The 72,089-nt window shown below is 36.5% G+C and overlaps 3 protein-coding genes across 3 annotated transcripts; all 3 read right to left on the reverse strand.

Annotated features, from left to right (window-relative positions):
* Nucleotides 1-9,892: 9,892 nt before the first annotated feature.
* Nucleotides 9,893-11,049, reverse strand: LOC131655724 (short-chain dehydrogenase RED1-like). Its single transcript, XM_058925543.1, has 3 exons — nt 10,573-11,049; nt 10,332-10,491; nt 9,893-10,251 (listed from the first exon to the last, which is right to left on the reverse strand). Exons 1-3 carry the CDS (start codon nt 10,916-10,918, stop codon nt 9,915-9,917), a joined length of 843 nt encoding a protein of 280 aa, XP_058781526.1. The 5' UTR covers nt 10,919-11,049; the 3' UTR covers nt 9,893-9,914.
* A 16,545-nt stretch (nt 11,050-27,594) lies between these two features.
* On the reverse strand, nt 27,595-31,340 carry LOC131661434 (uncharacterized). The gene is made up of 7 exons (XM_058930974.1): nt 31,002-31,340; nt 30,619-30,866; nt 30,222-30,401; nt 29,932-30,088; nt 29,710-29,858; nt 29,564-29,599; nt 27,595-28,904 (listed from the first exon to the last, which is right to left on the reverse strand). The coding sequence occupies exons 1-7, from the start codon at nt 31,075-31,077 to the stop codon at nt 28,110-28,112; spliced, it is 1,641 nt and encodes a 546-aa protein (XP_058786957.1). The 5' UTR covers nt 31,078-31,340; the 3' UTR covers nt 27,595-28,109.
* A 2,178-nt stretch (nt 31,341-33,518) lies between these two features.
* Nucleotides 33,519-37,818, reverse strand: LOC131661435 (uncharacterized). The gene is made up of 6 exons (XM_058930975.1): nt 37,388-37,818; nt 35,577-37,070; nt 35,246-35,440; nt 34,681-34,832; nt 34,122-34,560; nt 33,519-33,704 (listed from the first exon to the last, which is right to left on the reverse strand). The coding sequence occupies exons 2-6, from the start codon at nt 37,030-37,032 to the stop codon at nt 33,661-33,663; spliced, it is 2,286 nt and encodes a 761-aa protein (XP_058786958.1). The 5' UTR covers nt 37,033-37,070; nt 37,388-37,818; the 3' UTR covers nt 33,519-33,660.
* Between the last annotated feature and the right edge of the window lie 34,271 nt (nt 37,819-72,089).

The raw sequence follows: 72,089 nt of genomic DNA on the forward strand, positions 1-72,089 counted from the left end.
ACTGTTGATCATTTGAGCAATTGACTGACCAGCTTTGCACTATAAGGCTTGAAACTTGGCATGCGAATACTTTGAGACGTGTGAGATGCTATGAAGCCCATTTGAGGCCTTGGAGGTTCCATTTCCTTTAACTAAATTAAAACCCTAGTTAAGGGTCTATCACTTAGTAGAGGCTTTGCTTGAGGAAACCTTGAGTCTTCTTGAACAGTTGAGAACCCTATGAGATGAGGAGATCAATTTGAAACAAATTGTCTTGAATATATGAGGGTAAATTTGAGGGTGCAACAGACATGCCCAGAGAACTTGGTCCAAAGTATCGTGCCAATTTCTTGGCTTCTTCCCTATATTTTTCTTAATTAGGCATATTATGACATTATTGGCAGCCTCGTCTTGGCCATTTTCCTGAGCATAATAAGGGATAGATGTCAATAATATAAATCCTACTTCCAAAACAATTTCTTTCATCTTTCAAAGTGAACACTGATCCTTGGTCAGTCGTAATGGTCTCGGAATCCCAAACCTATAGATAATATACTTTTGAATAAAATCAATTATCGCTTCCTAGTCCACATTAACCAAAGGTGTTGCTTCTATAAACTTGGTAAAATAATTTATCCCGACCAATATATATTTTTGCTGTTTGGACAAGGTTGGTCAAATTTCCCCTATCAAATCTAAAGCCCTGCCTTGAAAAGGCCATGGTTTCACAATCGCATGCAGCTCACTTGCGGGAACATGTTGAATGTCTGCGTGCTTTTGAAATTCTTGACAATCTTTAGAAAAGTCAATACAATTATTCAATATCGTAGGCCAATATATACCTTGACAAAGTAACAGCCATTTCATTTTATGGCCTGCTTGGTGAGCGCCGCACGAACCACTATGGACGTCATTTATTGCCAAGTAGGCCTCATTTTCACCAAGACATTTAAGACACCTTCAAGGGTATTTTTGACTAACTCATTTCCAATACTAACATAGCTTAATGCCCTATATTTGACTTTCGATTAGTTGTTCTCGCTGGGTTTTCAAGATATTCTAGTATTGGTTTTTGCCAATCAGAGCTTAACATGTTGTCAATGGTAAAAAAAATTGTAGACTTCGCCTATCTCTCTTCCCCCTCCCCCAAGTTTTACCATTGAAGAAACTGGGGAGAATGGGATGGTCGGTGTTATCCTTTCTCGAACTTTGATAATCTCTTCCAGCTTATCTTTTGACACTTTATACCTGGAGGCAATCTGCGCCAAGTCATTCGCCTCTTAATTTTCCAATCGAGGTATGTGCTAAATGTCGACTAACTCGAAATGTTCCAAGAGTCTATTTACTGTGACAAAGTACATTACTTAGTTTTCCTTAATGCATTTATATTTTCTTGTTATTCGCTTCACCACTAGCTCAGAGTTGCCTTTTATTTCGACTATTGTTGCCCTCAAATCTAGCAAGGTTTTGAGACTAGTAATCAAAGCCTCATACTGCCTCATTATTTGAACAAAATCCTTCAGCCTTGTACTTAAACTTTGTCGGGATTCCGGAAATTATCAAAATTGCGACGACGCTCCTATTTTTGCGACTAGACCCATCGAAGTATAACTTCCAACGTTTCAAATATACAAAATTATGGGTTGTTTCGACTATCGCATGGTCTATAATAAAGTCGGAGATAAATTGCCCTTTCATGGACTTTAGAGGCACAAATGTCAGGGAGTATTTAGTCAAAGTAAGTGCCCATTTCCCAATTCGACTATGCAAAATTGCTTTAGACAGCATATGTTTAATAACATAAAAATGAGACGAAACGTAAACATCGACTGGCTTTATATTTTGCTTCAATTTTATACAAGAAAAATATAATATAAAAAAAAATTCTATACTGTTATAAATAGTTTCAGCATCATTTAATAGTTGATTGAGGTAATAAATGGCTCTTTCGATGCCATTATCATCCTTCTATACTAACATACTTCCTATAGTCGAGTCTGATGCAACTATGTACAACTTCATATTTTTATTCCTACTTGGAGCTAGTAAGATTGGAGGTATCTAAGATATTCTTTGATTTTGTCTAAGGCCTCTTGTTGCTCTCTTCCCTATCAAGAATCACTTTCTTTCTTGAGTCAAAGTAATGGCGAGAAGGCTTTCTCTTGCCACCTAAAATAGATATAAATCTCTTCAAGAAGTTTATTCTCCCCAACAAAGACTAGAATTGTTTCTTCATCGAAGGAGGATTAAGATCCAAAATTGCTTTTGTTTTATTTTGATTGATCTTGATGCCTTTTTTGTGCACAACGAATCCAAGAAAATCTACTGCATGGATACGGAAAGCACGTTTTAATGGATTCATTTTTAATCCATATTTTCTCATCCTCTCAAAAGATTATCAAAGATGGTCTAGATGACCATTTTCAAATGAATACTTTATCAATATATCATAAATATAAACTTGCATAAAATTTTCCATAAAGTCATGAAATATTGAATTCATAGCCCTTTGATATGTTGCTCCAGCATTTTTTAGACCAAAGGGCACTATCCATTTGTAGGTTTCTGAAGCACCTGGGCATCAAAATGTCATTTTGGGTACATCTTCTTCAGCTATACAAATTTGGTTATATCGAAAAATAACCATCTAACATACTAAAGTATTCGAAACCTGCGGTCGATTCAACCAACATCTCTGCCACAGGCGTCAGATACTTGTCCTTAGGTGTGGCATTATTCAAATCCCTAAAGTCTATGGAGACTCAAAGAGACCCATTTTTCTTTATCATAGGCACAATATTAGCTAACCCCTCGACATACCTGGCTGTTCTAATGAACTTGCTCTTGAGCAGCCTTTCGATTTCCTGCTTGATCTTTGACATGATCTTTGGGGCGAATGTTTGAGGTAGTTGTTTTATAGGCCTTTAATCTGGTCGAATTGGTAATTGCAATTCTACTACACTCCGACTCAAACCAGGCATCTCTTTGTAATCCCAAGCAAAACAATCCTTATATTCTTTCAGTAATTTGACCATCTTCAGTTTCATGTTTGGTTCAACCTTTGAATTTATGTAGGTTGGTGTTTTTATTTCTCCATCACCTAGATCTATCTCTTCGAATGGATCTTGGAACTGCATTCTTTTAATGGAATTCAACAAGTATTTTTCAAACCCCAAAGGCTTATTTTCATAAATACAATCAAGCCTCCAGCTTTCCGATGATGTTGTTTTTCTGAAATGACCATCTTCATTATTTTCTATCATGGCTTCAACAACCAAATTTTGCAACTTCTCGGCTTCCAAAGCCGGCTTTAACCTCTTCTAAGCCAGATAGGCCAAAATCCGTGCCAAATAATAAGACTCAGTGGTCATTTTCATTAACCATGGTCCACCTCGTGGTGATAATTTCCCTCTCTCTGACACTTGGCTCTACTGCATCCTCCTTATCCCATATGAAACCATAATTGAGGTATAGGTTCAAAAGTGGTACTGCACTTTCTTCAGAGGTAGAAACTTCTTCAGCCTCATAGAAAGGCACTATTTTGGCTAAGTGTCAATCGAAATGCTTTCTCCCAATCTTATTTACAACAGTCTTGTAATAACTTTGGTCGGCTTCGATGTTTTCGACAATGTCGTCCTGACGCCATATAGCAATTCTCTGGTGAAGAGTTTATTGAACAACACCAATACCATGTATCCATTCATATCCCAATAACAAATTGTAATTTTTATTTGACGCGATCACCATAAATAGTGTCGACCTTGTGGTGGTGCCTACAAACAACTTAACTCTTATAACTCCTAAAATATTACTGGTTTTGCCCTCATAATTCGAAAAAACCATATTATGAGGTCGGAGTTCAGTGTCTGACTTTCCCATTTTTCTAAATAAGGAATGTAGCATCAAATTGACTGTCGCACCTCCATCTACAAAAACTTTGTTCACATCCATATTATCCACTGCCGTTATAAATAAAGTCTTTAAATGGTACATCATCCCTGGATCAAGTTTTTTAAAGATGGCTTTTTATTCTTCGACTACACCATTACTTATGACATAATAACATAGTGACTTTTCATAAGCCTCTTCATTCTGTACATAATCTTCCTCAGGCTCAGACACTTCCAACACTCGATCATACTCTGTTGGAAGAACAAAAAACAATACTGCAGTGATTTATTAAATCATCTTCCGATCCAGTATCGAAATAATATTCCAACATTTCATCATCTTGTAGAGGACTGTACTCAGGATCTCCCTCATCACGTTGTGAGGAGTGTAATCTGGAAATTCACTCGAAGTGGCTCCATTCTATCCAAGATGTGCTGCCCTCATAAATAACCTATGATTGGATATCTTCTTTTCTTCTTCATTCAACCTCCTTGGATAAGCTTATTTCTGAATGTTGGCTCCGACAGCCTATTGTTTTGTTGTTGAGGCTTCCCTTTCAGCCTTATTTTTCCTGCGGTGACGCCTCCATTGCATCCTCGTCATCTGGTTCTTACCCTTGTAGTTTAGCAACACATAAGGGCGCCACTTCGACCCGTTACTAATGTCTTGACTTGGCGCCCCCTACTTTTGGGTCAAGAACCTTCGACTTCGGTCGTTTTCCTCCCTTTTGATTCATTGGCTTCGCCCACTTCCCTTGTGGGGCATCAGCATGATGGCGAAATGTCCTTTTCCGAGGTTGTTGGAACTACCTCCTATATTCATCGCTTCGATGGGGAGCTCCTCGTTTTTCAAAGACAAACCTAGGAGTCCAAGGCCTTCCTCTTTTGGGATCATATAGCCTTGCATATTCAACCATTTTTGCAGCGTCCTCGTCGTACAATGCGTTGCACCTTGGACACAATCTAGTTTTAAAATTATTCAACTTGCATTTCATAACTTTGGTTAGTGTTATGAATTAAGGGATTGAAAATCGTCCTAATTTGCTATGTTAAAGAACTCACCATTTCATGGTTGCTTTCATGCATTTGTTGCCTGATAGATGTCATAGACATCGTGCTCAACGATGGTGTAATTTGGGGGATATAACTTGTCCCTCTAAATAGCAGGAGTGTTCAACCCAGATTGTTCATGGTCGACGTTGAAGCATGATAGGAAAAAGGTGGTGTAATTTCCATTGCATTGTTTGTATAATTTGATGCATTGGTTTGAAGGCCTGCCATAGCTAACAAAGGCATACCATATGGGTACGTTTTATTATTTGTCACCATTGAAAAGCCGAGAACAAAACGGTATCCTAGGTTCACCAAGATTTGGCCTTGGGGAACTTAATATCAGGGAAGCATTCACATTTTGTTCTGGTGGTATGACCGTTGTCAGCGTCTGTGATGATAACGAAGTAGATGTCCCAACGGGGGTTAAAATAGTTGTTTCTCCGGCTGTTGATGCTGCTAGTTATTCTCCACTGCTTTGCGGTTATTTTGGGATTTATTACTAAATGGTCGGACCATTTCTGAAAGGCCTCTACTACTCCTTAAATTCATAAACCAAAGGATGAGAACAATGTTAAACTACACTTATGAATTGTGAAAAGACTGGAACAAGGGTCCCACTGGGTGTTCCAATTTGCTTACCCTGAATTTTGGTAAACAGCCTCTAGTTTCTTATTAAAGGTTACTTGCAGGATTAACTAGGAAATATTAGGACTTAGCGATAAAGTCTTAACAAGTTAGTTTTGATTTTGTTGTGACGTGGATGTTTAATTAATTGAAAGGTTCATAAAAACTTAAATCTTTGAACGAAACAAAGGAAATGACTAAAAATATGCAAGGGAAAAAGATAAAATATTTGAAGGAAAAAACTTGAAAGAAAAGAGAAGAGAAGCTTTATATTAGAATGAAAGAAAAAATTGCTTGAAATTTATAAAATTGAACACATACATACAAACGTTAGATAACACTTTTTCTGTCTTTGATGCGGATACTTTGAGTTTTTTAGGAAATGTAATAAATGCAGACCCTTAAAACTGAACACAAATGCTACTTTGGCTATGTACAATGGTTTGCATATTCAACATCCTCTTTTTTCACTTTTTATTCTCCACATCATCTTCTCCTTCTTCCATATAATAATTCGACATTCATTTAATTTTTACTCACTACAATGGTTTTGTTTAATAAAATTCAACACCCAATCCCACCATTTTAAACAATCACAACAACCAATAAAATTTTGCAAAGTAATATATGTGGGCCCACACTTTCTCATTCAACATGTTGAATGTTTTCAACACATATTAATCCACATCACTTTCAACTCTTTATTCAACACCTCATTGCACCTATTCAACTATTGAATAATTTTTTCAACACCCCCATTGTAAATGGTCTAGAGATCCTTAAATAACCTACAATGGTCAACTAAGCAAAATCTGTCACGTTTCTAATCCATACAAATTTCGTCCTACAAGCTTCCACGTGTCCTCAAAAACTGTCTATCTCTATCCACTTAAGATTTGTCTTGACTATATTTTATGACAGTAAAGAAAACCCAAATTTTGCTAAGCCTTTAGAATTGCATGACTCTGGCTCCCTAGTAATATGATTCCGACTAAAATCCATGGGTGATGTACTTCGACGAATCTGGATTAAGTTAACCAAACTCTCCGGTCGACTGAGACTTTTTCAACCAAAACATGAGCGTTTCTGCGTTTATACTTATACTTTCAGTACATTGACCTTTATGCCTTGTCCTACATATGTGTCAAAATTTTCAAAGTAACAACTATTTGGAAGATCCGGTAAACTTATTTTATGTCACAAAAGATTACTGGTGAATTACTAGATGAGTTTGATTATGTGTCTGCCTTGGTAGTGGGTTTGATAGCTTGCACACTTGCAACGGACGTTGATTTCTCTCAACTGGACTGAGAGCAAACCTGCTTAGTGCTGAGGCAAATAGAGATGTGTCAGGAGGCTAATTGCTCTTCTTTTAAGTGTTGGTATTCTTGTTTGCTTTCTCCGAGTTGCCTCTCACAGAAGATTTCTTGCTTGGTTCTAAGTGTTGTTGGACTCTGTCTAGATCCCTTGTTTCGAAATTTTTACCCACATACCACTTTTAGGCTATGTTTGGGAGTTTGGAGGGGAAGGGAGGGGAGGGCTTTGAAAAATATGAAGAATTGAATGAAAAGGATAAAAAGATTTTGGGTAGGAGGGTTTTGGAGGGTTTGAGTTTATTCATAACACCAAAAACCCCATAAAATGAGGGAACTCAAAAATTGTATTGTAGGAGGGTTTTGAAGGGCTTACATAAATTTTTCAAATATGTTTTAGGTTGTTATAGTATTATGAAAATTAAAAATTTATTAATGATAATGACTCTTTTATCATTCTAAACAAAATCATTTTTTCAAAAAATGTCAAATATTTTCCTATGTTTTTTTAAAATTTTATTTTTGGAAGCCTCCCCCTCCCCTCCCCTCCAAACTCCCAAACATAGCCTAAAAGCATCCGCCCAATATACCATGTTTTATAGAATTTATTACCCATTATACCATACATTTCACTCATTATTCCCAATATACCATGTTTTAAAAAAAAAATTGTTACATAGAACTGCTGCCTAATGAAATGGCGGCTCTACTTAAAATTAAAAAGCATCCGCCCATTGAAAGCGTGGAGCATTGTAAATTGAATTTTTTTAATTAATATTTAATATGAATAAATATTAATATAATAATATATATATTAAATTAAATATAAATAAATCATTTTTAAAATAAATACTATAATTACAAATAAATAGGAATGCTTAACAAGTATTCCTGGGAAGTGTTTCAAAAACCGTACCACACATTAAACCGGTGAGGATATCGAGTCACTGATTTATTGATAGAACCGCATGATTAAACCAGATTTAACCGGATAACTCGGTTAAATAAATCGGTCACTATAACAAAACTATATAGGTATAAAACATGTTGAACCGCATCGCAACATCTTTATTTTTATTTTTTATTTTTATTTTATTTTTCATTAAAATAATCAAAACGATGTCGTTTAATTTTTTAAATTAAAAAAAATTAAAAATGCATTTAAACCGCCAGTTTAAGAAAACCGTCGATTTTTTCGGTTTTACCGATTTACACTGATTTTGACTGATTCACACCAGTTCAATGACAAATTCGATCCAGCAATTGAACCAGACCGGTTACCTAGCTGATTCCCAATTTGACCGGTCTAACCGATCGGTCCGATCCAATTTTTAAACCACTGCCTGAAACATTTGTTAACATGACCATTTTAATATTTATAAAGAAACATTAAATTAAAATGCATTTAAAAATTGAATTTTTTAAAAAAAAATCGTTTTACAGGCTTCCAGCATTTCATTGGGCGGAGCCTTTCATTTTTTTAACATGTCCGTCATTCATTTGGTTGAAAATAAATATTTTACACACTTCTGCCCACTTAATGGAAAATATTTGCAACACAATCATAACACATGTACTTACACACAACCAATCACATTTTTTTATTAATTAAAAATAAAATTGTCTCCCTCCTCTTTTATCTCAATCACCCCATGATGCCAATTAAAAATGAAATTAAAATTTAAATAAATTTAAATTCTCTCTATTAAAATATGGGTTTAGGTTGTGTCATGTAAGTATTTCTCCCAATCAATTGGGAGGTGCTTTGTCAAACACACATTTTTTTTTTTGAAAGTGTGGTATTTTGAGAATATTGATGGAAAGAATGGTACTTTGGGATTTTGTTTCTAAAAACATGGCAAGGCAGTAATTCCCTTGTTTCTTTGTTATGTCTGGTTGTCTATTTTTTTGTTTCTTTTACTTTTGAGTACTTTTAGTGCTCTATGTTTTCCTTGGGTTGGGTTTGGGTGACTTTAGGGAGGGAAAGTCACCATGACTTTGTCTCTATCTCTCTCCTATATCACTCTCACTTATCTACTTTCCCTCCAAATTTTTTACTTTCTCTCTCCTAAATAAAACTAAAGTCACCAAAGTTATGGAAACCCAAAGTCACCTAATCCATTCCCGTTTTCCTTGTGTGTTTGATTGTTCATTTTTGTAATTGTACTTGGATTGGATTGAAATCTCAGCTAAATATAACCTCAAAAAGTACTTATCGCAATTAAACTGTAATAAAATAGAATCTAAATTTATTTTTCCGCAACTAAATTGTAATCATTCTACACATAACCTCCAAAATTCAAAACGGCTATGGGCTACCTCATATTCACAGAATTCGCTTGTTTCATGAAGAACCCCAAACCAATTCGCGAGTACCGGTTCACGATACTTTTGCAAATTGGTACATGTAATTTCACGGAGAATTCACATCATCTGAACCAGAACTTCCATAAAAAAATTTGAACTTTAATAATAATAGAGTGATAAATAGAAGACCCCATCACAACTCAAAGCTTGTTTTCAAGCTGTACTGGAATGGAGGGTCCTACTAATTCAATTCCCTGCAAGCTCTATTGGATCACCAAACTGCAAGAGTTTTATAGCTGAACTTATATTTTGAAACTAAACAAACTAACAATGTGGGACTTGTGTCTATGTTTTAGATAATGTATAGTACTGTCTGCATATATCTATCTTCTGTTAGTCACATTTCCTCATTTTTAACCATATTTTACTACATAATAATTATTTTATAACTACATAAATTAGGAATTAATTTTTTTAATTAAATAAATTGAAAACCTATTTTAATTAAATAATTTTTTATTCAGAGCATACCGATTATTCTATTTATACGTACCGCGAATCCAAATAGCGTACCGCCTCTGTATACCCCTCGCGTACTTAATTTTTTGAGAGTTGCGAACCGCGTACCCGAATTCGTACCACGTACCGAAGCAAATTACGAATTATGTGACTATGGGCTACCTTATATAATCTAATATTACAATTAAAAGACTTAATAACAAGACATTTTGAGAATCTAATATGTAGCTCAGAGTTTCATGTCTTTCTTAAAAAGAAAGTCTCTAACACAAAGAGGCAAATGGTACATAATAGCCATGACAGTAGTATATTGACCATAGGAGAACCATGCAGGTGGTTTCTTTCTAAGGACAGCAGCTACAGTGTGTTTAGCAAACTCATCTGCAGGGGTTGATTTTGAACTCATAGAACGTACAAGTCTCTCTCTGAAGCCTGCTTCAAATGGCCTGAACAGTTTCCACTCCGGCAAGCTGTCGTGGGTGGATAGAACAGATTTTACAATATTTGATTTCACATTTCCACATACAACATTCACAACATCAATTCCAAAATGTCCAAGTTCCAATCTGCATGATAAATTACAACACTATAAACTCAAACAACATTTACAAGATTAAAAAATGTTGGAACAAGAGAAAATGAAAACCTTAATGTGTCTGTCAAAGCATGAAGAGCAGCTTTAGAAGCTGCATAAGCACCCGCCCAAGGTCTTGCGGCCAGCCCCACAAGACTGCCAATATTCACTATCTTTCCCTGTTTCCTTGCTGCCATGTGAGGAAACACAGCCTGTACCATTCTCAAAGAACCTGCGCATGTAAACAAAATCAAGAATCAAGAATCCTTTTGATAAAATATTTATATTTTCTTTATTTTAAAGAATTACCAACCAAAAACATTGGTTTCGAAGGTGTTTTTGATGGCAGATAGAGGAAGATCAACAATTGGACCGGAACTCGGAACACCGGCGTTATTGATGAGAATATCGATGCGACCGAATTTATTTATAACAGTATCGACAACTCTGTTGACGCTCTCATCGGACTGAATATCGAGTTCTTGTAGAAAAAACTTGGGGTCGTCCTCCAAGTCCACCATGGTGAAACGCGACCTGCTGGTGGCCACCACTATACAGTTGTTGGCGGCAAAGGAGCGTGCAAGTGCATGACCTATTCCTCCACTGGAACAACCCGTGATGAGCACCACCAGTTTTGAATCATGGGAATGGATCTCCATAACGTTGTGATTGCTGTTCGTGTGGGGCTGAAACAAGAGTTTTACTCAGTAATACATGTAGGATTATTTCTCACCTTTAAATGAGTTTCATTATCATATATTAAAAATGGGAAATCTTTATCTAACCATCCTAGAAAGTTGATTGGAGGAAATATAGGAAATTCTTATACCAAGACAAAAAGTTGTTTTAAAAATTTCCCAAATTGTGATTGTTTGAAAGTATGTTATCTTACTTTCAAAGATGGAAGAGAAGTTGTCACCATTAAGAATTACTTCAATGCATATTGTTAAAAGGATGTATTTTCTCCTCTTAAGAATTTTCCAAATTGTAATTGGTTGAAAGGATGTATATTGTCCTATTATGGATCTTGCGATAGTGAGTATAGGCATATGAGACTTTCAAAAAGACACTTTTTGGAGGGTTATTATAGATGTTATTCTACCTGAGGCACGAATGACATTGTAGTACATAAGGCATTGAAGGAACGTGGGGGGTTCGATATACCCAATAGGATAGTATTTGTATTAGCGATTATGGATAATATCATTAGAGGGTCGATATATCCAATAGGATAGTATTTGTATTAGGGGTTATAGATAATATCATTGTTAGTAATTTGCTATTTTGACAGTATTATCATTCTAGATTGATTTTAATATATGGCATTTTAATATTATTACACTAGTGTATGGTTTAATTGATAAAAAAAATTATTATGATAGTATAGTTATAATATATAATTTATAACATCAGTGTCTTTCTAAAAAAATATCAAATTTTATTGTCTAAGAGTTATTACGGAAGTATATTTTTGTATTTTATCACGGAGATATTTCTCCTAACTAAATCATTGCAAAATGGGGGTGTGGCTCAAATACTAATGAATGAAGTGCATATTAGATTATTACGGAGATGTGTATTTAGACTAAATTATAGCAAAATGAAAATAGTGTTCAGTTATGCATTAATTTGATGTATATGAGTACGTTTAGAGATGTATTTTTGAAATTTTAAGAGTATTTTCAAAAGAAAATTATAAAGTCTTTTTCCACTTCTATAAGAGTGGGAGAAGTAATGCTTGTAAAGCATATCGACTCGCTTTCTAGGAAAGATTACAAACACAATGGTTGTTCGATTAATAGTTGCATGAGAAAAAAATTCTTAATTGACTTTAGAATTAGATTTAAGTATTAATGAATTTGTTCATGAAAAATGAGTTACTAATCTATTTACTCAAAGATTGTTTTTCAATAGGCCGACGTTGGGCAGGATACTATAGTACACGTCCCCATATCGGCGGTTTGAAAAAATTCCCGTACCCGAGATCATATCCACGTGGACACCAATGTTCATACTTGTACTTGTACTCTATGGGTACTTCAATACTCATCCTCGTGCTTGTTTACCTATGTTTGTGGTAAAATTAATTCAATTAATTATCAAATGGGTTAATACCTATTTTCACCCATGTCGTATGGGCTTGGTTTGAAAAAACCTCATGCCAAAAAAAATAGTTGCAAGAATGGCCTCAACAAATTTCAAAAGTTTCATTTTAGCCCTTTATCAGGCCACATCATCAAAAAGTCCTATGTGGCAGTGTTTTTTTAACTTTTTAATGAACGGAATTTCCACTGTTAGAACAAGATTTGTTCAGATCAATATTCTTAGTTTTGATGATAACAAGGATATGAATTTTGTGTGAGATAATGTGGTACTCTAATACACTGCAATTTCCCTTTCAAGAAATATATAAAGAGTATGCACAAATCAGCGCTCAGAAGCTTTGACTCAGAAGGTTCAGCATGCAACATCAGAACATGGTCTGGCAAGACATCAGAAGATGGTTAAAGCAGAATCAGAACATGGGTCTATGGAAGCATCAGAAGAACTTGAGTTCAGAAGCAGAAGCACTGAAGTCCTCATGGTATCACGCTCAGAAGCACTTCAAGGTCAGAAGACAAGAAGATGCTCTGCACCAAGCTGTTTGACTCTGATGATATTCAAACATTGTAAACACAAACATCAGATCAGAAGCAAGTACAGGATGGCAGGCTACGCTGACTGACAAAAGGAACGTTAGAAGCTATTAAAGGCAACGTCAGTAGACACAGCGTAAACAAGGCTCGAGGTAGTTGACAAAAGTGTGAAACATTAAATGCAATGCTGTACGGAATACGCAAAGCATTAAATGCTCCCAACGGTCATCTTCTCAAGTGCCTATAAATATGAAGTTCTGATGAGAAGCAAGGTTAACCAATTCTGAACGAACCTATTCTGAAAAACTTGCTGAAACGCTGTTCAACTCAAAGCTCAGAAACTTCATCTTCATCAAAGCTCACTACATTGCTGTTGTAATATATTAGTGAGATTAAGCTTAAACTTTAAGAGAAATATCACTGTTGTGATTATAGATTTTCAGAAGCATTTGTAATACTCTTATTTGATTACATTAATTTGTAAGGAACTAGAGTGATCAGGTTTGATCAGGAAACTCTAGGAAGTCTTAGCTTGTGTCTAAGCAGTTGTAACTAGAGTGATCACGTGGTGGTCAGGATACTCTAGAAAGTCTTAGCTTGTGTCTAAGCATTTGTTCCTGGAGTGATCAGGTTGTGATCAGGATACTCTAGAAGACTTAGTCGTGGGCTAAGTGGAAAACCATTGTAATCTGTTGCGATTAGTGGATTAAATCCTCGGGTGAGGTAAATCACTCTGTGGGGGTGGACTGGAGTAGTTTAGTTAACAACGAACCAGGATAAAAATAACTGTGCAAATTGTTTTTATCGTTCAAGTTTTTAGACTACACTTATTCAAACCCCCCCCCCTTTCTAAGTGTTTTTCTATCCTTCAATTGGCATCAGAGCGCCGGTTCTAAGGTGCAAGCACTTAACCGTGTTTAGAAATGACTCAGGAAGAGAAAAACGCTTCAGTATAAGATGGCTGGTGAAATTCCAACAAATCCACCTGCATCTACATATGGCTCTACTGAGCAATATAATGGTAACAATGGTTATACTAGACCACCAGTATTTGATGGTGAAAACTTTGAATACTGGAAAGTTACTTTCTTGGTCTAGATGGTGAACTATGGGATCTTCTGATGGATGGTTACAAACATCCAGTGAAAGCTAGTGGCTTAAGGCTTACCAGGCAAGAAATGGATGATGATCAGAAGAAGCTTTTCAAGAATTATCATAAATGTAGGACTATTTTGCTGAATGCTATCTCTCATGCTGAGTATGAGAAGATATCTAACAGGGAAACTGCCTATGATATATATGAGTCACTGAAAATGACCCATGAGGGAAATACTCAAGTCAAGGAGACTAAAGCTCTTGCTCTAATCCAGAGATATGAAGCCTTCAAGATGGAGGATGATAAAAACATTGAGAAGATGTTCTCAAGATTTCAAACGTTAACTGCTGGATTAAGAGTTCTGGATAAAAGGCTACACCAAGGCTGATCATGTAAAGAAGATTATCAGAAGCTTACCCAGAAGATGGGGTCCAATGGTGACTGCATTCAAGATTGCCAAGAATCTGAATGAAGTTTCTTTGGAAGAGCTTATCAGTGCCTTGAGAAGCCATGAAATAGAGCTGGACGCAAACGAGCCTTAAAAGAAAGGTAAGTCTATTGCATTAAAATCTAATGTTAAAAAATGCACTAACGCTTTTCAGGCTAGAGAAGAAGATCCTGAAGAATCAGAATCTGAAGAAGAAGAAGATGAACTGTCCATGATTTCCAGAAGGGTAAACCAAATCTGGAAGAGCAAGCAAAGGAAGTTCAGAGGCTTCAGAAGTTCAAAGAGATTTGAACGTGGAGAATCTTCTGGTGACAGAAGATATGACAAGAAGAAGGTTGTCTGTTATGAGTGCAATGAGCCTGGACATTACAAGAACGAGTGTCCAAAACTTCAGAAGGAGAATCCCAAGAAGAAGTTTCATAAGAAAAAAGGTCTTATGGCAACATGGGATGATTCTGAATCAGAATCAGAATCACACTCTGAAGGAGAGCAAGCCAACTTCGCGCTGATGGCTACAGAAGATGATGGATCAGAATCTACATCAGAATCAGATCCTGAAGAGGTATTTTCTGAACTATCTAGAGAAGAGTTAGTTTCCAGTTTAACAGAACTTCTGGAACTCAAGGCTCATCTTAGTATCAAATACAAAAAGCTGAAGAAGCAGTTTGAATTTGAAACTAAGAAGCTGGAAGTGGAAAATTCTGAACTGAAGGAAAAAGTTTTAAATCTATCCAAAGATAGTGGATCTCCTTCTGAAACAGAAAAATCCATTCCTAGCATGAATCATATTCTAAAAGAATATGACTCGAGCTTCAGAAAGTTCTTATCTAGAAGTATTGGCAGAAGTCATCTTGCTTCTATGATATATGGTGTTTCTGGAAATAGAAGGTTTGGTTTTGGCTATGAGGGCGATACCTCACATAAATTTGAACCTGTTGATGATCTGAAGATCACATACAAGCCATTGTATGATCAGTTCAAATATGGCCATGCACATGATATTAGGCTCACTTCACATGCACAGAGCTTTAACACTGTTCACACCAAGAAGCATGTGACACATCCTAAGAAATATCATGCTGACAAACCTAAAGAATATCATGTTGTTCCTCCTGTTAAATATTTATGCTAAACCCAAGTTCAATCAGAACTTGAGGAGAACTAACAAGAAAGGACCCAAAAAATTGTGGGTACCTAAGGAGAAGATAATTTCTGTTGCATATATCCTTGGCTGCAAAGAGGACAAAAAGCAAAATGTCATGGTACCTGGACTCTGGGTGCTCGCGACACATGACGGGAAGAAGGTCTACATTCCAAGACCTGGTGCTTAAACCAGGTGGAGAAGTCAAGTTTGGAGGAGATCAGAAGGGAAAAATCATTGGCTCTGGAACCATAAGTCTTGGTAACTCTCCTTCCATAACTAATGTACTTCTTGTAGAAGGATTAACGCATAACTTAATGTCCATAAGTCAATTAAGTGACAATGGTTATGATATAATCTTCAATCAAAAGTCTTGCAAGGCTGTAAATCAGAAGGATGGCTCAATCCTATTTACAGGCAAGAGAAAGAACAACATTTATAAGATTGATCTTTCGGATCTTGAGAAGCAAAAGGTGACTAGCCTTATGTCTGTTTCTAAAGAGCAATGGGTCTGGCACAGAAGATCAGGACATGCTAGTTTGAGAAAGATTTCTCAGATTAACAAACTAAATCTGGTCAGAGGACTCCCTAATCTGAAATACAAATCAGATGCCCTTTGTGAAGCATGACAGAAGGGCAAGTTCTCCAAACCTGCATTCAAGTCTAAGAATGTTGTTTCTTCCTCAAGGTCGTTAGAACTCTTGCACATTGATCTGTTTGGCCCAGTCAAAACAGCATCTGTCAGAGGGAAGAAATATGGATTAGTCATCGTAGATGATTATAGCCGCTGGACATGGGTAAAGTTCTTAAAACACAAGGATGAGTCTCATTTAGTGTTCTTTGAATTCTGCACTCAGAACCAATCTGAGAAAGAGTGCAAGATCATAAAGGTCAGAAGTGATCATGGTGGCGAATTTGAAAACAGATTCTTTGAGGAGTTCTTCAAAGAAAATGGTATTGCCCATGATTTCTCTTGTCCTAGAACTCCACAACAAAATGGAGTTGTAGAGCGAAAGAATAGGACTCTTCAAGAAGGCCAGAACCATGATCAATGAAAATAATATGGCTAAGCACTTATGGGCAGAAGCAATAAACACTGCGTGTTATATTCAAGATAGAATCTCTATAAGACCTATTCTAAATAAGACTCCTTATGAATTGTGGAAGAACAGAAAGCCAAACATTTCATATTTTCATCCTTTTGGATGTGTGTGTTTCATTATGAATACTAAAGATCATCTTGGTAAGTTTGATTCTAAAGCACAAAAGTGTTTCCTTCTTGGATATTCTGAACGCTCTAAAGGCTACAGAGTATACAATACTGAAACATTGATTGTAGAAGAATCAATCAATATCAGGTTTGATGATAAGCTTGGTCTTGAAAAACCAAAGCAGCTTGAGAATTTTGCAGATATAGATATTGATATATCAGAAGCTGTAGAACCAAGAAGCAAAGCTGCAGAAGCTGAAAGTCTCAGAAGCAATGGATCAGAAGATCAAGTTGTTGCATCTTTAGAAAATCTCAGGATTTCTGAAGAACCAACAGTCAGAAGATCACCTAGACTTGCATCAGCTCATTCAGAAGATGTGATCCTTGGAAAGAAAGACGATCCCATCAGAACAAGGCAATTCCTTAAGAACAATGCAGACTGTCAATTAGGTCTTGTTTCTTTGATTGAGCCAACTTCTGTTGATCAAGCTCTAGAAGATCCAGACTGGATAATTGCCATGCAAGGAGAACTCAATCCGTTTACAAGGAATGATGTATGGGACTTGGTTCCTAGACCAAAAGGATTTAACATCATCGGCACTAAGTGGGTGTTCAGAAACAAGCTAAGCGAGAAGGGAGAAGTGGTAAGAAACAAATCCAGACTGGTTGCTCAGGGCTATAGTCAGCAAGAAGGGATTGACTACACAGAAATCTTTGCACCACTGGCCAGGTTAGAATCTATTCGTCTTTTAATCTCTTTTGCCACTCAACACAACATCACTCTTTATCAGATGGATTTCAAGAGTGCCTTCTTAAATGGTTATATAGATGAAGAAGTTTATGCCCATCAACCTCCTGGTTTTGAAGACTCCAAGTCTCCAAATCATGTTTTTAAATTAAAGAAATCATTATACGGATTGAAGCAAGCTCCTAGAGCTTGGTATGAACGTTTAAGTTCTTTCCTTCTGGAAAATGGTTTCACTAGAGGAAAAGTGGACACTACTCTCTTTTGTAAAACCTTTAAAAAGGATATTTTAATCTGCCAAATATATGTTGATGATATAATCTTTGGAACATCTAATGCTACACTTGGAAAGGAGTTTGCTGAGTCTATGCAGGCTGAATTTGAAATGAGCATGATGGGAGAACTCAAGTATTTCCTTGGAATTCAAATCAACCAAACTTCTGATGGAACCTATGTTCATCAAACGAAGTATGTGAAAGAACTTCTGAAGAAGTTTAATCTTTCTGAAAGCAAAGAAGCCAAAACTCCTATGCATCCAACATATGTCCTAGGTAAGGATGAGGTAAGTAAGAAGGTAGATCAGAAGTTGTACAGAGGTATGATTGGATCTCTTCTATACCTAACTGCTTCTAGACCTGACATTCTCTTTAGTGTTTGTTTGTGTGCTAGATTCCAATCAGATCCGAGAGAATCTCATTTAATTGCGGTTAAGAGAATTTTGAGGTATCTGAAAGGTACTACTAATGTTGGTTTAGTTTACAGAAGATCCAAAGAATACAACTTAGTAGGATTTTGTGATGCTGACTATGCTGGAGATAGAATTGAAAGGAAGAGCACTTCTGGAAGTTGTCAATTTCTTGGAAGTCATCTGATCTCATGGTACAGCAAGAAGCAAGCTACAATTGCACTCTCAACAACAGAAGCAGAATATGTTGCTGTTGCTGGTTGTAGCACACAAATGCTCTGGATGAGAAGTCAGCTAGAAGATTATCAGATATATGAGAGTAACATTCCTATCTTCTGTGATAATACTTCTGCTATATGTTTATCAAAGAATCCTATCTTACATTCAAAAGCTAAACATATTGATATTAAACATCATTTCATAAGGGACTATGTTCAGAAGGGTGTTATATCTTTAAACTTTGTGGATACAGACCATCAATGGGCTGATATCTTTACAAAACCCCTTGCTGAAGATAGGTTTAAGTTCATTCTGAAGAATATTAGTATGGATTTATGCCCAGAATGAGAAGATGAGAAGATCTTATGTATGAGTATCTTCTGAAATGTGATTGGATTAGTCTTTTATAAGAAGTTCTGATTGTAATCAATTAGAAGTAGTGATTCTGTTATTACTAACGTTTCATTGTCTAAGTTGATTCAGAATCTCTTTAAAAGTAAAACAGCTGTAACTGGATTTCCAGATGGTAAACACGTGTTCACTATTTCTGGACAAGCATGCGTGCAGTTGAGGGGAAGCCTACTTAGGTAACTGTGCTAATCACTTTTTTTGTCATTATTATCTCTCCTCACGTCACGTAACATTAAATGCTATTCATCATTTCTTTTTATTTCTTTTCTTTTATATTCCTCAAACGTTTCTTTTCCCTCTTATATTTCTCTCTCTTGCATTCAGTTTCTTTTTCGGTCTCTCTCTCTCTCTCTTTGCATTCATATCATAAACCCTAGCGGTTTTCACTATCTGCAACTTCACCATGAATCCTTCATCAAGCTCATCAAATCAAGAAACTGATCGTAAACAAAAGAGAAAGACAAACTGAGAACAACGCAGGGATTCATGATATGTTAGCTAAGATTTTGTCTAGGCTAGGGTTGTAGTCTTTGGTCGTTGTAGTTTTCTTTCCTTGTTGCATCTGCTTATTCTGCATACATCTTTTGTAATCCTGTTTGTTTAATCAATGAAAAGTTATTCTATTTAATTTCTTTTGTCTTTTGTTTTTCTTCTGAATCTTTTATTCTTTTTGATGTTATGACAAAAAGGGGGAGAAAATTTGTGATAAATGATCTGATTAATATTATCAGTTACTGGGTAAAAAGGCCCCACATTACTAACAGAACTTGCAAAGTTCTATGCTTTAAGTTTTTGTTGCTGCAGGGATTGAAGATTCTCTTTAAAAAGCTCAACATAAGAAGCAACAAGATGAGGAAAAGCAATCCTATAAAGAATCAAGCTTTTGGACTCTTGAAGCAAGCTGAGTGCTATGAAGCTTCAGAATCAGAAGAAGAATGTTCAGATATTCTGATGATAGAATAAGCTATGAAACATTATGTCTATTTGTTCTGATACATATTATGTGGTTCTGATACATATTATGTGTTTTGAAACATATTCTATGCTCTAACTCATTCATGCTGACTTTTGTCGTTTAGCTTTGTTCTGTAACATTTCAGGATGTAGAGGTGCTCTGATGATGCTCTGGTACATTCAACAATGTTTTGATACAATCTAGCATGAAGTGATGTAAGAAGAAATTCAAGCTCTAAAGTTGTCCTAATGGAAGCAGAAATCAGAAGCTGTGAATGTTCTAAAGATCAAAGAAATTCAAGTTCTGAAGCTGTCCGATGGAAGCAGGAATCAGAAGCTGTGAATGTTCTGAAGATCAAAGAAATTCAAGTTATGAAGCTGTCCGATGGAAGCAGGAATCAGAAGCTGTGGATGTTCTGAGGATCTAAAGAAATTCAAAGTTCTGAAGCTGTCCTATGGAAGCAGAAATCAGAAGTAATGAATGTTCTGAAGATCAAGCATATGTGAACGTCTCTACTGAAATACTCAGGGAAGTCTTTTATTTATAAAATTCTTCTAGTATTAATTTCAGGGGGAGAATATTCATCTCAGGGGAGATTGTTAATCTCAGGGGGAGACATATTCACATGCTTATGCTATAGCTGTGTAATTGTCTTTAGCCGTCTGCTCTTTCTGATCGCAAATTCATATCATTTATATATGTTTTTGTCATCATCAAAAAGGGGGAAATTGTTAGAACAAGATTTGTTCTGATCAATATTCTTAGTTTTGATGATAACAAGGATATGAATTTTGTGTGAGATAATGTGGTACTCTAATACACTGCAATTTCCCTTTCAGGAAATATATAAAGAGTATGCACAAATCAGCGCTCAGAAGCTTTGACTCAGAAGGTTCAGCATGCAACATCAGAACATGGTCTGGCAAGACATCAGAAGATGGTCAAAGCATAATCAGAACATGGGTCTATGGAAGCATCAGCAGAACTTGAGTTCAGAAGCAGAAGCACTGAAGTCCTCATGGTATCACGCTCAGAAGCACTTCAAGGTCAAAAGACAAGAAGATGCTCTGCACCAAGCTGTTTGACTCTGATGATATTCAAACGTTGTAAACACAAACATCAGATCAGAAGCAAGTACAGGATGGCAGGTTACGCTGACTGACAAAAGGAACGTTAGAAGCTATTAAAGGCAACGTCAGTAGACACAGCGTAAACAAGGCTCGAGGTAGTTGACAAAAGTGTGAAACATTAAATGCAATGATGTACGGAATACGCAAAGCATTAAATGCTCCCAACGGTCATCTTCTCAAGTGCCTATAAATATGAAGTTCTGATGAGAAGCAAGGTTAACCAATTCTGAACGAACCTATTCTGAAAAACTTGCTGATACGCTGTTCAACTCAAAGCTCAGAAACTTCATCTTCATCAAAGCTCACTACATTGCTGTTGTAATACATTAGTGAGATTAAGCTTAAACTTTAAGAGAAATATCACTGTTGTGATTATAGCTTTTCAGAAGCATTTGTAATACTCTTATTTGATTACATTAATTTGTAAGGAACTAGAGTGATCAGGTTTGATCAGGAAACTCTAGGAAGTCTTAGCTTGTGTCTAAGTAGTTGTAACTAGAGTGATCACGTGGTGGTCAGGATATTCTAGAAAGTCTTAGCTTGTGTCTAAGCATTTGTTCCTGGAGTGATCAGGTTGTGATCAGGATACTCTAGAAGACTTAGTCGTGGGCTAAATGAAAAACCATTGTAATCTGTTGCGATTAGTGGACTAAATCCTCAGGTGAGGTAAATCACTCTGTGGGGGTGGACTAGAGTAGTTTAGTTAACAATGAACCAGGATAAAAATAACTGTGCAAATTGTTTTTATCGTTCAAGTTTTTAGACTACACTTATTCAACCCCCCCCCCTTTCTAAGTGTTTTTCTATCCTTCATCCACATCATATATTCAGCCAATGCAATGACATTAATATCCTTAGTTATTATATCAACAAAAACCCATATGTTCTTGTCCCCTAACCCATTACATGTTTCTTGTTTCTTGTTCTTTCTACATTTCTGCGTTTTGATTCCTCTTCAACTTTTCTTCGCAAATGTTATGCATCAAGCTTCGTCTATCAATTCCAATAACATGAGTCAACCAATTTCTTCTAACTCAAGCTTATCTTCAAATGGTAGGGTAACTCTCAAATGTGGCCACAATGTCTCCATGAAGTTGTTTGTTTCAAAATCGGTTGCAAATCCTGGGAGAAAATACTGGAAGTGTAAGTTTTGGGGTAATGGAGACGACTGCAACGCATTTCACTGGGATGATGAATTTTCTGGTGAAAGAGATTTTGGCCATTCGGATGTAGGTTCAGTAGAACTGATAAGCAAAATTGATAGAGATGTCGCAATCAAGATGGAAGCCATGGAGAAAAATATTGATGGGTTAACAAAGAAGATGAATTATGTTTTAGTTGCGTTAATTTTTCTATAGGTTCATTTCTTTCTTAGTTCATGTAACAAATAAGTTTATAGAGAAGCTGTAACTTATGTTATTGTAACATTATGTGACTGTAACTTTTGTTTTCATTTCCAACTTATGTTCATGTGACAAATAGTTTGTCTCTGTTTTAATGGTTTATGTTATATGAGCTTTGGTTGTATTGGAATATATTACTCTTAAATGAGCTTTGTTCTGATATTACTCTTATGAGTTTTGGTTTTATTGTAACTTAAGTCAATTTGTTCTGATAAGAAAACAGAAAATAACTTGGATTGATAAGTCAATTTATCACACTTTGTGCATATATATGCTACTCCTACCACTCTCATCCTTTAACCACTCTCATCCAACTCTCTAAACCTCAGTTTCTTAGGCCTTCCAGGTCCTTTCTTGTATTGTGGTGGCAACAAGTTTTCAGCATCCACAGTAGGCCGCATGTCCATACCATTTATTGGACTAACATTGTTTTCATAACATGCCTTGTAAGCTTTTCTCATGTAACAAGGGTCAACATACTTCTCAGGATCTAAATTCTGATATTGCAATGCAGAAACAGCATGCCTACAAGGTATGCCCACAAGATTCTAAAAGCAACAAGTGCGAGTTTTTTTCCCAAGATCAACAACAAACTGCAACCCATTATATGGGTGATGGACTTGCCACAAATCACCACTGCTCCATGTAGGCAGCCATTCCCCACTTAAATGAGTTTCCTTATCAAGTCTTTTCCTAGGATTGGGCATGACATTGTGTTTCCACTTATCAAGCTTCACAATACTATTACACCACAGTTTTGTTGGCACTCCCATCAACCAATCTCGTGCCTTCTTATCAAGTTTTTTAAGCTCATTCATCTTCTTCTCCCAAGCCTGAAAATATGTCGTCTTTGCAGCCCCCGTTAAAAGGTCCCTAATAGCAGCTCCACCACCAAATTTCTTCTTGAAATTTGCATGCAAGTGTCTGAGGCAGACCCTATGTTCAATTTGCTCAAACATCTCCTCAAAGACACTAACAAGCCTCTAAAACTATAAACACACACAACAAAAGAAGCATATAACATTAGCACCATTCTATAAACAGATTAACTTCATAAAAATGAATAACATTGACACTTTGTACCTTTTGTTGATCTGAAATAAAAACATACTTTCTCCCTTCTCCAATGTCTTTCATTAGCAATTTCATAAACCATCTCCAACTTTCCTTTATCTCAGTCCCCACCACACCAAATGCCAAAGGATAATATTGGTCATTTGGGTCCCTTGCTACAGCAATTAACAACTGACCTCCATATTGTGACTTAAGATACACCCATCTACCCCTATAAATGGTCTACATCCCTTGGTAAACCCTTTCTTGCATCCATCAAAACAGAAGTAAAATCTACCAAATCGTTGTGGTAGTGTAGGATGTAGTCTCTCAGTGTTTATCTTGACAGTATTCCCAGCACAATGTTTTCTCAACTCAATTGCATAACTCCATAACATATTATATTGTTCCTTTGCATCACCTTCAATTATTTCCTCAGCCATATATTTTTCTCTCCAAGCTTTCCTTTTGCTTATGCCTACTGAATATTTTTGTCTAAGTTCAGACATAATTTCAAACAATTTGACTTTCCCTTGTGACTTCCTCTTTTCAACCACTAACTTAGAGACCCACTTGGAATTGGCAGACTTGTTATTTAATACCCTTGCACATGTGTGGGTCCCCACCCAAGTCTTTATCTGGTAAGTGTGGTTGTCTCCCACTTTGCTACACAATACCAAAAGGCCACATTTACCCTTGCACTCAACCCTAACCCTATAGCTCTCATTCTTAACAAAACTTATCTCTCTACCATTTAATACTGACCACTCCCTAATAGCATCTTTAAATTCAGAAAGAGATTTGAACTCCATACCTAATTTGAATTGAAAGTCTTTGTTAAGCAACTTTGATTTGAACTTCTCAGACTTTGGCTTGGAAGATTTGTCATCCATGTCACTTTCATCAGCATCTGAACTTTCAAGTTCCTCGCTAGCATAATCCACATCTTCACATTTGATTGTATTCCTCTTTGAACAAGATCCTAAGACATTCTTGGGCACCAAATCATTGACCTTCTTTACCATGATCTTTGATTTCATCTTTTTGGGATCCTTGAATGCACAAAGCTTGAATCTCATTGATTTCCCATTGACATCCACCATATTCCCACTAGCTAGAACAACTACCTCCACTTGTTCAAATTGTTCATCCTCTACTTCAATTACTCTTTCCTCTTCACTGTCATCGAAACATTGTCCTGCATCAACATCAACACCACTACTATCATCTTCACTAGAGGTGCTGAAGTCATCCACATTAGAATGAAGCACCTTGGTCATCAAGTCTTTTACACCATTCTCTACCCAAAGACGACCATCAACCTTACAAGACATACAATGCTTAGCAATTTTTACAACTTCTGCATCATCAACAACATTTGTAAAGCCTCCATCCATTTTCCAAATCTTTCTCCATAGCCTAAAACCTTCATAGCCCCAATCTTTAACCAGACTAACAGCTTCAAAAAAGTTTCATGTATCTTCGTCCTGCCCTTCAACAATAGTCTCACTACCCCCCTCTAAAATACATATGACCATCTTGCACAAAATTTCCCCATGGTGAAACACTAAACTAAACACACCCATATTTGCAGAAAACAGACAATAACCCGTACACTTTTTTAGAAAGATATTCAGTTGGGACCACATTCTTGTACTTGTATAAGAAAAGAAACTTTGAGAGAACAAACGTACCTTTTTGATCAGCAAAGTTGTGTTAAACACTGATGCAGCTTGAAAATGGAGCAAGGTGGAGTCGTATTTCCTTCAAAGTGTTCCTACGAATGCACGTTGAGAAGGACTAAAGATTAAGAGATTAAGAACCCTAATAGTAGGGTTTGAAATGAAACTACTCCAAATGCACAAAATTATAGGTTTTTGTTGATATAATAACTAAGGGTATTAATGTCATTGCACTGGCTGAATATATGATGTGGAAATTTCATTCATTAAAAAGTTTAAAAAAACACTGTCACATCAGACTTTTTGATGATGTGGCTTGATAAAGGGCCAAAATGAAACTTTTGAAATTTGTTGAGGCCATTCTTGCAACTTTTTTTTGCAGGGGTTTTTCAAACCAAACTCATATTGCAGGGGTGAAAATATGTATTAACTCTTATAAAATATCATATAAATTTAAGTTTTTTAATAATATTAAAAAAAATTATGGATGTTATTGTTGAGTTCAAAAATAAATAAACACTTTTATTAAAATGTGCAATAGTTAAAGAGCAATATATTTTTTTAAATTGATAAACATGTATTCTTATATAATAATATAAAAGATATTATATAAATATGTAATGTGCTTAATTATCTGTGCCCGTATCCGTAGTCATTTTATGGATTTTTACCTATTCATGGGCATTTTTTAAGATATTCATAAGATATGGGTCAAATTGTCATCCATGTTTTCCACAACATATTAATTTATGATATTGCAAATATTTTATCCAATTCATTATCGTCATATCAGCTCTCGAGATTTTTTCCAAAGCAAGGGGTGGGAATAGGCTGGGCCGAGCTAGGCTTTGTCAAGCCTGAGTCTGACCTACTAAAAAATTCAAAGCCTAAGTCTGGCATGTAGCGTATCATAGGCTTATTATTTTGGCCTGAGTTTGGCCTTTTCGAATGCCTGATTGGCCTATTAGCCTACTCAAAAGCCTATTTCAATTAAACATTTGTAAATAAGTCATTCAACTCAACTTTATATAGGTTAACAAATTAAAATATCAGAGAGATTAAATGTTTGTTTGTATTGACTTATTTGAGTTTATCTAGTAGCATAAATTTTGTGATTCTTTTTGTTTGAGAGAACTTATGGAAGCAAGTTATGACATTGTTCATAAGATTGTTTTCCATCTTATTTTCATTATTTCTTCAAGATAACTAAGATTTCTTTTTATAATTTTACTTAAAGTACAAAATATAATATAATAATAATAAAATTATTCATATTTATTTAAATAGGTCAACCTCATAGATTTAAAAGACTTTTTATATGGCACATGGTCTAGCCTTTTAAGCTAAATAGGCTTATGAAAAAGCCTAGGCATTTTCTATTTATACAAAAAGTCTGGTCTGACTTAGGCTTATGTAGGCTGAGCCATAAACTCTTGTTAGTCGGTCTGGTCTATTCTCATCCCTAAGCATGATATTGCAAATATTTTATCTAATTCATTATTGTACGTCATAAATAAGATAGCCATGCCAAAGAAATGGAGATGGATCAACAAAAAAAATTTAAAATTTTCTTAATGGAGAGATTGAAATCTCAAATTTAAAAAATAATATATGACTAAAAATTAAATTAAAACAAAATAGACAAACCAAAAATACATTTAAATCTTTTTCTAAAATTTAAAATAAAAATGAATCTCGACATTAATATCGAAAATGGTAATGTAAAATAGACTTATAGTATTGAAGAGGGTGAAAAATAAACTTAAATGATTTATGCATGTAGAAAGAAAACCTATAGATTTTCATGATTCTGTAGTGAAGAAAATAGATCACATGGAGAGAAAACAAACAATTCAAAAAATATCTAGAAAGACTATGAGAATCTATTAACAAAGATCTCAAAATTGATGATTTAGATAAAAGTATAATTCTTGATAGAACATTATGGCTAGAGTTAATACATGTAGCCGACCCACCTAATAGGATAGAATAAAGCTTTGTTGTTCTTGTTAATGTAAAAAAGATTTTATTTTGAATTTCTAAAATGTTAATGTAAAATCTTCTTTAGGCTTTTAGAGTTTGAAAAAAGGGGTGATGCAGTGTACTGTCAATCAATTCCAACTATTTTACACTGTCAGTATATATTTATTAAACTCTTAGAGTTTTAAGAAAAATTATCAACAAATAGAACTTCCCATGAATAAAAATATGTATAGTCCTATTTATTCAGAAAGAAAGAAAAAATGACATAGCTATTGGTCGATAATAATGGCTAAAATTAGAGATTTAAGTGACTCATGTCCATAGTTAACCAACATAGAGAGGCATGAACATTATCAGGTGTGATGTTTCATCATAATCATAAACGGTCAGCACTTCCATGGAGTACACACTCATGCAAAAATCAAATCAGACATGTTGATGAAAACTTTGAATCCATAAATAATTTTTCTATGAAATAAATATCGATGAGACTTTGGGTGATAGATTGACGAAAAACAAAGGGCTTGGTAAAGTGAAAAGAAAAGAGGATCACCACCACCCATCTTACATGGGAGTTTATTTTTCTTATTAAGATACCCCAATATGAGGAAACTCAAAATAAATTGGGAAAAAATTTGGAGGAATTTTAAAATATCTCCAAATCTTTCACTCTTCTTGTAATACTCCCAAATAAAATTTAGTCAAAAATCTTTGTTTTCCCTCCTCTCCTCTCCATAAACCAGTCTTTTAAATTAAGTGAATTTTTTCCTCACTTTCTCCCCCACCCCACCCCACCCTACACCCATCCATCAAAGTCTTCCCCCCTCTTTTCCTTCCAACTCCCAAACAAAATATCACATTCAACTCACTTTTGTATTCAGATTCTGGGCAGGCCAGTTTCCTTTCGATTCCCGGGGGGTGACTAGTAATTTTGCTTCCATATGTTTACGAAACCCGTTCCAGTATACCAGCAAAAAAATGAAATTCTGAATCTCCGGAATTTGCTCGTTACAACAAAGGCTGTGTCAACTGCAGTATACCACATATTTAATGCTAATGATTAACATAGTACATCGTTCCTGATGGCTGAAGTGGCCGGAAACTTGGAGGCACTGGAACATGAATTGGTACTGGATGTTGCTGCGTTATTTGCATTGTATGGTTCCTATAAGCTGGTCCTGGTTGTTGCTGTGTTGTATGCATTGTATGATTTGTAAAAGTTGGCACTGGCTGTTGCTGTGTTGTTTGCATTGTATGATTTGTAAAAGTTGGTACTGGCTGTTGCTGCGTTGTTTGCATTGTATGATTCGTAAAAGGTGGTGGGGGTGGGGCTGGCTGTAATGGTGGTACACTACCATAACCATATGGAGAGATGACCCCTCCTGTTGACTGCACATATTGCTGGGGTGATGGATTACTATATAAGTGATATTGACCTTGCATCGACGGGGCTGCATTGTGCATAGTTGGTTGAGTTACCAAAACTGAAGGATATGAATGGTTTGGCACGGCATTCAACTGTTGTGCTGGCATAAAGACATGAGCATCTGAACTTGGCATTGATATCATAGAATTTGACGTGGACTCCGACGTTAGACGAGCACTCTTTGCCTCTTCTGCAGCAAATGTTGAGAGAACAGAACGCATGATCAATTGAGATGATGATGAAGCTGTAAGTTTATCTGCAACCTCAGCGGCAATTGCTGCAGCTGACTTTTTAGTTGCTGCTTCTGATTGTGAAGCTGCATCAGTGCTTGAAGTTCTTTTAAATGATGCATCCTGTGACGGATCTTCATTATCGAGTCGCTTCTGCATGTTGCTAGCCTCTTCTATTTGTGCTTGAGCAACCTAAAGATTAATAATCAGATAAGTTTAAATTTGCCAGCAATTTTATAAGCCAAAATATATTCGAGTTTTAATAACGAAAGTACACACAAGTAATAAATATGACTAGGTAGAAAACACAAACTCACTTACATTTACTTTCACTTTCACCAAGTAACTCCTCAACCAAAACTGCCTTTAAGTTTTATAAATACAGCTAATTACACTGACCTCATGGGTTCATGAAACCCAAGCAAATACCTTCTAAAGATTAAGGATATTACACTGACTTCTCTATTTAAATTTTCATCAGACAAAACATACCCTTCCGTTTATATTTGTTGAGACATTAATTACCAGAAAAGATGAGAGGACTATACTCCTCTGTTTATATTTGCTGAGACATCTGTTTAGGAAGTTAGGTTCATAAAGTTTAAGGAAGGTAGGATCAGGTATAATTTCTTCTATTGATGTTTTACAACATATGACTCAGAACTGCAGTGAGTTCTCCATGATAGACTTATTAGAGATATACATAAAAGAGGAATCACTAGAAAAGTAATTAAATGGTAAGAAACTCAAATAAACCATTGATGCATATTACATTCTAATAGGGACAAGAAACCAGTCAAAATATGACAGCCTTCTGATGAAAATAACCATTCATGAATAGTACATTTTACCTGCATCTGTGTACGAACACTCTCCAGTTCCGATTCCTAATACCACAAACAGTAGAAAGAAGATATGCGGTCAGGAAAAGCCAAAAACATATATTTGTTGCAAATACAAGCACCAACTCATTGAGCTCAAGGACCTAAAGACATACCTGCTCGAGCAAAGCTTCTTTTAACTGATATACTAGGGCTGCTCTACTTGCTTCAACTAATTTAAGTTTCTCTATGCAACGTTTTAATAGATTTTGTTGCTCTTCTAGATCCTTCATCAAAGTTTTCCGCTTAGGATCCTTAGCTGAAGCTGAAAAAGAAAGCAATATTAGAACTGTACCTTTCAAGATCCAGATGTTACTTCTGTTGAGTTGTTTGCTTACCGGTGGTACATGCAATATCAACATCTTTCTCTATCTTCCTCACACGCTGAACAGCGGACTTGCAATTACTCATGTCTTCATCTTCATTGGCCTGTTCACTGAGCACCAAATGAAATGCAGACACTATTTTTTCTGTCGTTCCTCCTATGGACAATTTCTGGCACCATACAACAACATGGAAGTAAGAATGTGAAATGAACATAGCAAACCACTTTTAAGGATATAATCATCTAGCATCAATTCAGTGATTAGTAAAAAAACAGGGAAAGCAGACTGGAACTTAGTCTCACCGATTTAATAGAACGAGAATCCCTTTTCAAAATCTTTACAGAATCCCTTTTCATAACTTTAACAGAACGCGATCTCTTTTTGCCGAGTTCCAATGGCGGAGGAGAGCCCTCTCCAAGCATTATATCCTTGAGGTTTTGCACATGAGACCCAAAAACATTCCTTTCCCCCCATACTTCAAGCTAAAATTAGGTAAGAACCAAAATAAATCAATACTTTTTCAAATCATATGATCAGCATTTATAGTCATATCTAACATTATAACCCAAGCATGAATAAAACATCTGCGCAATTTCATATTCTTTCACACACCCACTTTCCCATTTATCGGAATTTCGCACAGACGCATTCACTCGAGGCTTCTGAATATTTATTACAAACACTATGAAAGGGGCTTACCAGTCTAGCTACTGTACGATTTCCCTTATCATTGTTTTTCGCAAGAACATCCTTGACTGCTGCAGAAAGAACCTTCCAAAACTCAATCACAAACTCATTCCCATTACGCTTGCTGTTCTGCATGATGTCATTTGCAAGATACAAAAGGGGAATTTGGCGTTCTATATCTGATTTGTCAAACTGTATTTTCCATGTCGAAACAACTTGTTCAGCATTGCTCCGGTTAAATATACACCAATGTGATAAAGCTATATCAAAAGTTAACGATAACAACCAACTTCAAAAACACTATAATTCAGTAATTACAAAAAAAATCAAAGATTGCTAGATCCTGAAATATCCAAAATCAAAATCAAAATCGAGAAAAAAATAAAAAAGGATACTTTCAATGGCTGCCTGAGAGCTATTAAGCTTGGAGAGCTTGTCAGCGAGTATCAGCTCCTGGAAATCTTTGTTCATGTTCAACTTTTTTGCTTCAACGAGAATTTGAAAACCGAAACCCTAGAATCCTGTGAAGCCAATTTACGGAAAACCTAAAAGGAACGGTTCAATTTTGTGAATATAAACCCTAGAAGAGATTTGGGAGGAAAAAGAGGTTCAATAGATAAATCGATGTTTGAAGAGAGGGGGGAAATTGAGTTACAAATTGAGCTGCATATAAGAAAGGAAGAATTTTGAGAAGACATAGTACGGTACAAGTTACAACCCCTAATAACAATTTTTTTGGTTCCTAATATTTTAATGGTTAAATTTAATAAATTTGATTCTATATGATAACTTTTTTAAAGTATTTAATTTTTTTAGGTTTAGGGTGGATTTGAAGTATCAAATTAGGTCAATTTTTAGAATTTAAAAATAGTGAAAATATGATCAAATTAAATAAATATAAATTATGATTGGCATAGAGAAAAATATTTTCATTCCAAAAATAATTATTGAAAGGCTTAAGAAAAAATTGAAAACAATACAATTGTAATACTCATTTTTATATATATTTTGAATAAAAAATTAAGGTTTAAAACAAAAAATTAAAAATTTGTACAAAAAAAACATGTCATTCTAGTCTTGGCTCGATTCATACCAAAAAAACATGTCAGCAACGTTTGTTAGAATTCATTTACTTTAGAAAATCTTTGACCTTTTTACGTTATTAATTATTCATTTAAGTAAAATCAAATCCAATACATGTTTTTCTTGACGTAAACGGTTAATGAAATGGATCAATTTTTGTGTTCTTTACCTTCTTTTTGTGAAGCAAGTTAATGCAGTCATGGTTATAATTAATAAACAAACATACCCTTTTTTTTTTTTTGACCAAACAAACATACCCTTTGTTCAGCTTCAGCTAAAAAAACCAAACAAGTCCACAAGAACAGCTTAAATCAAAGAAATTGTTTTTCTGCGTTGATTGATTCCTCACCTTAATAAAAGAATTAAAACTACTTTTAAAATTCAATAATATATTTTCAGATGCTTTTCATTCATACTCGTTCTTAGTCAAGTTTTAGGGTATGTTTGGATTGATGGAATACGATGGAATGAAGCGGAATGGAATGAAATGAAGTTATGTTTCATCGTTTGAATTGATTAAAAATGAATGGAATGGAGCGGTAATGGATGGAATGCATTTCATCTCATTCCATCATTTTTTGTACCCTCCGATTTGGGCGGAATGATAAAATTACTCCATTCCATCATGAGTCATGACATATCCAAATATCCAAACAATAGAATGACATCTTTATTCGATTCCGCTCCGTTCCATTCCCCTCCGCTCCCTTGCGCTCCGTTACTTTTTATGTATCTAAACATAGCCTTAAGGTTATGTCAAAAAAAATAATGAAATGTATCTTCATATAACTTATAGAAATACATCTCCGAACGTTTTTTTAATCAATTGCACGTCAGAGTCCCTTCTTTTTTTCCCACTTTTTTTGTACTCACTCACAAACTCTCCAAACTATCAAAACCTTTAAACTCACAAACTCTCAAACTTATTCAATTGACGTTCCAAGATTCTACCATCAATATTCAACCGATCAAAGAGTTCAACATCAAACTCGCATTTTGTAAGTTTTTTATTTCTATATACATTTGTAGAAATTAAACATTAGGATATGTAATAGATATGCTATTTAAGTGAGCAATGTATTCGATAGGTAGTTTAAATGATCAATACATTTTTTTAATGTTGAATTCATCTCATTCTATCATTCCGTTCTTCTCAGAGTTGCAAAATATTCCAGAAATGTATCTTTGAATTTTTTCAACGTTTTGATTTCCAGAATCCGAAAATGCATATGTGAATTTTTTCTAACAAATGCTTATGTGATTTAATTATGGGTGTTATGGCTGATAACCAAGATAGATTGAGACACGACAGGATTGCGCAGCATGCATCGGTTCGTAGAGAAAGAGCTCGATCATCTTAGACATCGGTTGGTTCTAGTACAATTGATGCGGAGGCATCAACTTTTGAGACTCAAGCATCTCGAGCTTCCAAATCAATTTATCTCAAAATGAATGCAACTCAGCTAAGCATGTTGTGTAAAGGGTGAATTCGAATGTACACCTCCGAATTAAATTTTGAGAGAAAAAAAGGTGAAACTCAAAACGGATTTTGATGTGAAAAAATATGCAGAAGAAAGTACATTTCCAAATTTATAGAGCATTTTCACATTTCCTTCAAGTGATTCTCCACCACATAGAATGGAGAAACAATCCCCTAATAATGTTGTACTAGTAATTTCAATCTTCACCATTAGGCCCTATTGTCTTCATTTTTTTATGACCAGGAAGTTCGTTGCTTGGGGAAATATCACTCTCATTTTTCTATATTGAAAAGTAAAACTCATAACTTTGCATTGATGAAATTGTCATAAACAAGGTTAATCAATATCAGAAAGGCCAAAGCTGCACATTAGAGCGTCAACAAAATCACAACGCCAGTGATTTTGGTAAACTTCACTGATTCCATTACATACAAGTTTGTTAATCAACCCCTTCTAAAAAAGATCTAACATTATCTGGTGCATGTGACTGTCAAGTGAAACACAAGGTTTGGAGAAAACCAGTACACTCCCTCCCTACACACATACAAACGTGACATTATACAAATGAAAACACACATCAACAAAAAACAATCACGTGCCATTAACAGAATGATACCATAATTCAGTTCCATGGCAATAGAATAAACATAAGTAATGTCAAATATTTTCATCAAAGTCTAAAATAGTTGGGAAAAGGTTCACTGAAAATAGTTCGAACTGCAGGGAAAATATATCCACCGAAGTGGCTCTTAGTTTAAGAAGTTCCAACACTAACAAGGAAATTCAAATCTCAAATGACAATTTTTTTTCTGATACAAACACCAGCAGACCTGCCGAGATGCACTCACTGCTTCCATAATACCACTAACTAACACAATGGCCATAAATAAAAGAGCATCAAGCTACCAGAGACAAATTGCCGATTAATTGCTTAATGTCTCGTACTTTTACCTTGGGCCGCGAGTTTTGCAGCAACTTGCTCTTCAGACAAAGGTAAATAATAGATCCGAGGAGTTGCTGTGGTTTTGCGGAAGAGATCATCCAGAGTGACAATAGGTGGTTCCACTTTCTCAGGAAGGGGTGGTGGCGATGGAAGACGTTCCCTTGCAACTGGTGGGGGCCTTGACAATGGTGGTGGAGGTGGGAGAGCAACTGGAAGATGCTGCTCCCTGTGCTGACGCGGGGAAGGCTCTGGCTGTGATAAAGGTGGTGCGGGAGGAAGTGTTGGAACACTGTTTACAGAGGCAGTTGGTGTTGGAGGAGCTTCTAACTTCATTTTCACCTCTTCAGGATCAACATACTCTGCAACCAAGAGCCGCCCGCCATTTGGAGGCCATTGCAAGTTATACACAGCATTTCGTGTCTCAACAGCCTCTTCAGTGGACGAGTACTGGCATCATCAAAAAAAAGTTTAGAAGATTACTCAAAAGTTAGAACCATGTGATAAATGTAATAACATCACATTGGAATTTACAGTAGAAAGAAGGCAGTGAAATAAGAACTGTCTTACAGTAACATAGCAATGGGTCTTTATTTGATCCATCCAGAAACTGCTGACACTCCCAGTTTTGCCAAGAAGTTCTTGCACTGCTTTTAGGGTAAATGGACGAAGGAATTGATCAATCCTGAGGGAATTAGTCGGGGTCCTTCGTGATGGTGGAACTGCCAAAAGAAACATTTAGACCCAAAAAGGAAGAGATAGAAGACACAAACACACACCAGTCAAACAACAAAGAAAACCCGTAAAATAAGGGTACTGTACATCATAGTAGAAACATAGCTATATGAAAGTATACAATCAGCACCAACATTTAAACCTTAACTTCACTTGGAAAATGCATACAAGCATGAGAAATGAAGAATAAGAGAGATGCATTTATAAGTATAAGTGTACACTGATCAAAATAAAAATTTAACAAGTGCTAGGAATTTATTTGTTTATTTATTCAAGATACAGCCTATAAATTGAAAATTAATATTCATTAATATAACACCGGAGATAGTAGTGTGTGTGTGTGTGTGTGAGTATCAGTTCTTGAAAGATTTTGCATAATTTTTGCATGATGTCAACTTACCAATGCGTTCTTTAGGTGTATCATCAGTTGCAGAGGAATTAGACCTGGAAAAGCTGCGCTTCAGAGCAGTTTGTCCATCCTTGGGTGTAATGGCGGCTCTGGGAGTAGTGCTTTGCAGATCTGATCCTTTAATTGCATCAGTGTTCCACCTGCGTTGCCTTTTTGCAGGCTCGTTGTTTCCTACTAATGTTTGTTCTGAAACAAAAATTTCAAATAATTCAGGATTAAAGGACAATCATCATATAATTTCTTGATTTCCCTAAGACGTACCTGTCGAATCAAAACTAAAATGAAAGTAAGCCAGTGTACAAAAAATATATATGATGCTTACCAGGATATTTTCGCTTCTCAGTCAAGGAAACAGGACTAATGTCAATATCTTGATGGGTATCACTTTTTCTTGCGGATACACCATCTCCCTCAACCATTGGTTTGCTTTCTTCAGTGACCATAGGAACTTCAGTATTCTCAACTTTGTCCCTAAGTTCATCAACATTAAACTTAGAATCATATTGCCTAGTCTCAGGCAAGTCCTCTTCCATAGAATCATCACCAGAACTTCTGTCCAAGTTCAACTTTTCTGGATACCCTACATCATCACTACTATTGGTTTTGTTCAAGTCTGGACTTGGAACATCGTTGTCATTTTCTTCGACAGATGACTTTTTTTCATGCATCCCTCCAACATCCATTGAATGCGATTCATCATAAACAGGTACGTCATTTCTGGATGATGGTTCTTCCACCATCTCTGGCCTAACATTATCTTGTTCTAATTTGACATTATTAGCAATTATAGTATCCTTTAGTTCATTCTTTTCATTAATTGACACAGAATCAGTAGAAAAAGAATCAGATTTTACTTGAGACCCTAAACTAGGGTTGACCTCAGATACCTGGTTTTCTGGAGCAGATGAGATGGGCATGAGATCGTCGCGGGTAGGCTTCGGGTCACACTCCAGTTGGAGCTTTGACTCCTCATTATCCAGCTGCGCTCTTGATTCCTCGTTCTCTAGCTTGATGGCTGAATCCTCATTATTCTTCTCTGAACTATACGAATCCTGACCACTGACTACTACTTCTGTTTCTACAGTCTCAGTGACCGTAACAGTGGTTTCCACAGTAGTCTCCACAGTGGTCTCCATAGTGGAAGGATGGGCCACTACCTCCTCTCCTGCATTATCAGATTCAGCGCCAGCTGGCAAAACTGCATGTTCACTATCTAGATCCATGGCCGAAACAGTATTATTATCGTCAACTGGGTCAGTGACACCGTCCTGCTTGACATTCTTAATACTGTCATTATCCACAACCTCTGGAACCTTCACTACATTTTCCTTTTCAAATGGTTCCACTACACCAGAATCCCCCTTTTCAGAAGTTTCCAATGTTTGGAAGCTTTCCCTTGCAGTTGTATCAACCACTTCAGCATCCACATTACCAGTCTGAGAATCTTTTACCCCCTCTTCTTGAGTGTGTAAACCATTAGCATCATCCTTCTGCAAACCCTCTGCAGCCTCCTCCTTTTCAGGGGAAGCCTTAGCAGCCTCTTGTTCAGGGGCAGCCTCTTCCTGTTCGGGGGAAGCCTCAGCATCCTCCTCCTGTTCAGGGGAAGCCTCGGCAACCTCCCTTTCCTCACGAATAGCTTCATCCAAACGATTGATTAAATCCTCCTTTAAACCTTTGGTTGCTAACTTCCTTTTCTTCAGCTCCTCTCTCAGCTCTGTAACCTTCCACTGATTAATGGGCTTATCATCCAGAATCGGGTATTTCGAATTTGACGACATTGTATCTAAAATTTAAATGACTGAACACCTTCCTTAACCTGAAATCAGCCATTAAATTCAATAAACTCTCAGCAACAAAGAAAAAACAAACAGCCTAATAACTCAAACAATATGCATCAGAGCAAAAAAACAACAGGTTCGACATTAAATCACCGCAAACTAAACTGAACTTTTTCAGAAATCTAGGGCGTAAAAATTATTGATTCAAATTGCAACCTTGCTGAAGTAAATTAATCCAAAAAAAATCCCAAATCGAAAGAGGCAGATCCGAGACAACAGAACAATTTCACAATTTCAAATAACAATTGCTAATAGTAAAAGAAACAATATACATAAAAAAATCATTTTTACTCACAGTGATGATAATTGGAGGAGAATCGAGGGAAAAAAATTCGTCGCTTCGTTAATCGAAACCCTAACTGGAGGAGTAGAGGAAAACGATTACCGAAGATGGAGAAACAGAAAAAGGCGTCGAAAATTGCAACCTTGATTACGAAATCGAATGCACCCAAATTAATTTACTCCTGAAAACACTGAAGCAAAACAATGTCGAACAGAGATAAAATAATAAAAGAAAACGAAATACGCAAATTAGAGTTCAGAACCAGCAAATGGTTTATCGAAAACAATGATAAGAGAAAAAGACTGAGACGTAAGGGAGTGCGAAACTGCTTCTCTGATTCTTTTCTAGGGCTTCATTTTTTTGGTCTTTAGTTTTTTTAGGGTTCTTAACTTTGTGTTGCGTTCCGTGAGGAACCCCGAAGTAATACAGGATGGGGTCTCGTTTCCGCTGCGGTTAGCAACATAGATTTGATACTGTAATTCCAATATCACCCTTTAGCCACGTGGCTATAAATTAAAGATTACTTTTGTTTATTGGTTATATAATAAAGTGGTAATTTACCCATTAAAAATTTAATAATATTTTTAATAATATTTGTTATGATAATTGTTGATGTAATTATTTTTATTTTTATGTGGTGGTTGGACGAGGTGGATATGAATGTTATTACTTCAATGTTCAAATCAGTGAGTAAATATAATAGGGGTATAATGAATTATGAATAAAATTATAAACTTTTTTTATTTGGTGGTTTATATAATGGGTGACAATTTGGTCCATCTAGTATTGAATATGCGGTCTTTCTAGAACAGTTGTATCTATGACTTGTTGTGGTGTGATGATGTATGAGAAGTCTTTCAAGGAACTGGGTGTGGCGAGTATCCTTAGTTAGGACCTTGTGTTGAGAATTGGAAGAGATTTGGGGACAAACTGTATTAAATGTTAGTCTCATTATTGAGACGTTTCGCAAATTTTCTTCACATGTGGCCCTAGGTTTGTAGGTTAGGACATGGTGTTTCCCCTAGGGTGCTCGAGTGCACGCAAACTTTGTCATATTTTCAAGGTGAAATTTGATCGTTGATTTTTCATCTTACTATTTTTTCATTCTGCAACGTTAATTTTTTTCATCTTCCAATTTTGTTCTCTCTCACAACTAAGACTTACATTTTCGCAAACCCTTTCTTCCTTTTCTAAACTCTAGTGCTTTTGGTTTTGCCACTTTCTCTTCTTATTTGGGTCTATTATTCTTTATTCATCCTCATTCTCGGGTATCTCTTATAAATATTTCTTCGTCCGCTCATTTGCTAATTTGCTTTTTTGTCTTTACTATGGCAAATAGAGAAAAATATACCTGAGAACATGGTGAATGAACCTGATGGTGGAGATTATTTGTTGTCAGTAATATATGAAAAATCCATATGTCACAAACATTGATCCCTTATAAGTTAATCGTCTCAACCTCGACCTTATTGTACTCAGTGATAACTTTGGGTTTGGTGAGGGTTCGATAGAAAGTGATGATCCACCCATCAATGCTTCTACTAAGGAAAGTACTGATGGAACTTCTAAAGAAGACGAGGAGAGAAATTCCGACGATGTGGATTTGAGGGAGATGGCTACCCGTCTTGCTTCTTCTATTAGGTCTCAAACGGATCCAGTTGTTGGTATAGCAGTTTAAGATGCGCGTTAAGCTAGCTATTTTGCTATTACCTTTAAGACGGTGCATGGTCAGAACCCAAGTGACATAGAGATTAGGGATCACCTTGCTTTTGGGGGCAATAGTGTAGTTTCTGACCTGTATTAACTTTTTCATGATAGTTGGGAAGATATGGTTCAACGAGGACAAGCAGGTTTTATGGAGCTGGCAGACGCTCGCCTATACTGATGGGTAGACCCTAAGCTAGTGAGAAATATTTCTTATTTTGATAATATTCATAAAGTGGAAAAACCTCGTGTAAAAAATGGGTTTTTCCTCTAACTAGTCGATTTTTCATGTTACTTGCAATAGGATATGCAACCTTTTTATGGGTGTTTCATCCCTTTCTATGGATGTATCTTTACTCTATTGAAACTCAGGTTGCCCTTTAGCAGGTTTGAGGAAAAATTGTTGAGGCGTGTGAATATTACCCCTTCCCTAACTACACCAGTAGCTTGGGGATTTGATATGGTCTACCAAAACTGGTGCGAGTAGAGGTGGGAATAAGTTGGGCTTAGATAGGCTTTGCCAAGCTTAAGTCTGGCCTCCTAAAAAATTCAAAGCCTAAGTCTGGTTTTTAGCCTATCATAGGCTTATTAGGCTTGGTCCTAATCTTTTTGAAGGCTTAATTGGGCTACTAGTTGTCATACCCCGACTTTAACCCCTAAGATTCCACCTATCATTCATTTGCAATCAATCGAGTGTTTACCCTCTATTTTGGTAGACATGCGCTAGTCCTCCAAATTTAGACACTTTGATTACTCGCAGGATCGACTAGATTGATCCTAAAGACGTTTGTGTTCAAGTTTCGTGTATTTAGGTTTTTTAGGCCTAAACATAAGGTTAATTTAAAAGAATAGAAAATAAATGAATGTAAAGCTTTGTGTTTAATAGTAAAGGACAAAGGAATTAAAGGACAAAGGAAGATAAATTTAGGCAAGAAAGTAAAGATTTTTCAATAGGAAAGGTAAAGGAAAAACTTTAAAAAGACTTTTAATGTAAATAATTGTTTATAACTAAAATAAATGGTGTTTCAAACGCACATTCTCAAAGGGACCCATTTCTCAATACACTAGATACTTTGAGTAAGTTTTGAGGATTTGTACAATGTTGAACACACCGAAAATCTATTTACTAAGATTTCTATATATACTAATTCGACTACAACGGTCTTTTACTATAAAGATGATACGTTTCTTGTCTGCATGCGCTTCGCACTTACAAGCCTCAACGCGTCCTTCTCAAGGGACAGATAAGGCCAAATATCCCGCCAATAGCCTGTTTCGAATTCGCTTCGTCGAATTCTAAGTGACTTAAAAATTTTCTAAGTCTCAGATAACATAATCAATCTATTAGGGTGACTAGCTTCTCGTCAAGTGACTTTGTTTGTCGAAGTAATCTTCATATTCGTCGAAGTGAATCTGTTTACAAAGAATTTAATCCTTTGTTTCCCAAATATCTTCTTCTTGGTGAGCGTCAAATTTGCATTTAATGAATCGCCTCCCTAAAATGTATTTTCCGATCATGTGGAGAAATGAACATATTTTGACAGTCTTTGACGCGACTGCTCCATCACTGTTGTGACGTCATGGTTATCATGACTTTCTTTTGCAAAACATCTCATCGAGACATGCAACTCTGCAGCCATCATCATTAACCCTATTTTTTATAAGTAATGGTGGCATCTGAATAGGCAACTGCCTAACCCACCTCTTGGAGGTATACACGTGCCCCGTTAAATTTCTTCTTTGTTTCAAAAAAGAAAAAGGGGACGTCATTTCCCTCACTATAAATAGCTTCTTCTTCTTCTTCAATTTTTTAACACTTTTACAAACTTTGAGTCTTCAAATATTCATAATCTTCTTACAATTTCTTACCCATAAAACCCATCCTAGCATATTTCCTCTTTTAATCTTCTAACATTTCATCAATGGTATCTTCCAAATCAAATATCTCCAAGGTTGTAAAACAACATGAGGATTCCATGGCACATGTAGCTCGAATTGCAAAGCCAACGCTGGTGGAAAATCAAGAGTTCATTCATGAACCTACTTTGGTTAAAAAAAATCTCAAAATATATAAATCTCAGGTACTTGTCCCTTTGACCATTTTTGGTGAGACTCGTGCATACATGGGTCCCTTGCTTGGTTTTTATTTTGATATAGAAAAGCTTAAGACATTTTTCCCTGTATATCATCGGATAAAACCTATAATTTGTAGGGCAAAAACTGCCCCTAAGGATAGTGATAAGTCAGACACTAGTGTCCTAATTGTATATGATCCGACGAAGCTTTGACCGACGCCTCAAATCAATAAAAGCCCTTTAACTTAGACTACATGAGCAATTCGCTTAGAGTGTTTCGCTCTTGCCCAATAACAAAAGATCTTGAGCCATACTGTGTTTGGATCATAAAAATTGAGAAGAAGAAAGCTCCATTCTGGAAAGAAATGGGCTTCTATGATGCTATCTTATTGTCGAAACTAAGAACAGCCTACTGTCAAAACATGTTAGTAGCTTCGCTATATTTCTGGGATAGTGTTAACACACATTTTGTAAGTTAATCCATACCTTAATCTTTTGGGTTATTATTAGTTTGTTAGCTTTTATTTCTTATTTTATCGCATTCTATAATTTTCTATAGTTGTTACCTTTGAGCACAATAGGTGCTCCCTTTTGTTGTTTTAATAATATTTTAATTGTTTAAAGGTTACCAAAGCCGAGCTGAGTCATGACTGTAGTGGGCTACTGAAAGGAACGCAAATTGAAATAAATGAGAACCTGGCTGAAGGGAAAAGATCGAAGATTTCTATGGGTTTTCTAGGGCAAACGTGGAGTGTAGGATGCTGAAATTATTGGAGGGAAATCCTGGTTGCATTGAAAAGGAAACCTCATTTGAATCAAAGGAAAAAAGGAAAATCACTACAAGACAAAATGAGGTACAAAAGTCATTGCACCCCTGTCATACCCCAAAATTTGCCCTCATATATTTACAAAATGTCATTTTTATTTCGATTAGATAACATGGCGCAATTGGTAAGGAGGTAAGGTTTGCAGGTACAAGGTCACGGGTTCGAAACCCACTACTGACATTCTTTTTCATTTTTTATTCTAATATTAATTTTAAGTTAATTTCTGTTTATCCAAAAATCTCAAAATATGTTTTCTATCTTAATTTCATAGTTTATTAGAATATCTTTATTTTATTTTTATAATTTTATAGTTTTATTAGGATGGTTATTTTTAGATTTTTATAGCTTTATAGTTTTATTATATTTATAATTTTGTTTTAGAATATATTTATTATTATTATTATTTTATTATCGTTAGATTAAGTTTATATTGTTATTATTTTATGATCCAAGCCCATGTCTTTGTTTAACCTAATTTATCATTATATATACCTTTCTAACATATTCTTTTGAAAAAAGGATGAACCCTTATTTTCTCCACCTTTCTCCTACGCACAACAACTAACCCTATTCTCTACCGTTTTTTTCACTTTCATTCACAAAAAAGGTCTTGTACATACTTCTCATACAAAAACAATTTCACTGTCACCATCACCCTTTGGTCTTTCCTCCCCAACGGTAAAACCTCCATTCAAGAAACTTCACAGTCAATCTAACCATTCACAAACTATACTCACGTACAAAATCCCATCTATCCTTTTACACAAATTCTCACAATTCTATTAACAAAAACCTTGTTTTTGTTCTTGAGTCAGTACTAACAATTTCTCACAGCCACAAACAACACAAAACCCTTATTTCTTTTTAACACACAAACTCACGGTTATCGCAAAAATTGAGTCCAAAGAAGAAGAAAGAGGGAGGAAGCTGTTTAACATCAAAATCACGCCGCCCGTTGCATCTCAGAACCGGCCGAATCCGATCGACCACCAACAACCACCGCGAGTCCTCCCTTCTCTCCGGCCTATAACCTTCGTCCTCCGTGAAATCCTCTGTTTGCGGTACCAAATCCGACGACGTTACCACAGATCTGCAAATCGCTCCTCCGCGAGGACTCTCCGCCGCTGACGGAAATCTCTCAACCGCTCAGTGTACGCCAATTTCCATCCCGGATTCCAGCCACGACGTACACCAATTTCGTCGAACTGCAGAATTTTCGGCATCGTTCAAATTGTAGGTTACGCCGATCTTTTGCTCATACGGTTATTAATTGTGTTCTATTTCATTATTCTGCAAATTGATGTTTCAATTATTGAGGGAGATGAATAGAGTTGGTTGGAGGAATTCTATTGCTTTTGACGTTAAATGGAAAAAAAAAATTTATCATGAAAGAAATTGGGTGGTTTCTATTGTGGGACCATGTTTATGTGAGTTAAATTGAACAAGCATAGCTTGCTGTTACTGACTTCTCACGTGTCAAGCATGTGATAATGGAAGAAATTTGGATATGCTATCTCTTTAGATTTTTATTCACCAATTAATTATGTGTTATGGTTTTATTATTATTTTTAGTGGACACGTGTCCGCATGTCAATGGGGAATGCTTTTGTTATTTGAATGTGAAGAGAACTAGTACAAGAATGAGGCAATGCCTATTGTTCTTATGTGTGTTTGATACACTATGTTAGTGTGGTTAAAAGCAATGTGAGGGAGAGTGAACTGGAGGCGCTACCCCATACATCTTGTTCTAAGTTTTTATTAAATCCAAATCACATGTTAATCTCCCATGGGCTAATGGAAAACAATTTTGGATTGGCATGGAATAGTCCCACGTGATCTATTGCTTTGGTTGGGCCACTTTTCACTAAGTTTAACTTTTTTTTATTTTATTTTTATAACAAAAACTTTTAAAAAATATATAAAGGATATGTAGATTGTTTTAATTAGAATTTTTTAGGATTTAATATAATTATTGTTTAGATTTTCTTTTGATAATTTTGATTCATATTTTTACTATTTTCTCATATCTTATTTTATACTTTATTACTAACATTTTCTTGTATTGCGAGGTCCATTCGAGTTGTTCATCTATTCTAGCGAATATTCGCAAATTCATCCTCAATCTCCTACCATCCAGATCTAACGCACGCAAAGCTGACGGTTTACCATGCGCCCTTAAAGGCTGCCACAATGAACCAAAGTTTTTCAGGGTTGCTTTCCAAATATATTCCGACTACGCGCCACGCCAATCAAAAGCTAAGTCCTGATCTCTTTATTTATTTGAATATTTATTTTGCCCTTTTAAATTAGCATTTATTCTTAAATGCCAATGAACTGCCCGTACACTCACTTCCTCTTATTTCTCTATTCAATTATCAGATGGTCAGAGTCAATGCTTCGAGCTACCCACAATTCTCAACCTTCATCGATCGAAGCTAAGTTTCTTTTTACCCATTTTTCTGTATTATTATATCTATTTTTAGGGTTAACCCTAGTTGCCTCTGAACAAATAATACACTCACTCGCTTTTGTTTATTCTTTCCTTTTCAATTTTCAGGGTTTGTTGACCGCCAAGGCTACGAGTGTTGGTAACCCTAAACCCTAACCTTAATGTTTTATGCTTTATCATTACTTATGTCAAACCCTACTAAGGGATCCGCTGGTTTCATTGTCCCCTCCCCCATATTATTGTTGTTCTTGCCTTATATTATCTGCGTGGTTAGTAAAATAGGGAGTGACAACCATTAAATTGAATTAGCCTCACTAATTTACAAGATAATATAATTGAATATAATCACGTGATTGGTGCACACACGCACGCTTTTGGGTAACCCTCTCTGTTGCCTTGTTGCCTTGTTGCCTGTTGCCTTGTTGCCTTGTGTTTTTTTGCAGAATAGCCAGTCCCTCGAATATGAGGATACCTCAGCCATGTTGCCTCGATAAAAGGTCATGAGACCCTAATGATGCTGCCTTCGATACACTAACATGACCTCGACCCTCGAAAGTTGCCTACGGAAAAGGCTGAGGTATCTTCTGGTTGCCTACGAAAGGCTATTCTGATCCTTCCCCTTAGACTACCTGCCTCTCTATGGCATGGGTCAGTCTTTGAGCGAATGATAATTCGATGACCCGTCTACCTCCAAACGAAAGGCTTCCTGCCCACTTATGGCAAGGATTGACCCTTTCATTCTGAAAGGCTAAAAAGAGACCTATCATCTGAGTTTAAGGTAATTGCCCCTAATTGCCTTGCCATGCTCTATTTTCTATATTCTTTCTCAAAATTCTTCAAAAACTGGCTACGCTCATTTACGAGCTAAAGTCCACTTTTCCTCTTTCATCTACATTTTTTGAAAACGAGCAAGCAAAGCAATTAAGAGCCCATGGCAAACCATGGATGCAAAGGGTGCCTTACACCTTCCCTTTGCATAAATTACCCCCCGAACTTAGATTTCTTTAAAAGGTTTTTTTTCTGTTTCTTTTTGCCTTTCTGAATTTGTTTGGATAAAATAAAAGTCGGTGGCGACTCTTGCTTACCGCGACATTTCGATCGATAAAAAGTCAGTTCACCGTATTACAGAACTGGCGACTCTGCTGGGGATTTATTTCGATAAAAGAGGGGTTACCTTAAAAGTTTAGGATTCACCTTAAATGTTTTCTATTGTTTGCTTTGTTTGCTTTAATTTTGCAGGGCTGTTTTGGGTATTTTACTGTGTGAAAGATCTTAACCCGGATCTGAGTACCTTAGGTATATGGCATGAGATCAAGGAGACTGCACAGCGTATACTGATGTGGTTGATCTGATGGCCATCGTTAGTGTGACACATTGGTTTGTCCTGGTGTTCCTTGGGATCCGACCTGAGGAAATGCTTGGCTGCCACATGGTGTCATTAAGCACTAATTTGCCCTTAGAACCTTAGTCGAACTTGACTTTGGCCTATTAGAAAGTAGCGAGATGGCTGGCTTTGGTTCCGACCGAAGTTGGTTGATACTCGAAGCTACACTCATATGGACTGGACTTTCAGGACCTTTTCGGTTGGCGATTCGATTGCCGAACTGAGATAAGCGCCTTCGAGAAAGGTCAATGATATGAGCTCCCTAGAACCCGATCTTTATATAGGACAGGTTTGAACCAACTAAACTTCAGGGGGAGGGTACATACCTCTGGACCACGTGCAAGCCTAACCTTAAGGCAAAATTGTGTGACTTGCGTGACTTATGTGACTTGTTTGCGTTTGCTACTAACCTTCGTTCTTTGCAGGTTTTGTTAAAAGGACGTGTTTGCCCTTACTATCTCACACTATGCCTAATGAATTGCATTCGCATAACATTCATGACATCATAAGCATAACATAATTAACTAACCCTTTCAAGGATCTTAGGAATTTAGGGCGCGCAATTTCAGGTGCTCTTATCAAGGACTGAACATCTATCAAGGGGCAAGAGGATTTACTTTCCTCTCGCCACATACCTTTCAATTCAGAAACGATGTACCTATCAAGGGGCAAGAGGATTTATTTTCCTCTAGCCATGTATCTTCAAAATTCAGAAGTATCCCGAATCAGAGGCGATGACCCACTCGATATGGTGAGCTCGATTCTCAAAGAAGGATGATCAAAGACGAAATTCAGAATTCTTCAGACAAAGACGTGACCAAATCACTTTTTGATGTTGCTAACTAAATTCCTAAAGATCCTTGAAAAGATTGCATTTGCATTCATAACATCACATAAAACTAACTTTGCCTTTCAGGTTGACCAACTGGTCAGACAAATACCATCAACAAATCAATCTCTGTCAGATATACATTCTGGAAAGCATATCCCTCCAGACATTCTGAAGACACCTACATCAGATATTCATTCCGGAAGCTCGAACCCCGGACATTCTGAAAGTTCCAATCAGATGAACATTCTGGAAGCTTGACCCCCAGACTTCTGAAACATTCCAATCAGATATACATTCCGGAAGCTCGAACCCCGGACATTCTGAAAGTTCCAATCAGATGAACATTCTGGAAGCTTGACCCCCAGACTTCTGAAACATTCCAATCAGATATACATTCCGGAAGCTCGAACCCCAGACATTCTGAAAGTCCTGATCAGATGAACATTCTGGAAGCTTGACCCCCAGACTTCTGAAATATTCCAATCAGATATACGTTCCGGAAGCTCGAACCCCGGACATTCTGAAACATTCTTATCAGATACACATTCCGGAAGCCCGAACCCCGGATACTCTGAATCCCTACACCAGTTCCACAACAACGACGCAAGCCAGATGCACTTAAGCGTCAATTCACCAAAATCAATATGTTGTCGGCTCAAACATTACAACATCTGTTGAAGATCAGATTGATTACTCTGAGGGATGCTCCTGAGAATTCTAACACCTCTGGCTATAAACTCAATGCGAGGTGCGCGTACCATCCTAACATTCCTGGACATTACACAAACAATTGTTGGACATTGAAGAATAAGATTCAAGATCTGATCAATGATCAAATTCAACCCTCTTGAAACTTCTGTGGTGATCACCACTCATATGCCTAGTCACAACAAGACTAATTGACGTCTAGACGGACGGACTTTTGGATCATTAGATCTACTTTCATTTGCAATTTTCTTTTCTGTTTGTTTAAACATTCGAATCATGATAGACATTATCTGTTTTAATAATCATCATCAGTGCATTGCATATGTTTGTCTTGAATAAATTATCTCGCTATCACTCATTTAAACTGCATCTTTACTTTGCATATGTTTTGTGATACTCGACTCCTGCTAAAGCTGTATGCCTTGTAAGGGAGGATGATGACAACGATACCGCAACCTCATACAATATGCTTTTGAGCGGACTATGCTGACGATGTACAGGCATTGTTTCAATTCCTAAACAGTGGAGATATAAGGATGTTAAACCCTCGTTAACCCTTTTTGAGCCTAAGGAGTAGAAGTTTTCTTTCTAAATAAAACCCTTGATCATAACCTGGGGCAGGGTAGTTCTCAGTTAATCTGACGGTGCATTCTATTTTAAGAGAATCATTCAGTACACCTTTCAACGAAGGTTTCAATCACAAGCGTTCATCCGCACACATCAAAGAAGTGTTGGAGATGGCAGTCAAAAGCCAATAATAGATCATCAATCATTAAGCAAGGCCGTCAATATCTTTCAAAAGAAAAAAAATGATGAAACATATATACAAAGAAAAGCCTGCTAAGTCAAAAAATCAAAAAGATGACTTAGGCAAAAATCAAGGCATCCCGCTGACTGTAAGCTCAAAATAGACAGTTCAGGCAAAAGTTAGGGATATCAAAAAGTTGGAAAAAAAAAGAAAAATCAATAAATTCCTGAACAACACAATGATATGACTACCAAAAGGAAGAGGTGACTGCCATTTCAAAAGTTCTCTTCGCTTGTGAACCATCGTCATTATCAAAGGTGCAAATCCAAAAGTCTCTTGGAACCTGAATGCATAAGTTGAATTAACTGAGCTTAGGACTGAAGATCATCACGAAGAGGGGTGGGTACAATCAAATTTTGAGCCTTTATCCTTTGTTTCTTAAACCGTGAACCAAGCCACGTTACAACCCTTGAAAGTCCTAATTGAAGCATGGTTAGTTCGAAAGCATATTGTCACCAAAAAGGTATCCTGACTCCTTAAGGTTTACCACAAATGCTGAGTTGATACCTTGTTTTTACAAACATCATGTTTTTATAAACATCACGCGTTAACATCTCCTGTTTTAATGTTTTCCAAAAACTCAAGACAGACGTATGCATTGCATCTCATGAATTCTTTATTAAGCATATTCTGCTACATAATTTCAAATGTTAGCATCAGAAAGAACTTGCACAGGGTACAACTAATGACTGAAAGTTACCCCGACAGACAAGATCACTCCGAGAAGCAATGTCTCCTACGCATACAAAGGGGCATGACACGTTTTGCTCAGTCAATCTGGGGCAATCAATTCAAAATTCCATGAAACTCTCAAATGCCTATATCAAGTGAGTTTCAAACTATTTCCCGATCAATTTGGGATAATCAGATCAAAATACAAAAATCCCTTAGAAGCATCAACAATCAGGGGCATGCGCCCAAGTGGGGCCGAAGCTACCGCCCGATCAGTCAGGGGCATCATACTAAGTACTAGGGGCATGTCTCCCATAGTACGCATCTCATAAAGTCCTCGCGAGGCGAATCTTTCCAAGTTCCTACTAGCAGGGGCAAACCTATGCAAGGCTAGTTTGACACTTCGATCAATATTTATTGATATGTCCTAATCAATACAAATCCATGAATGGCAGCTATAATACTGGGGGCAGCTTCCAAGACACCCATGTCTCCCCGCAGAGCCAGGTTCACAAGATCATATCCCATCAGAGTAATCCTCAAGAAAATATCTTCAAACATACTCGTCCCGACAAAGATATGGCTCCCCAACAGAGTTTACATCTTCCACACTACCGGTTCTCCAACACTTTGCTCTTCTCCAACATGGTCTATTAATATCTCTAATCCCCAATCAGGGAACATCAAGTTACTGATCATCCCCAAGCAGAAATCATAAATCCCCAGCTGAGCATCTTCAAGATAAGATCAAACATCAAAATTACAATGACATGGAGATCCGCCTTCTCAATCAAGATGTGTCAAATAGCATAAATCATATTCATACGTCATAAATCGTAAACATATTCATACAATTGCATACATGTTCATACATAATACATAATGCATCGCGACAAATGCGTACATAACATGCAAGGTTCTAATTTATTTTGAGAATCCCGTCACATAAACGCATTACATGCATCATGACATGACATAAAAAACTAACTTTGCTTTTTCAGGTTATTGCTGCAGTCAAATAAACAACTTCATTTCAGATCTAAGTCGATACCTTTGACGATTCCTTAATGATCTACCTTTGGATCTAAGTCGATACCTTGGACGGTTCCTTAATGATCTACCTTCGGATCTAAGTCGATACCTTGGACGGTTCCTTAATGATCCACCTTTGGAGTTAAGTCGATACCTTGGACGGTTCCTTAATGATCCACCTTCAGAGTTAAGTCGATACCTTGGACGGTTCCTTAACGATCTACCTTCGGATCTAAGTCGATACCTTGGACGGTTCCTTAATGATCCACCTTTGGAGTTAAGTCGATACCTTGGACGGTTCCTTAATGATCCACCTTCAGAGTTAAGTCGATACCTTGGACGGTTCCTTAACAATCTACCTTTAGATCTAAGTCGATACCTTGGACGGTTCCTTAATGATCTACCTTTGGAGTTAAGTCGATACCTTGGACGGTTCCTTAATGATCCACCTTCAGAGTTAAGTCGATACCTTGGACGGTTCCTTAACAATCTACCTTTAGATCTAAGTCGATACCTTGGACGGTTCCTTAATGATCTACCTTTGGAGTTAAGTCGATACCTTGGACGGTTCCTTAATGATCCACCTTCAGAGTTAAGTCGATACCTTGGACGGTTCCTTAACAATCTACCTTTAGATCTAAGTCGATACCTTGGACGGTTCCTTAATGATCTACCTTTGGAGTTAAGTCGATACCTTGGACGGTTCCTTAATGATCCACCTTCAGAGTTAAGTCGATACCTTGGACGGTTCCTTAACAATCTACCTTTAGATCTAAGTCGATACCTTGGACGGTTCCTTAATGATCTACCTTTAGAGTTAAGTCGATACCTTGGACGGTTCCTTAATGATCCACCTTCAGAGTTAAGTCGATGCCTTGGACGGTTCCTTAACAATCCACCTTCAGATTTAAGTCGATATCTCAGACGATTCCTTAAACAATCAACTTTTCAAAATCTAAAAGCAGTTCCATAACGATCAACACTCAAACAACAATCCAAACATAATCTAATGCATGATTTACTGGATGGCATCTTCAAGCCCATCTGCGACAAAGGTCTCTGCTTCAGCTAGGGCAAATTTCTTGGTATTCTAGTGTTCAATCATCTTCCACCTTCAGATACCGACTAGCATACAAACCACTCTACATCTTCAGGTTTAAGATAATTGAACAGGGGCAGCTGTCATACCCCAAAATTTGCCCTCATATATTTACAAAATGTCATTTTTATTTCGATTAGATAACATGGCGCAATTGGTAAGGAGGTAAGGTTTGCAGGTACAAGGTCACGGGTTCGAAACCCACTACTGACATTCTTTTTCATTTTTTATTCTAATATTAATTTTAAGTTAATTTCTGTTTATCCAAAAATCTCAAAATATGTTTTCTATCTTAATTTCATAGTTTATTAGAATATCTTTATTTTATTTTTATAATTTTATAGTTTTATTAGGATGGTTATTTTTAGATTTTTATAGCTTTATAGTTTTATTATATTTATAATTTTGTTTTAGAATATATTTATTATTATTATTATTTTATTATCGTTAGATTAAGTTTATATTGTTATTATTTTATGATCCAAGCCCATGTCTTTGTTTAACCTAATTTATCATTATATATACCTTTCTAACATATTCTTTTGAAAAAAGGATGAACCCTTATTTTCTCCACCTTTCTCCTACGCACAACAACTAACCCTATTCTCTACCGTTTTTTTCACTTTCATTCACAAAAAAGGTCTTGTACATACTTCTCATACAAAAACAATTTCACTGTCACCATCACCCTTTGGTCTTTCCTCCCCAACGGTAAAACCTCCATTCAAGAAACTTCACAGTCAATCTAACCATTCACAAACTATACTCACGTACAAAATCCCATCTATCCTTTTACACAAATTCTCACAATTCTATTAACAAAAACCTTGTTTTTGTTCTTGAGTCAGTACTAACAATTTCTCACAGCCACAAACAACACAAAACCCTTATTTCTTTTTAACACACAAACTCACGGTTATCGCAAAAATTGAGTCCAAAGAAGAAGAAAGAGGGAGGAAGCTGTTTAACATCAAAATCACGCCGCCCGTTGCATCTCAGAACCGGCCGAATCCGATCGACCACCAACAACCACCGCGAGTCCTCCCTTCTCTCCGGCCTATAACCTTCGTCCTCCGTGAAATCCTCTGTTTGCGGTACCAAATCCGACGACGTTACCACAGATCTGCAAATCGCTCCTCCGCGAGGACTCTCCGCCGCTGACGGAAATCTCTCAACCGCTCAGTGTACGCCAATTTCCATCCCGGATTCCAGCCACGACGTACACCAATTTCGTCGAACTGCAGAATTTTCGGCATCGTTCAAATTGTAGGTTACGCCGATCTTTTGCTCATACGGTTATTAATTGTGTTCTATTTCATTATTCTGCAAATTGATGTTTCAATTATTGAGGGAGATGAATAGAGTTGGTTGGAGGAATTCTATTGCTTTTGACGTTAAATGGAAAAAAAAAATTTATCATGAAAGAAATTGGGTGGTTTCTATTGTGGGACCATGTTTATGTGAGTTAAATTGAACAAGCATAGCTTGCTGTTACTGACTTCTCACGTGTCAAGCATGTGATAATGGAAGAAATTTGGATATGCTATCTCTTTAGATTTTTATTCACCAATTAATTATGTGTTATGGTTTTATTATTATTTTTAGTGGACACGTGTCCGCATGTCAATGGGGAATGCTTTTGTTATTTGAATGTGAAGAGAACTAGTACAAGAATGAGGCAATGCCTATTGTTCTTATGTGTGTTTGATACACTATGTTAGTGTGGTTAAAAGCAATGTGAGGGAGAGTGAACTGGGGGCGCTACCCCATACATCTTGTTCTAAGTTTTTATTAAATCCAAATCACATGTTAATCTCCCATGGGCTAATGGAAAACAATTTTGGATTGGCATGGAATAGTCCCACGTGATCTATTGCTTTGGTTGGGCCACTTTTCACTAAGTTTAACTTTTTTTTATTTTATTTTTATAACAAAAACTTTTAAAAAATATATAAAGGATATGTAGATTGTTTTAATTAGAATTTTTTAGGATTTAATATAATTATTGTTTAGATTTTCTTTTGATAATTTTGATTCATATTTTTACTATTTTCTCATATCTTATTTTATACTTTATTACTAACATTTTCTTGTATTGCGAGGTCCATTCGAGTTGTTCATCTATTCTAGCGAATATTCGCAAATTCATCCTCAATCTCCTACCATCCAGATCTAACGCACGCAAAGCTGACGGTTTACCATGCGCCCTTAAAGGCTGCCACAATGAACCAAAGTTTTTCAGGGTTGCTTTCCAAATATATTCCGACTACGCGCCACGCCAATCAAAAGCTAAGTCCTGATCTCTTTATTTATTTGAATATTTATTTTGCCCTTTTAAATTAGCATTTATTCTTAAATGCCAATGAACTGCCCGTACACTCACTTCCTCTTATTTCTCTATTCAATTATCAGATGGTCAGAGTCAATGCTTCGAGCTACCCACAATTCTCAACCTTCATCGATCGAAGCTAAGTTTCTTTTTACCCATTTTTCTGTATTATTATATCTATTTTTAGGGTTAACCCTAGTTGCCTCTGAACAAATAATACACTCACTCGCTTTTGTTTATTCTTTCCTTTTCAATTTTCAGGGTTTGTTGACCGCCAAGGCTACGAGTGTTGGTAACCCTAAACCCTAACCTTAATGTTTTATGCTTTATCATTACTTATGTCAAACCCTACTAAGGGATCCGCTGGTTTCATTGTCCCCTCCCCCATATTATTGTTGTTCTTGCCTTATATTATCTGCGTGGTTAGTAAAATAGGGAGTGACAACCATTAAATTGAATTAGCCTCACTAATTTACAAGATAATATAATTGAATATAATCACGTGATTGGTGCACACACGCACGCTTTTGGGTAACCCTCTCTGTTGCCTTGTTGCCTTGTTGCCTGTTGCCTTGTTGCCTTGTGTTTTTTTGCAGAATAGCCAGTCCCTCGAATATGAGGATACCTCAGCCATGTTGCCTCGATAAAAGGTCATGAGACCCTAATGATGCTGCCTTCGATACACTAACATGACCTCGACCCTCGAAAGTTGCCTACGGAAAAGGCTGAGGTATCTTCTGGTTGCCTACGAAAGGCTATTCTGATCCTTCCCCTTAGACTACCTGCCTCTCTATGGCATGGGTCAGTCTTTGAGCGAATGATAATTCGATGACCCGTCTACCTCCAAACGAAAGGCTTCCTGCCCACTTATGGCAAGGATTGACCCTTTCATTCTGAAAGGCTAAAAAGAGACCTATCATCTGAGTTTAAGGTAATTGCCCCTAATTGCCTTGCCATGCTCTATTTTCTATATTCTTTCTCAAAATTCTTCAAAAACTGGCTACGCTCATTTACGAGCTAAAGTCCACTTTTCCTCTTTCATCTACATTTTTTGAAAACGAGCAAGCAAAGCAATTAAGAGCCCATGGCAAACCATGGATGCAAAGGGTGCCTTACACCTTCCCTTTGCATAAATTACCCCCCGAACTTAGATTTCTTTAAAAGGTTTTTTTTCTGTTTCTTTTTGCCTTTCTGAATTTGTTTGGATAAAATAAAAGTCGGTGGCGACTCTTGCTTACCGCGACATTTCGATCGATAAAAAGTCAGTTCACCGTATTACAGAACTGACGACTCTGCTGGGGATTTATTTCGATAAAAGAGGGGTTACCTTAAAAGTTTAGGATTCACCTTAAATGTTTTCTATTGTTTGCTTTGTTTGCTTTAATTTTGCAGGGCTGTTTTGGGTATTTTACTGTGTGAAAGATCTTAACCCGGATCTGAGTACCTTAGGTATATGGCATGAGATCAAGGAGACTGCACAGCGTATACTGATGTGGTTGATCTGATGGCCATCGTTAGTGTGACACATTGGTTTGTCCTGGTGTTCCTTGGGATCCGACCTGAGGAAATGCTTGGCTGCCACATGGTGTCATTAAGCACTAATTTGCCCTTAGAACCTTAGTCGAACTTGACTTTGGCCTATTAGAAAGTAGCGAGATGGCTGGCTTTGGTTCCGACCGAAGTTGGTTGATACTCGAAGCTACACTCATATGGACTGGACTTTCAGGACCTTTTCGGTTGGCGATTCGATTGCCGAACTGAGATAAGCGCCTTCGAGAAAGGTCAATGATATGAGCTCCCTAGAACCCGATCTTTATATAGGACAGGTTTGAACCAACTAAACTTCAGGGGGAGGGTACATACCTCTGGACCACGTGCAAGCCTAACCTTAAGGCAAAATTGTGTGACTTGCGTGACTTATGTGACTTGTTTGCGTTTGCTACTAACCTTCGTTCTTTGCAGGTTTTGTTAAAAGGACGTGTTTGCCCTTACTATCTCACACTATGCCTAATGAATTGCATTCGCATAACATTCATGACATCATAAGCATAACATAATTAACTAACCCTTTCAAGGATCTTAGGAATTTAGGGCGCGCAATTTCAGGTGCTCTTATCAAGGACTGAACATCTATCAAGGGGCAAGAGGATTTACTTTCCTCTCGCCACATACCTTTCAATTCAGAAACGATGTACCTATCAAGGGGCAAGAGGATTTATTTTCCTCTAGCCATGTATCTTCAAAATTCAGAAGTATCCCGAATCAGAGGCGATGACCCACTCGATATGGTGAGCTCGATTCTCAAAGAAGGATGATCAAAGACGAAATTCAGAATTCTTCAGACAAAGACGTGACCAAATCACTTTTTGATGTTGCTAACTAAATTCCTAAAGATCCTTGAAAAGATTGCATTTGCATTCATAACATCACATAAAACTAACTTTGCCTTTCAGGTTGACCAACTGGTCAGACAAATACCATCAACAAATCAATCTCTGTCAGATATACATTCTGGAAAGCATATCCCTCCAGACATTCTGAAGACACCTACATCAGATATTCATTCCGGAAGCTCGAACCCCGGACATTCTGAAAGTTCCAATCAGATGAACATTCTGGAAGCTTGACCCCCAGACTTCTGAAACATTCCAATCAGATATACATTCCGGAAGCTCGAACCCCGGACATTCTGAAAGTTCCAATCAGATGAACATTCTGGAAGCTTGACCCCCAGACTTCTGAAACATTCCAATCAGATATACATTCCGGAAGCTCGAACCCCAGACATTCTGAAAGTCCTGATCAGATGAACATTCTGGAAGCTTGACCCCCAGACTTCTGAAATATTCCAATCAGATATACGTTCCGGAAGCTCGAACCCCGGACATTCTGAAACATTCTTATCAGATACACATTCCGGAAGCCCGAACCCCGGATACTCTGAATCCCTACACCAGTTCCACAACAACGACGCAAGCCAGATGCACTTAAGCGTCAATTCACCAAAATCAATATGTTGTCGGCTCAAACATTACAACATCTGTTGAAGATCAGATTGATTACTCTGAGGGATGCTCCTGAGAATTCTAACACCTCTGGCTATAAACTCAATGCGAGGTGCGCGTACCATCCTAACATTCCTGGACATTACACAAACAATTGTTGGACATTGAAGAATAAGATTCAAGATCTGATCAATGATCAAATTCAACCCTCTTGAAACTTCTGTGGTGATCACCACTCATATGCCTAGTCACAACAAGACTAATTGACGTCTAGACGGACGGACTTTTGGATCATTAGATCTACTTTCATTTGCAATTTTCTTTTCTGTTTGTTTAAACATTCGAATCATGATAGACATTATCTGTTTTAATAATCATCATCAGTGCATTGCATATGTTTGTCTTGAATAAATTATCTCGCTATCACTCATTTAAACTGCATCTTTACTTTGCATATGTTTTGTGATACTCGACTCCTGCTAAAGCTGTATGCCTTGTAAGGGAGGATGATGACAACGATACCGCAACCTCATACAATATGCTTTTGAGCGGACTATGCTGACGATGTACAGGCATTGTTTCAATTCCTAAACAGTGGAGATATAAGGATGTTAAACCCTCGTTAACCCTTTTTGAGCCTAAGGAGTAGAAGTTTTCTTTCTAAATAAAACCCTTGATCATAACCTGGGGCAGGGTAGTTCTCAGTTAATCTGACGGTGCATTCTATTTTAAGAGAATCATTCAGTACACCTTTCAACAAAGGTTTCAATCACAAGCGTTCATCCGCACACATCAAAGAAGTGTTGGAGATGGCAGTCAAAAGCCAATAATAGATCATCAATCATTAAGCAAGGCCGTCAATATCTTTCAAAAGAAAAAAAATGATGAAACATATATACAAAGAAAAGCCTGCTAAGTCAAAAAATCAAAAAGATGACTTAGGCAAAAATCAAGGCATCCCGCTGACTGTAAGCTCAAAATAGACAGTTCAGGCAAAAGTTAGGGATATCAAAAAGTTGGAAAAAAAAAGAAAAATCAATAAATTCCTGAACAACACAATGATATGACTACCAAAAGGAAGAGGTGACTGCCATTTCAAAAGTTCTCTTCGCTTGTGAACCATCGTCATTATCAAAGGTGCAAATCCAAAAGTCTCTTGGAACCTGAATGCATAAGTTGAATTAACTGAGCTTAGGACTGAAGATCATCACGAAGAGGGGTGGGTACAATCAAATTTTGAGCCTTTATCCTTTGTTTCTTAAACCGTGAACCAAGCCACGTTACAACCCTTGAAAGTCCTAATTGAAGCATGGTTAGTTCGAAAGCATATTGTCACCAAAAAGGTATCCTGACTCCTTAAGGTTTACCACAAATGCTGAGTTGATACCTTGTTTTTACAAACATCATGTTTTTATAAACATCACGCGTTAACATCTCCTGTTTTAATGTTTTCCAAAAACTCAAGACAGACGTATGCATTGCATCTCATGAATTCTTTATTAAGCATATTCTGCTACATAATTTCAAATGTTAGCATCAGAAAGAACTTGCACAGGGTACAACTAATGACTGAAAGTTACCCCGACAGACAAGATCACTCCGAGAAGCAATGTCTCCTACGCATACAAAGGGGCATGACACGTTTTGCTCAGTCAATCTGGGGCAATCAATTCAAAATTCCATGAAACTCTCAAATGCCTATATCAAGTGAGTTTCAAACTATTTCCCGATCAATTTGGGATAATCAGATCAAAATACAAAAATCCCTTAGAAGCATCAACAATCAGGGGCATGCGCCCAAGTGGGGCCGAAGCTACCGCCCGATCAGTCAGGGGCATCATACTAAGTACTAGGGGCATGTCTCCCATAGTACGCATCTCATAAAGTCCTCGCGAGGCGAATCTTTCCAAGTTCCTACTAGCAGGGGCAAACCTATGCAAGGCTAGTTTGACACTTCGATCAATATTTATTGATATGTCCTAATCAATACAAATCCATGAATGGCAGCTATAATACTGGGGGCAGCTTCCAAGACACCCATGTCTCCCCGCAGAGCCAGGTTCACAAGATCATATCCCATCAGAGTAATCCTCAAGAAAATATCTTCAAACATACTCGTCCCGACAAAGATATGGCTCCCCAACAGAGTTTACATCTTCCACACTACCGGTTCTCCAAAACTTTGCTCTTCTCCAACATGGTCTATTAATATCTCCAATCCCCAATCAGGGAACATCAAGTTACTGATCATCCCCAAGCAGAAATCATAAATCCCCAGCTGAGCATCTTCAAGATAAGATCAAACATCAAAATTACAATGACATGGAGATCCGCCTTCTCAATCAAGATGTGTCAAATAGCATAAATCATATTCATACGTCATAAATCGTAAACATATTCATACAATTGCATACATGTTCATACATAATACATAATGCATCGCGACAAATGCGTACATAACATGCAAGGTTCTAATTTATTTTGAGAATCCCGTCACATAAACGCATTACATGCATCATGACATGACATAAAAAACTAACTTTGCTTTTTCAGGTTATTGCTGCAGTCAAATAAACAACTTCATTTCAGATCTAAGTCGATACCTTTGACGGTTCCTTAATGATCTACCTTTGGATCTAAGTCGATACCTTGGACGGTTCCTTAATGATCTACCTTCGGATCTAAGTCGATACCTTGGACGGTTCCTTAATGATCCACCTTTGGAGTTAAGTCGATACCTTGGACGGTTCCTTAATGATCCACCTTCAGAGTTAAGTCGATACCTTGGACGGTTCCTTAACGATCTACCTTCGGATCTAAGTCGATACCTTGGACGGTTCCTTAATGATCCACCTTTGGAGTTGAGTCGATACCTTGGACGGTTCCTTAATGATCCACCTTCAGAGTTAAGTCGATACCTTGGACGGTTCCTTAACAATCTACCTTTAGATCTAAGTCGATACCTTGGACGGTTCCTTAATGATCTACCTTTGGAGTTAAGTCGATACCTTGGACGGTTCCTTAATGATCCACCTTCAGAGTTAAGTCGATACCTTGGACGGTTCCTTAACAATCTACCTTTAGATCTAAGTCGATACCTTGGACGGTTCCTTAATGATCTACCTTTGGAGTTAAGTCGATACCTTGGACGGTTCCTTAATGATCCACCTTCAGAGTTAAGTCGATACCTTGGACGGTTCCTTAACAATCTACCTTTAGATCTAAGTCGATACCTTGGACGGTTCCTTAATGATCTACCTTTGGAGTTAAGTCGATACCTTGGACGGTTCCTTAATGATCCACCTTCAGAGTTAAGTCGATACCTTGGACGGTTCCTTAACAATCTACCTTTAGATCTAAGTCGATACCTTGGACGGTTCCTTAATGATCTACCTTTAGAGTTAAGTCGATACCTTGGACGGTTCCTTAATGATCCACCTTCAGAGTTAAGTCGATGCCTTGGACGGTTCCTTAACAATCCACCTTCAGATTTAAGTCGATATCTCAGACGATTCCTTAAACAATCAACTTTTCAAAATCTAAAAGCAGTTCCATAACGATCAACACTCAAACAACAATCCAAACATAATCTAATGCATGATTTACTGGATGGCATCTTCAAGCCCATCTGCGACAAAGGTCTCTGCTTCAGCTAGGGCAAATTTCTTGGTATTCTAGTGTTCAATCATCTTCCACCTTCAGATACCGACTAGCATACAAACCACTCTACATCTTCAGGTTTAATATAATTGAACAGGGGCAGCTGTCATACCCCAAAATTTGCCCTCATATATTTACAAAATGTCATTTTTATTTCGATTAGATAACATGGCGCAATTGGTAAGGAGGTAAGGTTTGCAGGTACAAGGTCACGGGTTCGAAACCCACTACTGACATTCTTTTTCATTTTTTATTCTAATATTAATTTTAAGTTAATTTCTGTTTATCCAAAAATCTCAAAATATGTTTTCTATCTTAATTTCATAGTTTATTAGAATATCTTTATTTTATTTTTATAATTTTATAGTTTTATTAGGATGGTTATTTTTGGATTTTTATAGCTTTATAGTTTTATTATATTTATAATTTTGTTTTAGAATATATTTATTATTATTATTATTTTATTATCGTTAGATTAAGTTTATATTGTTATTATTTTATGATCCAAGCCCATGTCTTTGTTTAACCTAATTTATCATTATATATACCTTTCTAACATATTCTTTTGAAAAAAGGATGAACCCTTATTTTCTCCACCTTTCTCCTACGCACAACAACTAACCCTATTCTCTACAGTTTTTTTCACTTTCATTCACAAAAAAGGTCTTGTACATACTTCTCATACAAAAACAATTTCACTGTCACCATCACCCTTTGGTCTTTCCTCCCCAACGGTAAAACCTCCATTCAAGAAACTTCACAGTCAATCTAACCATTCACAAACTATACTCACGTACAAAATCCCATCTATCCTTTTACACAAATTCTCACAATTCTATTAACAAAAACCTTGTTTTTGTTCTTGAGTCAGTACTAACAATTTCTCACAGCCACAAACAACACAAAACCCTTATTTCTTTTTAACACACAAACTCACGGTTATCGCAAAAATTGAGTCCAAAGAAGAAGAAAGAGGGAGGAAGCTGTTTAACATCAAAATCACGCCGCCCGTTGCATCTCAGAACCGGCCGAATCCGATCGACCACCAACAACCACCGCGAGTCCTCCCTTCTCTCCGGCCTATAACCTTCGTCCTCCGTGAAATCCTCTGTTTGCGGTACCAAATCCGACGACGTTACCACAGATCTGCAAATCGCTCCTCCGCGAGGACTCTCCGCCGCTGACGGAAATCTCTCAACCGCTCAGTGTACGCCAATTTCCATCCCGGATTCCAGCCACGACGTACACCAATTTCGTCGAACTGCAGAATTTTCGGCATCGTTCAAATTGTAGGTTACGCCGATCTTTTGCTCATACGGTTATTAATTGTGTTCTATTTCATTATTCTGCAAATTGATGTTTCAATTATTGAGGGAGATGAATAGAGTTGGTTGGAGGAATTCTATTGCTTTTGACGTTAAATGGAAAAAAAAAATTTTATCATGAAAGAAATTGGGTGGTTTCTATTGTGGGACCATGTTTATGTGAGTTAAATTGAACAAGCATAGCTTGCTGTTACTGACTTCTCACGTGTCAAGCATGTGATAATGGAAGAAATTTGGATATGCTATCTCTTTAGATTTTTATTCACCAATTAATTATGTGTTATGGTTTTATTATTATTTTTAGTGGACACGTGTCCGCATGTCAATGGGGAATGCTTTTGTTATTTGAATGTGAAGAGAACTAGTACAAGAATGAGGCAATGCCTATTGTTCTTATGTGTGTTTGATACACTATGTTAGTGTGGTTAAAAGCAATGTGAGGGAGAGTGAACTGGGGGCGCTACCCCATACATCTTGTTCTAAGTTTTTATTAAATCCAAATCACATGTTAATCTCCCATGGGCTAATGGAAAACAATTTTGGATTGGCATGGAATAGTCCCACGTGATCTATTGCTTTGGTTGGGCCACTTTTCACTAAGTTTAACTTTTTTTTATTTTATTTTTATAACAAAAACTTTTAAAAAATATATAAAGGATATGTAGATTGTTTTAATTAGAATTTTTTAGGATTTAATATAATTATTGTTTAGATTTTCTTTTGATAATTTTGATTCATATTTTTACTATTTTCTCATATCTTATTTTATACTTTATTACTAACATTTTCTTGTATTGCGAGGTCCATTCGAGTTGTTCATCTATTCTAGCGAATATTCGCAAATTCATCCTCAATCTCCTACCATCCAGATCTAACGCACGCAAAGCTGACGGTTTACCATGCGCCCTTAAAGGCTGCCACAATGAACCAAAGTTTTTCAGGGTTGCTTTCCAAATATATTCTGACTACGCGCCACGCCAATCAAAAGCTAAGTCCTGATCTCTTTATTTATTTGAATATTTATTTTGCCCTTTTAAATTAGCATTTATTCTTAAATGCCAATGAACTGCCCGTACACTCACTTCCTCTTATTTCTCTATTCAATTATCAGATGGTCAGAGTCAATGCTTCGAGCTACCCACAATTCTCAACCTTCATCGATCGAAGCTAAGTTTCTTTTTACCCATTTTTCTGTATTATTATATCTATTTTTAGGGTTAACCCTAGTTGCCTCTGAACAAATAATACACTCACTCGCTTTTGTTTATTCTTTCCTTTTCAATTTTCAGGGTTTGTTGACCGCCAAGGCTACGAGTGTTGGTAACCCTAAACCCTAACCTTAATGTTTTATGCTTTATCATTACTTATGTCAAACCCTACTAAGGGATCCGCTGGTTTCATTGTCCCCTCCCCCATATTATTGTTGTTCTTGCCTTATATTATCTGCGTGGTTAGTAAAATAGGGAGTGACAACCATTAAATTGAATTAGCCTCACTAATTTACAAGATAATATAATTGAATATAATCACGTGATTGGTGCACACACGCACGCTTTTGGGTAACCCTCTCTGTTGCCTTGTTGCCTTGTTGCCTGTTGCCTTGTTGCCTTGTGTTTTTTTGCAGAATAGCCAGTCCCTCGAATATGAGGATACCTCAGCCATGTTGCCTCGATAAAAGGTCATGAGACCCTAATGATGCTGCCTTCGATACACTAACATGACCTCGACCCTCGAAAGTTGCCTACGGAAAAGGCTGAGGTATCTTCTGGTTGCCTACGAAAGGCTATTCTGATCCTTCCCCTTAGACTACCTGCCTCTCTATGGCATGGGTCAGTCTTTGAGCGAATGATAATTCGATGACCCGTCTACCTCCAAACGAAAGGCTTCCTGCCCACTTATGGCAAGGATTGACCCTTTCATTCTGAAAGGCTAAAAAGAGACCTATCATCTGAGTTTAAGGTAATTGCCCCTAATTGCCTTGCCATGCTCTATTTTCTATATTCTTTCTCAAAATTCTTCAAAAACTGGCTACGCTCATTTACGAGCTAAAGTCCACTTTTCCTCTTTCATCTACATTTTTTGAAAACGAGCAAGCAAAGCAATTAAGAGCCCATGGCAAACCATGGATGCAAAGGGTGCCTTACACCTTCCCTTTGCATAAATTACCCCCCGAACTTAGATTTCTTTAAAAGGTTTTTTTTCTGTTTCTTTTTGCCTTTCTGAATTTGTTTGGATAAAATAAAAGTCGGTGGCGACTCTTGCTTACCGCGACATTTCGATCGATAAAAAGTCAGTTCACCGTATTACAACCCCTTGAGCAGCGCCGCCTGCACCTCTGCTGTGGCAGCCTTCCAGAAGACACTTTGTCCCTTACCGACAAATCATATACCAGCTTGCTTGTTAGCCACACAGAATACCTTGATGGATTATGTTGATTTCGTAATGGGTTTTAGGTGATTAATGCACTTTTGGCCCATGATCCAAGATGACACAAGAACCATAGCTTGGGATTATAAATATAACCTAGATGAGACTGATTAAGAGTTTAACAATTCTAAGAGAAATACATAAAATATCATTATAAGGAATAGTGGTTAGTTGATAGAGTTTTCTTCTTCTCACCCAATCTTGTACCTACTGATGAATCCTGGTGCAACTGGAGTTATCTCTTGAAGATCATCCATCTCAAGAATTTCTTAAGTATATCTTAGGTTTAAATCTCTATTTTATTATGTGTTTAAAGATGATCCTTTTGAGAAACATTTCTGTAGTTTGTATTCAACTTAGTATGAGCTAAACCTTTGTAGTTGAGTTATGAGAAATTAATATTAAGTTGATTTTATGTGATATGATGTGTAGCTTAGTGACTTGTTTTACTATACATTAACCTGTTTTAAGTTTACTTCTTTGTTTGACCAACTTAGGAGTATATTACAACTTGTTTTTGTGAGAGATCCAACAACAAGTGGTTTCCTTAATAAAAGCAGTTGAATGAGTAGGATAAATATATTCACTTGCTTAGCTCGCTTAAAGATAATGAGCTGCAACTGTAAGGGAAAACCAAACTTCCACATAAGTATATACTAGGGTTATAATTGAGGCTTGGAGATTTGTTCCCTTGCCCTTTATATGCATGCTTTGATGTTGTAGGGATACATTATTAGACCATTCTGAACTCACATGTCACGACACTACACATCAACACACATATTCACTTCTAAGATATTAATGAATCATAACTCAACTTATTAAATCTTTATATATTTTTCACCTCTTTGTTCACATTATCTACTTACTTCAAGAACACACTGAACACTACAAACCACACATTGTGTTATCTCTTTGCTCATGCTTGAAAACCCAAATACAATTAAAAAATATATAGTTTGAGTCACACGTTTGGGATCTCATTTGGAACTTACAGTGATCTCATCACATTTCCTATAAATAGAGCATGTTTTTGCCTTAATTTGGAAGCTTTGAAAGCCGCAGAAACAACGCCTCTATCTTAACCTGATACCTCTTAAAACTAAAAGTTGATTATTCAAATACAACTTTTAATGCTTATGGATTACCATTCAAACAAAATTTTCAAGATGGCCAAAAAGATTTTCAAGATGGCCAATTGGTGCTTCTTTTCAATTCTTGTTTGAGGCTTTTTTCAAGAAAGTTGAAATCAAAGTGGCCAGGACCGTTTTTGGTAAAAAGAAGTCAAGTATTTTGGGGCTATTGTAGTGGAAGATCCAAAGTCAAGAGAAGTTTAGACCGTTAATGATCATCGATTGAAAATTTACCGAGGTTGCAAATTTAATTGGGAAACTTGTGTGATTTATGTTAGTAATGCGTGAAAATCACCATTGACCGTCGAGCTGACTGACGTTAAATAAAGTGCTAGTCGGGAGGCACCTGGGCATTGTAAGTATTTATGTCATGTCTGCTTGTTTAATTTAATTGGGTGATTTAGAATCGTGTTGAAAAGTCAGTTGGAAATGCAGTCTTGGTGTAGACTGGTTTTTATGTGTCTGGTGTGGCTCGCCGATTGAACCAATCTTTCATCGGGCGAATAAGCACGTACAGGCAAAAATATATGCGTTTTGTTACTTTGGGTTGAAAAAAATGACCCATTTCCTTGGGCCCATCTGTTTGGCCCACTCTTTTATATCTTTTGTCAACATTTTTTCTTCACTTTCACTCTCTCTTGCAACCCTAGCCGTGTATTACTCTTACTCCCTCTCTTGCTCATTTTCTCAAACTAACTAATTTTCAAGCTATTAATACAACCTCTTAAGGTACATTGTGTTTTTATTTTTAATTTTAGTTTTGAAATCCCTAAAGAATGAATTGTGTTTAATCTTGGAATATGATTGAGATTATGAGTAGTTATGTTGTTGGGGTTTGAAAAATTGGTTTTTGGTTGTGATAGGATGAGGACAACAGAGCCTGAACTGATTTTTTTCTGGTTTTTGCATGATTCGTCGGTGAACTGGTAGGTTCGCCGCACGATTGACACCAGACCTGCAAATATTTTTTTCTTTGTCAGTTCTATCTGTTGTGTTTTGGTATGATGCTAACATCTTGGTTGTTATTCTTGGCGTGTGTTTTTTTATTATGTGCAAATGTTTTCTAGGCAAAGGAAGCGTTCAAATACACAAAAGACAACTATCGAAGGCAGTAGCTCGGTTCCTCCACCGAGAAAGTTTGATGCAGATCAATTTATCAGTGCCGACCACGAGGACCGAATGGCCATGTTGGAATAAAAGAAGATGCTTTTGGAGAGGAAATTCATTTTTGATACTCATAGGTCTTATGGAAAAATTGCAAACATCTTCAACGCAAAGAAAAAGGGATGTCTTCTTAGTCCAGTTGATCGGATTAATTATGAGTTGTTTCGTGAATTTTATGTGAATGCTCTTCAACCAGAGGGAGAGCATTTTGAGTTCAAGACCTTTGTTTGAGGGAAAGAGATTATCTTCAACCGTGATGCCATCAATGAGCTTCTCAGGAATCCTTTTTATGTTAGCATGATGGTGACAAATGAGTTTTTAGTGGCACTTAGGCAACGCCAAGATCAAGAAGTGATTTCTCGTGCAATCCTCAAAGAAGGAAGACAAATGGAGTTGAACAATGTGTTTGAGCCAATTAGGTATAAACGGGAAGACATGACACCAGAGGCTCAAGTTATTCTACTTTTGATTGTTTTCAACATCAAACCAAGGTTCCACAATTCTTCAGCACCTTTGGAAATGGCTATACTTGTGTACTTCATCTTGGAAAACAAAGGGGTTGATGTAGAAAATATCATTGCTAATGAGATGAAGTTGTTTATTGAAAACACGTCGACCTGGGGTACATTCTTCTTCTCATATCATTTTTCCTTGTCTTGTAACTACTTTGTGTCAAAAGTAGGGTGTTCGTTTGCCTAATATGGTGAATGAGAAATTAAGGGGTGTTGTGGATGATGATTATGTCACGCGGTATTGTTCGGGAAAATTGACTCAAAAGAAAAAGAAGGCGAGTGCTGGTGAGTATTTTAAAATCCTTATTCACCCCCTTCTTAGGCGCACTTCGTACTTACAAGGCCTGTCATCGGGCCAATTTGTATAAGCGTCGTAATATAGGAATAACAACGGGTCGGGTCGGGTTTCACACTACCCACACCCGCACTCAAAATTGCCACCCAAACCCAAAAGTTGTTCAAGTGGCAAAATAACACCCACGCCCACACCCGTTGGATTCGGGTTTTTTCACCCAAACCCGAACCCGCAGCAAAATACATAAAATACATATATATAATAGGCAAGATGTGGAGTAAGTTATAATAACTTACTCTTGGAGTAAATATATCTATATAATTTATATATACATATATATAATATATTTATATATTATATATATGTATTTTATGTATTTTGCTGCGGGTTCGGGTTTGGGTGAAAAAACCCGAACCCCAACGGGCGTGGGTGTTATTTTGCCACTCAAACAACCTTTGGGTTTGGGTTCGGGTGGAAATTTTGGGTGCGGGTGTGGGTAGTGTGAAACCCGACCCGACCCGTTGTTATTCCTAAATTACGACGCTTATGCAAATTGGCATGAGGACAGGCCTTGTAAGTACGAAGTGCGCCTAAGAAGGGTGTGAATAAGGATTTTAAAAATTTATTCGGTTTTAGGATGGAGGATATTATTTTCTAGTTTATGGTAAGATTATGAAAGCAATAAAGTGTAGAAAAATAAATGACACAACGATATATTCTGGTTCCCCTCACAAGTCACAATTCGAGAATACTTCAGTCCCCTTACACAGTAAGAGATTTCACTAATTGTTAGATATTTGTACATGTCTAATCCCAAGACTTATCCTACAATCTTCTAACACCCAAACCACCAAGAACAATTATCTTGAATTTATCAAGTTGAAATGAGAACAATCCTCTCACTTTCAACTTCTTTTTTTCAACAATCATGAAAACAAGGAATACACTTGACACAATCTTAATTCCAACAATCCTGGAAAAATAAGATGTGATACAAACAAGAATTTTTTAATAAATAAATTTGTAGTATATAAATCCTATGAAGGACTTCTTCTCTTTCAATATGAAATTTAATAACAAAATACTCTCTTAAGTGCTCCATGATGCTTTTGAAATGATATGAAAGTTTTCTCAAAAAACATCAAAATATGAAAGTTCTGTTAAAAACTAGTATGATACCCGTGCATTCGCACGGATATCCGTCGTTTTTGCGCATTTGGATTGAGGAAAATAAATTGTATTAGTAAAAGATTAAATTTGAGTTAAAATGGGAAAATTTATAAAAATATTTGAATCAATCATATAATTATTCCTATATAAAAATAACTTATCTGTCAACTATTATTTTTATCAAAGAGAGTCTATCTATCTGATAAAATCACAAGGTCAAAAGATTGGTGGTTGAATGAAAGGGTTATTAGTTGAACTATATAATTCCATCTATTAAAAATAGACAATCCAGTCTCATAAATCAATATTGATGATAAGATTGTATAAATATTAAATTAATTTTAATTAGATGACTATTTTTTAATAATCTAAAAACATATGACATTTAGAAAATTTCAAAAATATCATAGATTAAACTGATTTTTAATATTTAACAATCTTTTTCTTTTGTAAATGGAGATAAAATTTTGACGATGAAATTTTTAGTTTTATTATTTTCTAAATTTTAATTGGTAAAAACTACTTTTAATTTTAAAGTTTTGTTATTGTTTAAATTTTTTTTTATAAAACCGCGTCATTTTAACTTTTAAGAAAGTAAAAAAAGAAAACAAACATTAATCCACTAGGTATCAACTACCTAACTAATAATAAAACATACCACCAAACACCCTAATTTACCCGTAATGCAAAATATAATTACTCTTACAAAAGCCCTTTATTGTAATTTGCTAATTCAAAGTTTTATTCCCACCAATCACATTTTTCCATTCCTCCAAGTGGCACTTCCCTTCTAATATTTCTATTGGGTGTTTCTTAATATCCATTGGTTTTTTCCTCCAAGTTTTGAAAACCAATTAAATAGTCTTAAATTGCCAATTGGCGCATGCTATTACCCGGGAAAGTTATTTCAAATTATTGCTTTTCATAATCTCATTTTCTCTCTCAGCTTTTTCATACACCATCTCTCTTTCTCCAACAATACATGCTTTTCCTTCTTTCTTCTTTCAGATCCAGCTTCTCCGCATTTCCCCTTACAGTTTGTCTGAAAGTTTCATGTTCATTTCATTTTCCACACTTCTCTTTCTCTTTTCTTCGCTAAATTCACATTCTCTCTCCCTTTCTCTCTTCTCTTACCCGATTTATCTTCATTTCCGTTAAAACCTTCCTTCATCTCCTATAAACCCTAAATCGGCCGTAATCTCCTTTCTTCCTCATCTCCATTTCTCCTTCCTCTGCTACTCTAAAAAGGTATGTTTTTTTCCTCTTCTATTATTCTTTCTTTCATGTCTTCTTCTTGTACTCATAACATATTTGGTTCATAACAGATTTTTTATTGCGTTCTTTGATTTTTGTAGTGTTCCAGCAAAATAAGTGGCAGAGAAGGAATGGTTAATATCCATTGGTTTTTTCCTCCAAGTTTTAAAAACCAATTAAATTGTCTTAAATTGCCAATTGGCGCATGCTATTACCCGGGAAAGTTATTTCAAACTATTGCTTTTCATAATCTCATTTTCTCTATCAGCTTATTCATACACCATCTCTCTTTCTCCAATAATACATGCTTTTCCTTCTTTCTTCTTTCAAATCCAGCTTCTCCGCATTTCCCCTTACAGTTTGTCTGAAATTTTCATGTTCATTTCATTTTCCACACTTCTCTTTCTCTCTTCTTCATTAAATTCACATTCTCTCTCCCTTTCTCTCTTCTCTTACCCGATTTATTTTCATTTGCGTTAAAACCTTCCTTCATCTCCTATAAACCCTAAATCGGTCGTAATCTCCTTTCTCCCTCATCTCCGTTTCTCCTTCCTCTGCTACTCTAAAAAGGTATGTTTTTTCCTCTTTTATTAATTCTTTCTTTCATGTCTTCTTCTAGTACTCATAACATATTTGGTTCATAACAGATTTTTTATTGTGTTCTTTGATTTTTGTAGTGTTCCAGCAAAATAAGTGGCAGAGAAGGAATGGTTAGATAGAGCAGTGAATTTTGTATCATTCACATTGAATCTGAACAGTATAATAAGTTGAGAAACTCATAGTATTGTTTTTTTCTCCTAAAAATTTTAAACAGGGAGAAGAAGTATGATGTAGAGATGTCGATTTGGAGGGCTTGTACAAGGAGTGGCAAAAGAAACTACATCCTGACTTGGTGCATTCTAAATATCATGTTTATTTCACAAGATATCCTTTCCTCTTAATTTTTATTTCATATACAACTTCCTCCTTATTTCTTACTATTTTTGTTTTGAATTGGGATGGGTAAGGTAGTGAAGCTGAATAGGTTTTTGGAGATACTAACAGTTTTTTGTTTTATTTGCTTCAATTTGTTAGAAAGAAAAATATTTTGCTTCTGAACAATTTGCAAGAGTGATTGATGCATACCGTACACTTAGCCAGCATTTGTCAAGATTGAAGTAAGCATATTCTCTTATAGTTCCAGGTTGTACAATATTGCATTATATTGATCCACTTCAATCGTGTCTTTAAATACTCTGGTGATAACTTTCCTGTAGAATAATTTTGCAATTTTCTGACATCTCTTATTTACGTGCATTATTCTATAATCTTATTATTATTTCAAAATTTTCTTGACATGCTTTATTTTATGATGATATAATAGTTGATGCTGTACGGGATCAAGAGAAACTGGCAGCGAGATCCTTGTACTCCTATGTCTGTTTTCATAGATTCCCAACAATTTGATATTCATGACCCAACTGTTTGATACATCATAACCCTGCTGTTTGAAGTGGTTTCCGACAGTTTATGGTTGTGGATCGAGAAAGAAACAGTGGAAAAGCATGGTTGGTGTTTGTTTACACGGAGAAGGAGGAATGAAAACGAGTTGCAGTATTTTTCCTAGCTATTAATTGTAAGTGTATTTTTTGTGTGTTAATTGTAAGTGTATTCTTGAGTAAGTTTTTGGTTCATGGTACTTAGGTTCAGGTTCGTGGTACTGAACTTTATGGTTCATGGTACTTAGACAGGTTCAGGTTCATGGTAATGAGCTTTGTCATACACCGAGTGATTAGTTTTTAGGAATAACATGGCTTTAGCCTTATTCTATAAGTAGCCTTGAGTGTAAAAACAAAAAGTGCATTAATGTGTGATTGGATTTGTAGTTGTTGATAACACTGATAACATGTTAACACTGACACAAAAATGAGATAACACTACTAACATGATAATTCTGTATATTATGTTGCAGAGAATGGATGTGGTGTGTCTCTGAGTATGCTATTAATGCTGGAAGTTGAGAAGTTGGAAGGCCATTGATAATAGTTGATTATACTATTCAAGTTGTAATTTTTAATTTATGTTGATGTTGGATTTATGTTGTAGTCATTTGGATTTATGTTATAGTCATTTGACTATCATAGACAAAGGTTAACTTTGGCTTCTGAATGAGAATTATGGGCTATGTGAATGCTGAATGCAATGTGTCATTTTTGTTGCATTGATATATGTCAGTTTCTAATGATTTGCTTCACATGACAAGGTGAAAGCAGAAAATATTAGAGAATAGATGGGGAGCTTCAACAATATCAATCGTGTTGCGCGAATGGACGGAATTGGAAAGATTTCCCTAAATTTTGCTGGCAACTTGCTCAAAAACAGAGATTGGACCCAGACCGGATTCCTTCAGCATTTCTAATTCGTATGCTTCGTCACCAAATAGAGTGAGTCAATGTCGTGCTTTCCTAATCGAGAGATTATATCCTGTTGAGTGCCAGAAATTCGTTATTTTTACTATTGTTTTGTGGCACTTATCAATTCTTTTGTATTATATTCTCTGAATAATTCCCCGCTTTTTGTATAAATATGTATAAATAGGATTTAATTGAGTTTTTATTCATTTATATACCATTTGATAGTTTTCTATTCATTTTGTAGATATCGAGCCGCTTTTGGAGCACGAGCAATAAAGTGCCAAAGACACGGCTTCAAAACGCGCAATTTTGAGCGACGGAACCAACGAATCATCGAATAAATCTCAAAATCAAATAAAAATAAATCATCAATTTAGTTGATATTCATTCATTATTGGATAGAGCATGGAATAAGCTTTCCAACGCTTCGAACCGGGCGCAAATTGGAGTTACGGTT

The sequence above is a fragment of the Vicia villosa genome, linkage group LG3, assembly GCF_029867415.1.
Source record: "Vicia villosa cultivar HV-30 ecotype Madison, WI linkage group LG3, Vvil1.0, whole genome shotgun sequence".
Taxonomy (NCBI): Eukaryota; Viridiplantae; Streptophyta; class Magnoliopsida; order Fabales; family Fabaceae; genus Vicia; species Vicia villosa.

Excerpts from the sequence above, each read along its gene's own strand:
- LOC131661434 (XM_058930974.1), bottom strand. The coding sequence starts at position 31,077 with ATGAACAAAGATTTCCAGGAGCTGATACTCGCTGACAAGCTCTCCAAG. Across the intron at positions 30,089-30,221 it reads ATTCTCGTTCTATTAAATCG|AAATTGTCCATAGGAGGAAC; the intron begins GTGAGACTAAGT and ends GTATGGTGCCAG. Across the intron at positions 29,600-29,709 it reads AAGAAGCTTTGCTCGAGCAG|GAATCGGAACTGGAGAGTGT; the intron begins GTATGTCTTTAG and ends TTGTGGTATTAG.
- LOC131655724 (XM_058925543.1), bottom strand. The coding sequence starts at position 10,918 with ATGGAGATCCATTCCCATGATTCAAAACTGGTGGTGCTCATCACGGGT. Across the intron at positions 10,492-10,572 it reads CTTCGAAACCAATGTTTTTG|GTTCTTTGAGAATGGTACAG; the intron begins GTTGGTAATTCT and ends TTACATGCGCAG. Across the intron at positions 10,252-10,331 it reads GCTTTGACAGACACATTAAG|ATTGGAACTTGGACATTTTG; the intron begins GTTTTCATTTTC and ends TTTATCATGCAG.
- LOC131661435 (XM_058930975.1), bottom strand. The coding sequence starts at position 37,032 with ATGTCGTCAAATTCGAAATACCCGATTCTGGATGATAAGCCCATTAAT. Across the intron at positions 34,833-35,245 it reads TACACCTAAAGAACGCATTG|TTCCACCATCACGAAGGACC; the intron begins GTAAGTTGACAT and ends TTCTTTTGGCAG. Across the intron at positions 34,561-34,680 it reads AGACCCATTGCTATGTTACT|TACTCGTCCACTGAAGAGGC; the intron begins GTAAGACAGTTC and ends TGATGATGCCAG.